The sequence below is a fragment of the Jaculus jaculus genome, chromosome 2, assembly GCF_020740685.1.
Source record: "Jaculus jaculus isolate mJacJac1 chromosome 2, mJacJac1.mat.Y.cur, whole genome shotgun sequence".
NCBI lineage: Eukaryota > Metazoa > Chordata > Mammalia > Rodentia > Dipodidae > Jaculus > Jaculus jaculus.
In genome coordinates, this window is record NC_059103.1 from 13,041,026 (window position 1) to 13,111,451 (window position 70,426).

Below are 70,426 nucleotides of genomic sequence, written 5' to 3' on the forward strand. Positions count from 1 at the left end.
AGAATCCAGGTTCAATTCCCCAAAACCCATGCAAGCCAGATGTACAAGGTGGCACATGCATCTGGAGTTCATTTGCAATGGCTAGAAGCCCTAGCATGTCCATTCTCTCTCTCCCCTGTCTCTTTCTCCCTCCCTGTCTCTCAAATAAATGAATAAAATAAAATAAATTTAAAAAGAAAGATGTTTGGCTGCCCAGTAAGCACTTCTCTTAATGATCATACCCTTATATTAATGCTACTCTCACTTTTTGGATGAGAACCTTCTCTTTTCAGATGGCAGTAACTTTGGAATGACTCAGAAGGTATCATGGTGCTAGAAAGAAGTGACCAGAGTGCTCAGTACTGCAATATCTCTATCACACCTTCCAAGGCTCAGGGTCTATTGCAGAAGAGGTGGCAGAAAGAATGTAAGAGCCAAAGGAAGGGTAGGACTCCTTACAAGATGCTCCCCCTAAACACAAAATGGCCTGGATATCCATGACCTCACAGTGCCCGACACTACCTACACAAGACCATCATAATAGGAGGAAAAGATAATGACATCAAAATAAAAAAGAGACTGATTGAGAGGGGGAGGGGATATGATGGAGAATGGAGTTTCAAAGAGGAAAGTGGGGGGGAGGGAGGACGTTACCATGGGATATTTTTTATAATCATGAAAGTTGTTAATAAAAAAAAATTGAAAAGAAAAAAAAGGAAAGATGTTTGGGACTGGGGAAATGGCTTAGCGGTAATGGCATTTGCCTGCGAAGCCTAAGGACACGGGTTCAATTCCCCAGGGCCCATGTAAGCCAGATACACAAGGGGACACATGTGTCTGGAATTTGTATGCAGTGGCTAGAGGCCTTGGCATGCCCATTCTCTCTTTCTCACTGTCACTTTCTCTCTCATAAATAAATATTTTTTAAAAAAGAAAGAAAGATGGGCTGGAGAGATGGCTTAGCAGTTAAGCACTTGCCTATGAAGCCTAAGGACCCCGGTTCAAGGCTCAATTCCCCAGGACCCACGTTAGCCAGATGCACAAGGGGGTGCATGCATCTGGAGTTCGTTTGCAGTGGCTGGAAGCCCTGGCGCGCCCATTCTCTTTCTCTCTCCCGCTGTGTCTTTCTCTCCCTGTCTATCACTCTCAAATAAATAAAAAAAAAAAAAAAAAAAGAAAGAAAGATGTTTGCAAAGCATTCTGGCCTGGGTTCAATACTCCAGCACCCACATAAAACCGGATGCAAAAAGTGGCACACAAACCGGGCTTAGTGGTGCACGCTTTTAATCCCAGCGCTCGGGAGGCAGAGGTAAGAGGATTTCCATGAGTTCAAGACCACCCTGAGACTACATAGTAAATTCCAGGTTACCCTGGGCTAGAGTGAGACTCCATCTCCTCAAAAAAAAAAAAGTGGCACATGTGTCTGGCAGTTTGTCGTGGTGACAGACCCCTGTGCATGTGTGCACGCATGCACACACACACACACACACACACACACACACATAAATGAAAATTTCAAATGACATTCAGTTAAAGGCCCACAGAGTTTAGGGCTATTTATGAAGAAACAAAGTGGTGGGCTGGAGAGATGGCTTAGTGGTTAAGCACTTGCCTGTGAAGCATAGGACCCTGGTTCGAGGCTCAATTCCCCAGACCCACATTAACCAGATGCACAAGGGGGCACACACTTCTGGAATTCGTTTGCAGTGGCTGGAGGCCCTGGCGCACCCATTCTCTCTCTATCTGTCTGTCTGCCTCTTTCTCTCTCTGTCTGTTGCTCTCAAATAAATAAATAAACAACAAAATATTAAAAAAAAAAAAAGAAACAGAGTGGTATAGGGCAGAAGATAATTTCACTAGCATCCTGTCCATGTCTGTGAACAAACAGCTCTTCACAGAAAGCATGTTCAGGAAATAGAGATTAGCCTACTCTGAGGATGTGGTCTGAGATCCTGTGACATCAAAATCATCCTTCACAGCCGGGTGTGGTGGCACGTGCCTTTAATCCCAGCACTCGGGAGGCAGAGGTAGGAGGATCACCGTGAGTTTGAGGCCACCCTGAGACTCCATAGTGAATTCCAGGTCAGCCTGGGCTACAGTGAGACCCTACCTCAAAAAGCAAAAAAAAAAAAAAAAAAAAAAAAAGTAGTACAGCTGGAGACATAGTCTGAGCCCAAGCCACACACTCCCACCTGGATCTGGTTTCCTCCTCCACACAGGAACCGGAATGGCAGACTCGGGGTGCAGCTTGGAGGCTGTCTGGTGCCTTAGCAGGTGAAAGGACTCTGGGGTGACGGTCGCCATCCTGGTGCTCCCAAGGCTGTGTGAAGTCTTCATGGAGGAAGGAACTCCACACTGGACCTTCAAGACCAGCAGGATTTAGAAGGGTAGAGAGAGGACATTCCAAGCTTAGGGAGGGAACCACCAAGTCACAGAGATGACACCTGAGATGTGGCTTCAAGAGGACAAAGGCAGGGAGCCCAGCGCCATCTAGTGCTAGGACGTTCCCATCTGTTGTCTCCCCCCCTCATGTCCTCAGTCCTTCTCCAACATCCTGGACATACCTGACCCTGTACACAGAGTTTCCTTCCCTAACAAAGGGCTTCCTAGATGTGGTGGTGCACACTTGGAATCCCAGCACTCAGGAGGTTGAGGCAGGATTGTTGTGGGTTCTAAGCCAGCCTGGCCTACATAATGAATCCAGATCAGCTAAACTATACACGGGGAGACACTGATGAAGGAAGGGAGGGAGGGAGGGAGGGAGGGAGGAAGAGAAGAAAGAAGGGAAGGGAAGGGAAGGGAAGGGAAGGGAAGGGAAGGGAAAGGAAGGGAAGGGAAAAAAAGGGAAGGGAAAAAAAGGGAAGGGAAAAAAGGGAAGGGAAAAAAAGGGAAGGGAAAAAAAGGGAAGGGAAAAAAAGGGAAGGGAAAAAAAGGGAAGGGAAAAAAAGGGAAGGGAAAAAAAGGGAAGGAAAAAAAGGGAAGGGAGTGAAAGGAAGTGAAGTCAGGTGTGGGGTCATGCCTGGACCTCAGGCTGAGGTAAAAGGATCATCATGAATTCAAGGCCAGCTTGGGCTACAGAGTGAGTTCCAGGTCAGCTTGAGCTAGAATGGAGACCCTGCCTGGAAAAAAAAAGTCCTGCCCAGCACTCAGGAGGCTGAGGCAGGTGAATAGTTGTGAGTTGTGGGCCAGCCTGAGACTACATAGTGAATTCCAGGTCAACCTGGGCTATAGTGAAACTCTACCTTGATAAAACCAAAAACAGAAGGGCGTGGTGGCACACACTTTTAATCCCAGTACTTGGGAGGCAGTTTTTTTTAGGAGGGTCTCACTCTAACCCAGACTTACCTGAAACTCGTCTTCTGGGGTCTTCCATGGACCCTCCCCCAACCTTCCTTCCCGGGCCCCATCCACAGATAAATTCAGAGACAACACAGACCCTTCCGGTACAGAGGTGCCGTTTATTGTAGAAAATAATAATAATTACAGTGATGACTAGATCGTCTCAGATTACAAAACAGACTGGGCAGGGGCAGCCCCCAAGACTCCCATTGCTCCCCCATACCTTCTTCAAGTTGGCCAGTGTCCTTGAGAAGGCCGGGGGATCCCAGGGAGGAGGGGGTCTAGTCTTAAAGGGCTTGAGGGTCCTTCTGCTGACTGGAGTTGGAGGGGGAGACAGTCTAGTAACATAATATTCAACATAACATAATAACACAATACCAAGGCAGGACCGGATAGGGTGGAGACAGCCTTCATTGCTTCCTCTCCCCTGCCCCAGCACTCCCCAAACCAGTTTACTCCACCTCCACCCCTCCCTCAAACCTGTCCATCCACTCTCAGCTCCATTCCATTGGCAGGTGGGTGGGTCAAGCCCTGGCCATTGTCACAGTCAAAGGGTTTCATGGCAGAGCCCAAACCACACTGAGTGACCCACCCACCCAGCCAGCCAATGGCCATCGTCAGTCACTGCAAAGGATGTGAAGTGCAATGGCAAGAGAAAAAGCTAGAGTAACAGATGTGGACAGAGGGACTTAGGAGGCTAGAAAAGGGACAGTTGGGCCCGCGTGGGCAAGCCACCCACTTGGAGCCCAAGGTCGCCGCTGAGCTCTCCCTGCCAGCAGGAACCAGCTCCTCACCACACCTTACTGCCCTCCATGAGCCATTGGGAGGTAGACAGCAAGAGAGTCTTTTTTTTCCGTCCATCCTTATGGAGGGTGGGGGAAGGAATTTTGGGAAGATGTCCATGATGGGCAGAAGGGTCCCCCAAGGACTTGCAGCCAGTAGCCTGACTCAGTCCTGCATGTCCATCCCCCCCAGTAGCCAGTGGCTCTGGGCGTGGACGAGGGGGAGTCACAGTCTGCTGGGAGCTCAGTCCAAGAGAAGAAAGCAAAACAAAACCAGTGACCCAGGAACAAAGCGGCGTGAAGCTTACACATAGTTGCTGGCCGGGGCGGAGCGGGCTGCGGAGTACTTGGCCGAATAGGGCTTCTCGGTTCTGGGGGGGCAGTTACAGCACAGCAGGGCTCCCCCCAGCAGCAGCAGCCCCGAGGCGGCCCAGCCGACGTAGAGCGAAGCGCCCATCTCTCTCTTCTGCCCAGAGGCCACCAGAGGGTTGTAGAAATCACGGATGACGTTGTGTGCCGTCCAGGACACGGGGACTATGGCCAAGAGGCCGGCCACCAGGAACACGACGCCCGCCACGATCATGGTCTTGGCCTTGGTGGACTCATCTTCCATGCAGTTGGTGCACTTGCCTCCCACCACCGACAGGAACATGCCCAGGGCCGCCACGATGATGCAGATGACCATGAGGGCCCGGGCGGCCTGCAGGTCCTGCGGCAGCGCCAGCAGCGAGTCGTACACCTTGCACTGCATCTGCCCGGTGCTCTGCACCACGCAGTTCATCCACAGCCCTTCCCAGCTGGTCTGCGCCGTGACGATGTTGCTGCCGATGAACGCCGTCACCCGCCACATGGGCAGCGCGCAGCTCAGGATGGCCCCCAGCCAGCCCAGCACGGCCAGAGAGATCCCCAGTACTTGAAGTCCCATGGAAGCCATCGCTTAGTCTCTGTTGGGGAGGGCCCGGGGGGAGGGGGCAGGTCAAGGTTGGCAAAAGACAGCAGGGATCCGGCTGTGGAAGACGCTTAGAAAGATCCAAGTGCTAAAGAGAGTTCTTCCCTTCCTCGGAGAGCCTTGGAGACCAAAGGCAGTCGGAGATCCAGCTGCCGCCACCAGATGTGCCTCTATGGAGTCAGATGTGCTTGCCAGGGAGTGTGACCAGACCAGCTCTTTCCTGCCAGCAGCCGCTCTAAGTATGTGTGGGTACAGGTGTGGCAGTTATAGGGCTCTGGAGGAGGGGTACAGGCAGAGGGAGGCGTTTCTGTCCCTGGGGCCATCCCCCGTGACCAGTTTCTCTGGATTCCTGAGTCCCAGCCAACAAAGACATTCTAAGTCCCCAGCCCTGGGCCCCTGAGTCACCGTCCAGTATCAGAGGAAACTACCTCTCTCCCCTGCACCCCCCCCCCCACTACCTCCCTGGCTCATGCTGAGGTCAGCCTGGAGACAGACACTCTGAGTCACAACCCTAGGGCCACCCAGGATGGTCACAGGGGGGGGGACGCAGGAGGGACAACAGTTTGGTTCAGCCAGGTTCAGAAATGGAGACCAGGGATTCCCCCCAAGGCCTCATTCCAAGGTGGGCTGAGGGAATGGAGACCCTCACTGGGAGAATTGAAAGGTGATCTTTTTGGGAATGTCAAAGAGAAACCCCGCCTTAATTAGTGCTCTGTTGCCCCTATCACTTTCATCACAGTCATTATTGTTAATATTGTCATTATGGTCATCATCTGTGTACTTTGCCTCACCAGCGACTTTCCTGGCATTAGCCAAACATACTGAATGTGGGGAAATAAGGATCTGGAGGTGTGTGTGACGCCGGTGGGGGGGGGGGGGGAGACAAGGACTCCTGGGTCATCATCTGCTATCTCCATTTCTCTCTCTGACTTCCCCACCCCAGCCACAGGTGATAGAGCTTTGGAGGGGAAAACACGTCCACCAGAGGAAGGGGACCTCGCGGCTCCTCTTCCTGCCATGACTGAGCCTGCTTGGCTAGAACTGGGTGGAGGAAAAATAAACCACAGCCAGCCCCGGAGCCATGATCTGCCCTGTAAATGAGTGTTTACTCCACGGACGTATCTAGAGCCATCCCATAAAGACAGGATGGGTGCAGAGTCTTGTGAGACTCCAAAAGGAAGGGAGAACTTTCTTTTTCTTTTTTTCAAAGTAGGGTCTCGCTCTAGCCCAGGCTGACCTGGAATTCACTCTCAGGGTGGCCTCGAACTCACGGTGATCCTCCTACTTCTGCCTCCTGAGTGCTGGGATTAAAGGTGTGCGCCACCACACCTAGCAAAAGGAGAATTGGTGTGCGGTGGTTGTTCGAGGTAGGGTCTCGCTCTAGCCCAGGGTGACCCGGAATTCACTGTGTAGTCTCAGGGTGGGCTGGAACTCAAGGCGATCCTTCTACTTCTGCCTCCCGAGTGCTGGGATTAAAGGCGTGCGCCACCACGCCCAGCGAAAAGAGAATTTGAAACTGGTTTCAGGCAGGATGCGGGGGCTGGGGGCTTGACAGTGAAAAGGTGCTTCGTGGTACAACGGAAGGGGGTGCTGTATTTTTGACATCAGAACCGTAGCAACCACCTCCGCTGCCACCACCACCACCACCACACACACACACACACACACTTCAGACAGTTGTGCAAGACCATGTCAATGGGTGAAAGAGGACATTGCAGGGAGGGAAGTGCAAGGAGGTGGGAGAAATGTGTCTTTTTTTTTGCAAAGCAAGGAATCTACTTTAACCAGAGAATAGCCTAGTGGGGGAAGAACCTGAGTGAAAAGGTTAGAATCTCTGTCTCAAATGTGCTCAAGCCTTGACCTGGGCACCGAGGACAGAAATGAACAAGAATATCAGATGGGGACTGGAGAGATGGTTTAGCGGTTAAGGCACTAGCCTGCAAAGCCAAAGGACCCAGGTTGGATTCCCCAGGACCCACGTAAGCCAGATGCACAAGGGGGCACGTGCATGTCTGGAGTTTGTCTGCAGAGGCTGGAAGCCCTGGCAAACCCATTCTCATCTCTCTCCCTCCCTCCCTCCCTCTCTCAAATAAATAAAAATAAAAATATGTTAATATATTTTATTTATTTATTTGAGAGAGAGAAAGAGGTTGAGACAGAGAGAATGGGCATGCCAGGGCTTCCAGCCACTGCAGACGAATTCCAGAAGCACACACCACCTTGTGCATCTGGCTTATGTGGGACCTGGGAAATCAAACCGGGGTCCTTCAGCTTTTCAGGCAAATGCCTTAACTGCTAAGCCATCTTCTCCAGCCCTAAAAATATATTTTTTTAAATATCAGATGGCAGGCTGAGAGGTGTCCATTGATGTCCCACAAGCATCTAGAAACCAGAGGCTGGGGGAGAAACAGGTCATAGCAGCGGACAAAGGGATCTATGAACCCCAATGTTCCTTCTGAGCATAGCCAGACCACAAGGGTCCCTCTGCCTCTCTCTCGCTCTGCCTCTTATTTCCTATCTCTCTCTTTGGGGAAAGGGCAACGAGTGATACAGGGTCTCATGTAGCCCAGGCTGGCCTCCAACTCAATAAATTATCGAAGATGACCTTGACCTCTTGATGTCCCATCCTCTACTTCCTGAGTGCAGGGGTTAATTACAGGCATGCACCATGCTTATCTCTCACCTTCTGGTTTTCTGAGACAGTGTCTCAGTATACACAGGCTGGCCTGGGACTGATTCTATGTATCCTAGACTGATGTCAAACATGTGATAATCCTCTTGCTTCAGCCACCCAAATGGTGGGATTACAAGTATGCCCCACAATTCCCAGATTTTGTAGTGCTGAGGATCAAACCAAGGGATCTTATGCATGCTAGATGAATACTCTACCAGCTGAGCAACAACTCCAGCTGTCTTGCTTTTTTTTTAATATTGTATTTATTTATTTATTTGACAGACAAAGAGGGAGAGGAAAAAGAGAGAGAATGAGTGTGCCAGGGCCTCCAGCCACTGCAAACAAACTCCAGACCCATGCGACCCCTTGTGCATCTGGCTAACCTGGGTCCTGGAGAATCGAACTGGGGTCCTTTGGCTTTACAAGCAAATGCCTTAACTGCTAAGCCATCTTCTCCAGCCCTCTTTTCTTTTTTCAAGTATTTACTTGTGTGTGTGTGTGTGTGTGTGTACTGCAGGATCTGTTGCCACTGCAAATTGAACGCTCCAGACTCTTGAGCTACTTTAAAAATATGTATATATTTAAATTTTTATTTATATAGTTGCAAGCAGAGATATAGAAGAGAGACAAGCAGACAGAAATGGGCACACTAGGGTCTCCAGCCTCTGCAAATGAATTCCAGATGCACATGCCACCTTGTGTATTTGGTTACTGGGAAATCAAACCCCATGTCCTGAGGCTTTGCAGGCAAGTACCTTAACTGACAAGCCATCTCTCCAGCCCTTGAACCATTTCTTTTCTTTCTTTTTTTTTTTTTATTTATTTGAGAGCGACAGACACAGAGAGAAAGACAGATAGAGGGAGAGAGAGAGAATGGGTGCTCCAGGGCTTCCAGCCTCTGCAAACGAACTCCAGATGCGTGCGTCCCCTTGTGCATCTGGCTAACGTGGGACCTGGGGAACCGAGCCTCGAACCGGGGTCCTTAGGCTTCACAGGCAAGCGCTTAACCGCTAAGCCATCTCTCCAGCCCTTGAACCATTTCTTACATCCAGCTTTACGTGGATGTCTGGGGGATTGAATCCTGGCCAACAGGCTTTGAAAGCAGAGGCAAGAGGATCAAGTTTGAGGACAGCCTCAGGGAGGGCCCTGATGCCCCCAAAATATTACAGGCCATGGCCAATGCCCTTGATTTCCCACCAGGAATAGATGGTAAGACCCTATTGCTGAAGACTCCACATACTTGGGTTGCAAGGTCACTGAGAAATCCTGCTGGAGCTGAGCTGAAAACCTTCTCCAGGTAGACCAGTTGATAGAAAGCTGCAAGAAGCCACATTGCATGCAGCTAATGGGAGAGAGAGAAATCACCAATGGAGATACCCAACAGTGGACACTACAAGCTTTATATTTGGCCAGCCAGGCCAAATGAGCCAACAAATACAATAGTGGCACGTCTGTTATGGGGGAAACCAACCGCCCTTTAATTTGACTGGAGGCCTGCTCCATGGGAGGGAATACATCCCTGATACTGAAAACCTAAAACAGGGGCAGTCATGAGCCCTAAGGGTCTGCTGCTGTCTGGCTAAATGTATATACTATGCTTATCAAACTGCCCAGTCAGTACTTCTCTTAATGTTTATACCCATATATTAATGTTACTCTTACTTTGGGTGACAGAAGCTTCTCTTTTCAGATGGCAGTGACCTTGGGATGATTCAGAAGGCACCATGGTGCTGAGAAGAAGTGACAGAGGAGTGCTCAGCACTGCAAAATCTCTATCACACCTTCCAAGACTCAGAGTCCATTGTGGAAGAGGTGGTGGAAAGAATGTAAGAGCCAAAGGAAGGGTAGGACTCCTTACAATGTGCTCTTCCAGACACAAAATGGCCTGGATATCCATGACCTCACAGGGCCTGACACTACCTACACAAGACCATCATAATAGAAGGAAAAGATGATGACATAAAAATAAAAGAGAGACTGATTGAGAGGGGGAGGGGATAGGATGGAGAGTGGAATTTCAAAAGGGAAAGTGCAAAAGAGAAAGTGGGGGGAGGGAGGGCATTACCATGCGACATTGTTTACAATCATGGAAGTTGTCAATTAAAAAAAAAAAAAAAAGGCCAGGCGTGGTAGCGCAAACCTTTAATCCCAGCACTCGGGAGACAGTGGTAGGAGGATCACCGTGAGTTCGGAGCCACCCTGAGACTCCATAGTGAATTCCAGGTCAGCCTGGGTCAGAGCAAGACCCCCACCTGGAAAAAAAAAAAAAAAGTTTGAAACCAGCCTGATGCACAGAACATCTCCAGAACACCCCAAAACACAACTTCCATGTGCAGCACCTGGGCTTTCACACAGTAGGTGTGCAGGGGTTTCTCCCACAGGAGCATGATCATCTCATCTTCTAGTTGCCTTCCTGCACCTCCCCCAGCACAGGGGACACACGCAGTCCACCCACGCAGGGGCAGTTCCTGACTCCACCTCACTCCCTTGGGGCTTTCCATACAGGGCTGTGAGGCACCTCACACAAGCCGGAAGGCTAGACATAATAAACATAGCACCTGACTGACCCGCAGCGCTTTCCTGTCCATAATGACCTCATCTGCTCTCCAAACCACTCGGCCCCAACACCTGGGGCTTTGGTGCCAATGAGTAAGCCAAGACCATCAACCCGGTGCGGTGTGCAGGTCTAAAATCCCAGCGCTTGGAGAGGTGGAGGCTGGAGGCTTGGAAGTTTAAGGTCATCCTTACCTACATATGAGTTCTAGGCTCAGCCTGGGCTACATGAGACCCTGGAGGACAGGTGGCCTTCACTCAGATGTCCGTTTTCCTGCTGTCCTTACCCCACGCAGACATACAGCAAGTGCTCTGAGTCCAGAGCGTCCGACTTCCCCCCATCCTGCCCTCCCCCACTTCTGGCTGTAGTTATTTTGGAACGCTGCCAAATGGCACTAGGAGAAGCTAGAGTGGAGGAAGGGAAGCATGGACCCGAGCTCTAGAACTTTCCACCTGTGTCCAACAAGAAGTGACTAATGGGCTGGAGGGATGGCTTAGTGGTTAAGACATTTGCCTGCAAAGCCAAAGGACCCAGATTTGATTCCCCAGGACCCACGTCAGCCAGATGCACAAGGAGGCACACGCGTCTGGAGTTTGTTTGCAGTGGCTGGAGGCCCTGGCGCACCCATTCTCTCTCTCTCCCTCTCTCTCTCTCTTTCTCTGTCAAATGAATAAATAAAAATAAAAATTTTTTTAGGGGCTGGAGAGATGGCTTAGCGGTTAAGCACGTGCTTGTGAAGCCTAAGGACCCTGGTTCAAGGCTCCACTCCCCAGTACCCATGTAAGCCAGATACACAAGGTGGCTCATGCATCTGGAGTTTGTTTGCAGTGGCTGGAGGCCCTGGTGAGCCCATTCTGTCTGTCTCTCTGCCTGCCGCTCTCAAATAAATAACAATAAACAAAAATAAAAAATAAAAAATGAGCCAATGGGTGCAATAGTGGCATATCTATCATGGTGGAAACTAACTGCCCTCCAATTGGGCTGGAGGCCCGCTCCATTGGAAAACAGGGGTAGTCATGAGCCCTAGGGGTGTAACATCTGCTGCTATCTGGCTAAATGTATATACTATGCTTATCAAAGTGCCCAGTAAGCACTTCTCTTAATGTTCATACCCTTATATTAATGCTACTCTCACTTTTGGTAGAGAATCTTCTCTTTTCAGATGGCAGTGACTTTAGGATGACTCAGAAGGCATCATGGTGCTGGAAGGAAGTGACGGGAGTGCTCAGCACTGAAATATCTCTATCACACCTTCCAACGCTCAGGGTCTATAGCGGAGGAGGTGGCAGAAAGAAGGTAAGAGCCTTACAACGTGCTCCTCCAGATACAAAATGGCCTGGATATCCATGACCTCCCAGTGCCTGACACTACCTACACAAGACCATCATAAGAGGAGGAAAAGATCATGACATCAAAATAAGAGAGATTGAGAGGGGGAGGGGATAGGATGGAGAGTGGAGTTTCAAAGGGGAAAGTGGGGAGAGGGAGGGTATTACCATGGGATATTTTTTACAATCATGGAAGTTGTTGATAAAAATTTGAAAAAAAAATAAGTGACTAAGAAGCTATCCTTCCATACTGGGCTCAGCCAACCATATATAGAAACAGGAAGTGGAGGGGGGGCTGGGAGCCAGGGAAAGACAGGTGTTCACACAGAAACAGGACAGGGTGATCAGCCAGAAACAGGTGGGGCCAGGTGGGAAGGGGAAGCAGGAGCAGTATCCTGGGCTTGCTGTAAACCGCTCCTCTCCGGCAATAGCTGGGAGGGGCCAGCAGGTACGGAATGAAACCAGGAGGCAGGTGGTCCCATCCCCCACTGCACACACACCTGCTGTAATAAAAACACCTATAAGGGTAATTCTCTTGGAGACTCCCTGAATCCCAGAGCCCCAGGGTGGAGGAGACAGGGAAATTCACCCTCCAGCCCTCACAGCAAAGTTTAGATCGGCTGTTGCTGAAGGGCCAAGTGTCTGCAATAATTCGCTTGGTTCCTCCTCCCCTCCTCCTCTTCTACTTCTTCCTCCTTCCCATCTTCCTTCTTCTCCTCCTTCCTCTTCTTCGGTGGTGGTGCTAGGGTTTGAACCCACAACTCCAGTCATGCAGAAGCACGGCTCACAACCTGGTGTGGTGGCACATGTCTTTAATCCCAGCACTCAGGAGGCTGACATAGAAGGATTGCTGTGAGTTTGAGGCCAGCCTGGGACTACAGAATGAGTTAGGTCAGCCTGGGCTACAGTGAGACTCTGCCTCAAAACCAAAAAATACATAAAATAAAACTCCACACAGCTCTCACCTCAAAAGGAATAAGACAGAGTTATTCTAGAGCCAAATAGGAGTGACTCCAAATTCCATGTTCCAATATGGTCATCGTTTCATAAAATTTTTTTTTTTTTTTTTTGTTGTTGTTGTTGTTGTTGTGATGGGGGTTCATGTATCTCAGACTGTCCTTGAACTTGCTATGTAGCTGAGGGTAACCTTGAACTCCCAATCCTCCTGCTTCCACCTCCCCAGATTTGGGATTACATGTGTGGCCACCATGCCCAGATTATGCAGTGCTGGGACTCATTCAGGGCTTCATGCATGATAGGCAAATATTCTATCCACTAAGCTACATCCTCAACCCTCACAACATTTAAAAAAAAAAATTATTTGGTAGGGGTGGCACATGCCTTTAATCCCAGCACTCGGGAGGCAGAGGTAGGAGGATCGCCGTGAGTTCGAGGCTACCCTGTGACTACATAGTGAATTCCAGGTCAGCCTGGGCCAGAGTGAGACCCAACCTTGAAAACCATCCCCCCCACAAAAAATTTGCTTATTATGTGTCTGTATGCATGTGCCCGCCCATGGGCATGCCAGGTGAACTCCAGATGCCACTTTTGTTTGTTTGTTTTGGTTTGGTTTGATTTGGTTTTCAAGATAGGGTCTCACTCTGGGTCAGGCTGACCTGGAATTCACTATGTAGTCTCAGGGTGGCCTCGAACTCATGGTGATCCTTCTACCTCTGCCTCCCAAGTGCTGGGATTAAAGGTGTGTGCCACCATGCCTGGCTCACCACTTAAAAAAAAAAAAGATTTATTTTTATTTACTTATTTATTTATTAGAGAGAGAGAATGGATACACCAGGGCCTCTAGCCACTGCAAATAAACTACAGACACATACATTCCCATGTGCTTCTGGCTTACATAGGGCCTGGAGAATCGAACCTGGGTCCTTATGCTTCACAGACAAGTGCCTTAACCACTAAGCCATCTCTCCCGCCCTCCACCACTTCTCAAGCAAGCGCCTTTAGCCTCTGAGCTATCTTTCCAACATTCTCATGAAGTTTTAATAGTAACAGAACAAAGTTATAAATCAAGGCATTTTTAAACAGAGAAATCTCTGAATGGGCCTTAGATGCTATCTGATGACTGAAGGGTTAATAGCCTTCCCTGAAAACTAAAGGCAACTAAAGAGTTAATAGCTACCCCTAAAGCTCTCAGGCAATAAAAGAAGCAACCAGAAGTATTTGGCCTCATTAAGTTTGACACCTTCCTGGAGACCTTCTGAGTATCCTCCCTTAGACATTCCTGGCTGAAGAAGCCTGTTCTGTTTTGTTTGTTTGGTTGGTTTTTCAAGGTAGGGTCTCACTGTAGCCCAGGCTGACCTGGAATTCACTATGGAGTCTCAGGGTGGCCTTGAACTCACGACGATCCTCCTACCTCTGCCTCCCGAGGGCTGGGATTAAAGGCGTGCGCCACCACGCCTGGCTAGAAGCCTATTCTGAAGAGGACACAAACAGCTACAAGTTCCTTATCTACTGCACCTGGTCCAGTCTGTTTTGCTTAGGATCCTCCTTATAATAAAACTTACACCCCAGCCTGACTTAGTGCTTCAGCCTTCATCCCGCAGGAAGGCTGCTGCCCCTCACTGTTTCTCTCAATAAACCCTCTGTAGAGATCAAGTCCCGTGTTCTCTTTCGCATTTCTCTTACACTTTCCTTACAATGACTGCCGTTGGGGGAAGTAGAGGGTCAGCTTGTCTTGGCATTCCAAAAGAATTTATATAATTGTCACAAGGATGTTAGGTCACACCTAGAAGTGGACAATAAATGGCTAAAGATAGCCCATGATCACCCTTAACATTCCAATTCTCGAAACACAGCAGTTCTAATCAGTCAAGGAGTCAAGGTGTGGCTTTTTTTTTTTTTTTTTCCCCTGGGTCTTCAATACACAGCTGTGAACAATTATCTGAGCTGGTTTTTACCAAAAACGGCAGCCTCCTCCAACGGGCCACCCCAGTCACCCCTAGACTTAGTAGGGGTACCCATCTCGTCCTGTCACCATCTCTGAGCCAGAGCTGCTCCTTGGACAAGTGTGGTATCAATCTTGCCCCCTATTGAAATGGATGTGGAGGAGGATGCAGACACAAAAATGGCGTGGGAACTGAGCCACTTTGGACCCAAGCTGGAAATCTCAAGCCCTCATCCATCTGTCCAGCATGGTGACCCTGTGGGCGTAAAGGAGGGCCCTTCTCTGAGCACCCTCCCCCCGACACTTCATCCTCTGTGACCAGAGGACAAAGGCAACCACTTCCCAGTCTGAGACTATATAAAAGATAAAGATGAGGGGCTGGAGGGATGGCTTAGTGGTTAAAGTGCTTGCCTGCAAGGTCAAAGGACCCAGGTTCAATTCCCCAGGACCCACATAAACCAGATGCACAAGGTGGCCCATGTGTCTGGAGTTTGTTTGCAGTGGCTGGAGGCCCTGGTGCACCCATTCTCTCTTTCTATGTCTCTCTGCCTTTTCTCTCTGTCAAGTAAGTAAATTAATTAATTAATTTTTTTTTTAAAGATGAAGATGAGCCAGGCATGGTGGTGCACACCTTTAATTCCAGCACATAGGAGGCAGAGGCAGAAGTCACTGTGAGCTTGAGGTTAGTCAGGGAGTACAGAGTGAGTTCCAGGTCAGCCTGGGCTGGAGTCGGACACTATGTTGGAAAAACAAATAACAACAAAAAATAAAGATGTAGCACTGCTTTGTGAACTGGAAAAGCTCAGGACCCAGCAGAGGAGGGAGAGGGGAAGGGAGGGAAGGACACATGGAGGCAAGGAGGGAGGGAAAGTTATGAGAACTTCGGAGCAAGAGCCCTCCTGACAGCTAACGCCCTGACATGCCAATTCAAGAGATGAATTATGTGGCTTGGAAGATGGCTTGATAGGTGCCGTGCTGGCCTCACAAGCACGAAGCCTGTGTTCAACCCCCAGTACCCACGTGGACACTCTGAATGTGGGGCTGGAGGGACGGCTTAGCGGTTAAGACATTTGCCCCAAAAGCCAAAGGACCCAGGTTTGATTCCCCGGGACCCACATTAGCCAGCTGCACAAGGGGGTGCCCACATCTGGAGTTTGTTTGCAGTAGCTGGAAGCCCTGGTACACCTATTCTTTCTCTCTCCCTCTCCCTTCTTTCTCTGTCAAATAAATAAATAAATAAATAATTTTTTTTTTCGAGGTAGGGTCTCACTCTGGCTCAGGCTGACCTGGAATTCACTATATAGTCTCAGGGTGGCCTCAAACTCACGGCGATCCTCCTACCTCTGCCTCCTGAGTGCTGGGATTAAAGGCGTGCGCCACCACGCCCGGCACAAAAATATTCTTGAAAACACTGAACATAGTAGTACATGCTTATCACCCCAGCTTTGGGGAGGTGGACACATAGAGGTGAGGCCTGGGTTCGGTGAGCTCCAGGCCAATGAGAGACCCTGTCTCAAAGCTTGACACCTGACATTGCCTTCTGGCCTCCACATGCACACACACACATACATGCACATCTATCTGCAAACACTCATGCACACAGAGAGAAAAGAAAAGAGATGGGTAAAATTACAAGCCAGGCGTGATGGCACAAGCCTTTAATCCCAGCACCCGGAGGCAGCAGTGGAAGGATGGCTGTGAGTTCAAGGCCACCCTGAGACTACAGGTCAGCCTGGGCTACAGGGAAACCCTACTCAGAAAACCAAAGAGAGAGAGAGAAAGAGATGGGTCTGGAGAGATGGCTCAGAGGTTAAAGGCACTTGCTTACAAAGCCTAATGGCTCAGGTTTGATTCCTTAGTACCCCCCTCCCAAAGCCAGATGCACAAAGTGGCATGTGAGTCTGGCGTTTGTTTGCAGTGGCGGGAGGTCCTAGCATACCCATACACATTCCCTCTCTCTCTCTCTTAAACAAATAAGAAATTTTTTTTAAAAAGTAAAGCTAGGGCTGGAGAGATGGCTTAGCAGTTAAGGCACTTGGGAAGCCTAAGGACCCCAGTTTGAGGCTCTATTCCTCAGGACCCACGTAAGCCAGATGCACATGGTGGCGCACGCATCTGGAGTTCGTTTGCAGTAGCTAGAGGCCCTGGCATGTTCTCTCTCCCTGTCTCTCTCTCTTTCCCTCTTTCTCTCACTCAAATTTTTTTTGCCTGATTTTTTTTATTTATTTATTTGAGAGTGACAGACACAGAGAGAGAAAGAGACAGAGACAGAGAGAGGGAGAATAGGCACACCAGGGCCTCAGTCACTGCATACGAACTCCAGATGCGTGTGCCACCATGTGCATCTGGCTAACGTGGGTCCTGGGAAATAGAGCCTCGAACCGGGGTCCTTAGGCTTCACAGGCAAGCGCTTAACCACTAAGCCATCTGTCCAGCCCTCACTCAAATTTTTAAATAGAAAGGGAGGGGGTACTTAATAGGATGATATTGTATATATGCAAGTAGAAGAACAGGTAAACGGGGGTAAAATGGCCTAAGTGAGGTCAGGGGAAGAGATTGAGTAAAGGAGGGCTAATAAAAATAAAAATCTAAGAGGACATAAGTAAGTCATATGGAAACCTACTTTTTTAGACAATGAAACACTCAGAAGCCGTAGGTTGTTACTAGAAAAATTTCAGTGCCAGGGATGGGATACCTGCCAGTGAGTTCTGGGCCAGGGATGTCCCCGATGCTCCCAAAACATTACAGGCCATTACCAAGGCCCTTGGTTTCCCACCAGGAATAGATGGTAAGACCTCATTGCTGAAGGCTCCACATACTTGGCCTGTAAGTTCACTGAGAAATCCTGCTGGAGCTGAGCTGAAAACTTCCTCCCTGTAGACCAGCGGACAGAAAGCTGGAAAAAGCCATGCTGCATGCAGTTCAATAGGAGAGAAAGAGAAATCACTAGTGAAGATACTCTACAGATGACACTGCAAGCCTTAAATTTGGCCAGCCAGGCCAGATGAGCCAACGGGCGCAATAGTGGTACGTCTGTTACGGGGGAAATCAGCTGCTCTCTAATTGGACTGGAGGCCCACTCCATGGGAGGGAATACATTCCTGATACTGAAAACCTACAACAGGGGTAGTCATGAGACCTAGAGGTGTAACGTCTGCTGCTGTCTGGCTAAATGTATATACAATTATGGAAGTTGTCAATAAAAAAATAAATTTGAAAAAAAAAAAAAAAAAGAAGCTGGGCATGGTGGCGCACGCTTCTAATCCCAGCACTCGGAACGTAGAGGTAGAAGGATCACCGTGAGTTCGAGGCCACCCTGAGACTACATAGTGAATTCCAGGTCAGCCTGGACTAGAGTGAAATTCAACCTCAAAAAAAAAAAAAAGAAAAGGTAAAACTAGCCAGGCATGGCGGCACATGCCTTTCATCCCAGCACTCAGGAGACAGAGGTACGAGGATCACTATGAGTTGAGGCCAGCCTGAGGCTACAGAGTAAATTCCATGTCAACCCTACCTTGAAAAAACCAACCACCAAAAAAGGTAAAAAACAATTAACTAAGAAGAGGAAGGAGATGTAATCAATGTAACCACATGGGGAAATACAGATAGAAAGAAGTCCAGGGACACTCCCCACTCATCCATCTTTGGGAAGGAAGAATTGAAAAGGAAGGGAGAAATGCACAGTCCTGGTCCAGGTGTGGTCTGGTTGATCATTGTCTCAGCGTGTGATGGTAGCACATGCTTTTAATCCCAGCACTCGGGAAAGCAGAAGAATCGCTGTGAGTTTGAGGCCACCTTGAGACTACAGAATGAATTCAAGGTCAGCCTGGCTAGAGGGGGACCATGCCTCAAAAAAAAAAAAAGGCAGAAGAATAAGAAAGTAAGAAAGAGTGCTGGCGATAGAGCTTATTGGTGGAGCGTTTACCTAACATGCATAGAACTGAGAGGAAAAAAAAAAATAGAGACCAGGACCTGACTAGTGGGGATCTCTGTCCCACCTTGCACCCCTTGGCCTAGAAGCTGGCATGGATGGGCCATCCCACCCCTGAGACCTGAGGCCAGGTAATGACAGGCCTGGCTGCTCTGTTTGGCCAGACTAGCTGAGCAAGTCTCCCCAGCTGAGCCCCACATGGTCAGCTGGTTGGGGATGGGCAAGGCAGGCGATGACCCCAAGGAAGAAAAGTGACATTGCTGTCTCCTGGCTGGGGTGCAGGGATGCAGGAGAAGAGGAAGGTTGGATGGAGAGAGGGAAAGGCAGAGAGGGGGAGACAGGTCTGGGATGTAGAGGACATTTAATGACTCAGACCACACTTGCTGAGTTACTTTCCCTCAAGTGAGCACATCCAATTTCAACTTCTGAGTGCTGGCTTCAAGAGACCATAGTGGAAGCCAGCCAGGCATGGTGGCGCACACCTTTAATCCCAGCACTCGGGAGGCAGAGGTAGGGGGATCGTCATGAGTTCGAGGCCACCCTGAGACTACATAGTGAATTTCAGGTTAGTCTGGGCTAAAGTGAGACCCTACCTCGACAAACCAAAAGAGAAAAGAAAAAAGAAACCCATATTGGGGCTGGAGAGATTGCTCATTGGTTAGCGTGCTTGCCTGCAAAGCCTAACGACCTGGGTCTGATCCCCCAGGACCCACAGGCCCAGGTTCAATTCCCCAGTACCCAGGTAAAGCCAGATGCACAAAGTGGCACATGCATCTGGAATTCGTTTGTAATGGCTGGAGGCCCTGGCACACCTATTCTTTCTCTGTCTCTTCTCTCTCTCTCTCTCTCTCTCTCTCTCTCTCTCTGCTTGCAAATAAATAAATAAAAGTATTAGTATTGGGGTTTTGGGGTATTTTTGGTGGGAAGGAGGTTGAGGTAAGGTCTTGCTCTAGCCCAGGCTGACCTGGAATTCACTATGTAGTCTCAGGATGGCCTTGAACTCACAGTGATCCTCCTACCTCTGCTCCCGAGTGCTGGGATTAAAGGCATGTGCCACCATGCCCAACTTAAAAATTATTTTTTTAATATATTATATTTATTTATTTGAGAGAGAAAGAAAGAGGCAGATATAGAGAATGGGTGCACTGGGGCCTCTAGCCACTGTAAATCAATTCCAGACACATGCACTACCTTATGCATCTGGTTTACATGGATACCAGGAAATCAAACTTAGGTTCTTAGGCTTTGCAGGCAAGTGCCTTAACTGTTAAGCCATCTCTCCAGTCCAGTAAAATCAATTTGGTTTTTCAAGCTAGGGTCTCACACTAGTTCATGATGACCTTGAACTCACTATGGAGTCTCAGGGTGGCCTCGAACTCATGGCGATCCACCTCTGCCTCCCAAGTGCCGGGATTAAAGGCATGAGCCACCACACCCGGCAAAACCAGGAGTTTAAAATTAATTTTCAAAAGCCCACATTAGTGCTCACTTTGACAGCACATATACTATAATTGGAAGGATACAGAGATTAGCATGACTGCTCTGCAAGGAAAATATGCAAATTCACGAAGAGTTCCATATTATTTATTCATTTATTTATTTTTATTTATTTATTTGAGAGTGACAGACAGACAGAGAGAGACAGAGGCAGAGAGAGAGAGAGAGAACAGGCACACCAGGGCCTCCAACCACTGCAAACAAACTCCAGATGCATGTGCCACCTTGTGCATCTGGCTTACATGGGTCCTGGAGAATCGAGCCTCGAACCAGGGTCCTTAGGCTTCACAAGTAAGTGCTTAACCGCTAAGCCATCTTTCCAGCCCGAGTTCCACATTTTTTTTGTTTTATTCCCAAGCACTTATTTGATGTCTGCATCTGGCATTCAACTGCAGCTGCGAGAGACTCTGTCACACACGTGCCCATGCGCACAGCCATCCCTCCTCACACACACATGAAAATAAATGATTTCTGAAAGTCCCTATTAGGGATTGGGGTCTAGGCTCAGTGGCAGAGTACTTATCTAGAATTCCCACTGAAGGGGTGAGGGTGGCTCAGCAGTAGAGAACTTTCTAACATGCACAAGGCCCTGGCTTCTATACTCTGCACTAGTTTTTGCCTTGGCATTAGCAAACCTTTTCTGAGTAGCTGCTAGATATGGGCCAGACACTGGGTTAGTTGCCATTGCATAGCAGGAAATGGTCTTACCTAACCATAATTGGGCTGGGGATATTGCTCACTGGTGGAGCGATTGCCTAAAATGTGCAAAACCCTGGGTTCAATCCCGGTACTGGGGGCAGGGGAAGAAATGTGCTGGAGAGATGGCTCTGCTGATAAGTCTCTTGTTTGCAAAGCCTGACAGCCTAGACTCCATTCCCCAGTACCCAAGCAAAGCCAGATGCACAAAATCGTGCATGCATCTGGAATTCACTTATAGCAACAACAGGAGACCCTAGCATACCCATTCTTTCTCTTTCTCTCTGCTTGCCAATGAATAAAAATACCTTTTATTTTTTTAATAAAAAGAAGAACCAGGTGTGGTGGTGCACACCTTTAATCCCAGCACTCAGGAGGCAGAGTTAGGAGGATCGCCATGAGTTCAAGGCCATCCTGAGACTGCACAGTGAATTCCAGGTCAGCCTGAGTTAGAGTGAGACCTTGCCTTGAAGATAGAAGGATCACTATGAATTTAAGGCCAACCTGAGTCTACATAGTGAATTCAAGGTCAGCTTGGTGTAAAGCCTACCTCAAAATAAAAGGGGGGGGGTGCTAGAGAGATGGCTTAGCAGTTAAGGCACTTGCCTGTGAATCCTAAGAACCCAAGTTTGATTCTCCAGGTCCCACGTAAGCCAGATGCGCATGGTGAGGTACATGTCTGGAGTTCGTTTGCAATGGCTAGAGGCCCTGAAACATTCATTCTCACTCCCTGTCTCCTCCTCTCTTCTCTAATAAATTAATAAATTAATAAAATAAATCTTGTGGCGGGGGAGGAAGTTTCCAGGCTTGGTGGCGCATACCTTTCATCCCAGCACTTGGGAGGCAGAGGTAGGAGGATCGCCATGAGCTCAAGGCCACCCTGAGACTACATAGTGAATTCCAGGTCAGCCTGGGCTACAGTGAGAACCTACCTCGAAAAACAAAAACAAAACAAACAAACAAAAGGTACACTAATCACACTACCTCTGAGCTACATTCCCAGTTCTTTTTTTATTATTATTTTATTTTACTTATTTATTTGAGAGAGTGAGAGAGGGAAAGAGGCAGAGAGAGAGGGAGAGAAAGAGAATGGGCATGCCAGGGCTTCCAGCCACTGCAAATGAACTCCAGACACATGCACCACCTTGTGCATCTGGCTTATGTGGGTACTGGGACATCAAACTGAGGTCCTTTGGCTTTGCAGGCTAACTCCTTAACCACTAAGCCATTTCACAGCCCCTGGTTTGGGTTTTTCGAAGCAGGGTCTCACTCTAGTCCAGACTGACCTGGAACTCACTCTGTAGCCTCAAACTGGCCTTGAACTCATGGTGATCCTCCTACCTCTGCCTCCCGAGTGCTGGGACTAAAGGCGTGTGCCATCATGCCTGGCTTCTTTTAATTTTAAAATAGGGAGTTACTAAGTTGTTCTGGATGGTCTTGAACTCACTTTGTAGCCTACATGGGCCTGGAACTTTACATCTTCCTGCCTTAGCTTCCCAAGGAACCAGGTTGACAGGCTGACCTCACAGGGATTTTGAGCAAGAACATGGCCAGATTGGCAGAATTACCTGGGACAGGTGGCAACTTAATTAAATGACTTTGACCCATCATCCCACCTGGCTGTCCAGGGCCACTCCCTCACCAGTCCAGAGAGGCCTATCAGGCACCCCTACTGCACCCCCATCTCCATCCCTCCCTTCTATCTGGATACCTCTCTCCGTGGTGGACCCTCTCTGCAGCTTAGAGACTCAGACACCTGTTAAATTACTGTCCCTCGCCAGGCATGGTGGCGCACGCCTTTAATCCTAGCACTTGAGAGAGGCAGAGGTAGGAGGATCACCGTGAGTTCAAGGCCACCCTGAGACTACATAGTTAAGTCCAGGTCAGCCTGGGCCAGAGTGAGACCCTGCCTCGAGAAAAAAAAAAAAGAAAAATATACTCTCCCTCCAAGGAAAGTATACATCTGCTTCTGCTGTGCGGAGTAGCCTCTCCAGACCTCAGTGGCCACAGGACCCATGGAGTCCTTCCGGTCAGATGGATGGGTTCATCCTGCCCAGCCCCGCAGCCTCCCTGGCCAGAGAAGCTTCCATGTCAGCAAACCTTTTCTAAGAACCTCCTAGGCTATGTACTGGGCAACAGGGCTACCTGCCTTGGTATAACAGGAAATGGTCTTATCTCGCTGCTTAAGAACTCAGGGACATTAATTATTATTCTCAGTGTAAGGATGAGAAACCAAAGGCTCTGGGCACTCACATGACTTCCCAGGGCCACCTCAAAAGTGAGCAGAACCAAGTTGGGCACTCAACCAAATGTCTGGACACACTCTGGTTGGTTGCTGCTCAGTTGTGTGGTTTTGTTGGCTTCTTGTCGTTTTTTCGAGGTAGGGTCTCGCGCTAGCCCAGGCTGACCTGGATGGAATTCACTATGTAGTCTCAGGCTGGCCTCGAACTCACAGCGATCCCCCTACTGCTGCCTCCTGAGTGCTGTGATTAAAGGCATGTGCCATCATGCCTAGCCAGCATCTCTTTTTTTCTCTCTCTCTCTGTCTCTATCTCTCTTCCTTTCTCCCTCTCTCCCTCCCTTCCTGTGTCTTTCTCTCTCCCTCTCTCTCTTTCTGTTGGGCTTTGTGTATCTCACTCTGTAGCCCAGGCTGGCCTTGAACCCTGGATCCTCGCACCTCAGCCTCCCCAGAGCTGACAGTCATGCACGATCACATCTATCTCATGTGTTGATTGTTTTTGTTTGTTTTGTTTTTCAAACTAGGATCTCACTCTAGTCCAGGCTGACCTGGAATTCACTCTGTAGTCTTACGGCGGCCTCAAACTCTTGGTGATCCTCCTACCTCTGCCTCCCGAGTGCTGGGATTAAAGGCGTGCGCCACCACGCCCAGCTCATGTGTTGATATTTTCATGAAGGAGACTTTGAGTACGTGCCCTGGACAGAAAATTCAGAGGATAATTCATAAATAAACATTCATTCATAAATAAACAAACAAATTAATTTTTTTTTTCTGGACGTGATGGCGCATGCCTTTAATCTCAGCACTGGGGAGACAGAGGTAGGAGGATCACCAAGAGTTTGAGGCCGCCTTGAGACTACAGAGTGAATTCCAGGTCAGCCTGGGCTAGAGTGAGACCCTACCTCAAAAAACAAAAACAAAAAAAGAAAGAGAGAGAAAGGAAGGAAGAAAGGAAGGAAGGAAGGAAGGAAGGAAGGAAGGAAGGAAGGAAGGAAGGAAGGGAGGAAGGGAGGGAGAGAGAGAGAAAAAAAGAAAGATGATCAGAGGAGAATCAAGCCAGTGTCTGGCCCCTGAGGAACATATACTTTCCAATCTAAAGAGCTCCTGGGACAGGAAAGCCAGCTCCATAAGCGATCTAGAAAGCAGTTATGCAGGCCAGCGGGGCTGTAGGGCAGGATTCCTGAAGGAGATGGTAGAGGGGAGACCTGAAGGGTTAGGATAGAAACTGAGAGGACCATGAAGAGCAGAGACGATTCTCAAAGGGACAGGGCATCCGGGGAAAACTAGCTTAAGGGGCCTGGAACTAAGCAGGTGGTGAAGCTGGAGCTGGAAAGTAAGTTGGCCCCATTACCAAGAGAGTTTGGGGGATCATGTACTGCTTATCGTTTGTTCTGCAATATGAAGTGTTGAATTCAGGGCCTCCTGCATGCTAGGCAAGCTGTCTACTGCTATGCCACACCCCCAGCCCCTCACTGGGGGATTCTAGGCAGGAGCTCTACCACTGAGCCACGCCCCCAGCCCCTCACTGGGGGATTCTAGGCAGGAGCTCTACCACTGAGCCACGCCCCCAGCCCCTCACTGGGGATTCTAGGCAGGAGCTCCACCACTGAGCCACGCCCCCAGCCCCTCACTGGGGGATTCTAGGCAGGAGCTCCACCACTGAGCCATGCCCCCAGCCCCTCACTGGAGGATTCTAGGCAGGAGCTCTACCACTGAGTCATGCCCCCAGCCCCTCACTGGGGCTTCTAGGCAGGAGCTCTACCACTGAGCCACGCCCCCAGCCCCTCACTGGGGGATTCTAGGCAGGAGCTCTACCACTGAGCCATGACCCCAGACCCTCACTGGGGGATTCTAGGCAGGAGCTCTACCACTGAGCCACACCCCCAGCCCCTCCCTGGGAGATTCTAGGCAGGAGCTCCACCACTGAGCCACGCCCCCAGCCCCTCACTGGGGGATTCTAGGCAGGAGCTCCACCACTGAGCAACACTCCCAGCCCCTCACTGGAGGATTCTAGGCAGGAGCTCCACCACTGAGCCACATCCCCAGCCCCTCATTGGGCAGGAGCTCTACCACTGAGCCACATCTTCAGCCCCTCACTGGGGGATTCTAGGCAGGAGCTATATGACTGAGTGATGGCTCCAGCCCCTCACTGGGGAATTCTAGGCAGATGTTCTGGACCATTAACCCACATCCCTAGCCCCTGGGACTTTCTAGGCAGGCATTGTACTGCTGAGCCATGCCCTAGCTCCTTTTTCCCTTTTTATTTTGAAATACGGTGTCACTGAGTTACCCGTAGGCTGTTCTTGAAGTCACTCTGTAGCCCAGGGCTAGCCTGTGAATATGTGATCATTTTCCTCAGCCTCCCTAGTAGCTGGGTTAATAGGCCTGTGCCACCCGGCTCGGCTTGGAGGACTTTGAAGGAGGACATGCCCTGGCTAGCTGTGATTGGCATGAGTAATCCGGAGAGCTGGTGGGTTCCTAGAATGGCTGCTTTGCTCTGGATGGGTGATGGAGCCGCGTACCAGGAGAGGCAGGGTTTCATGGGGCGCTCCACAATGCAGGCCCAGCTCTGACCTCTCCAATCATGCCCCAGCCCTGAGACAAGACAGAGCTGATCTGACACTGATGGGGAGCAAGGGTGCAAGGGCAGAAGGGTGGGGGTCCTCTATGCTCCTTCCTCCTGGGACATGGGTGGACGCTAGGGCCAACGCCTCAGGCAGACTGCACAGGTGATGATGTGAGTTTACAGAGGAAGCCTTCTCCCTTTATGACGCACTGAGCGGTTGAGGGAAACCAGAAGGCTAACGACGGGGCTCTTAGGTAGGCAGCCCGTGAGTCAACAGTAGCAGGGACAAAACTAGGAGTGCAGGGATCACAGTCCCATCCGGCCTCAGCCCCAGGTGACTCAGAGATCATGTTACCCGGCCGCTCGCTGCAGGTGCGGAAGCCCAGCCTGGCCTCCCTCCCTCTCCACGCACGAATGCGGCTCATCACTACGCCCCCCACCTCCACCATGGACCCTACTCTCTCCTGACACACACAGCTCCCCTGCCACCCAGGAAGTCCAGCTGCCAATTTGGCTTTTTTTTTTTTATGGCCAGAAGCACTTTTCACGCTTGCCTGAGCCTGGGCCTGCTGATTCTCAACTCTAAGTCAACCCAGGTCTGTAGGAGGGCACACCCTGCTGTGACCTTCCGTGGGGAAGGGAAGTGGGGCAAGGGCCTGGAGCAGCCAAGCTTGTGGTTGGCTTTATGCTTTTAATTGCTAAGTGTTCTTTTGATATCAGGGCTTAACCTACAGGGATGATTGAAGGGTGTCCCTGTGCTCCTCCGCCTAGCTCACTTCTGCCACATGCTTACCCTCCCTCTGTTCCCACAGAACCCTGCTTCTCCACGACTCCACCAGTGTGAAAGCCCAAGGGGGCTGGCTAGATGCCACCCAGTGGATGCCACGTCCCCCATTATCTCTCTACCTATCTGGATCCTCACTCAAGGTCCTAGCACCGGGGCCTCTAGCCACTGCAAACAAACTCCAGATGCATGCATTACTTTGTGAATCTGGCTTGTGTGGGACCTGAAGAATCGAACCAGGGTCCTTAGGCTTCACAGGCATGAACCTTAACCACTAAGCCACCTCTCCAGACCATATTTATTGCTTTACTTATTTTGGTTTTCTTAAGGTAGGGTCTCACTCCAGCCCAGGTTGACCTGAAACATACTCTGTAGTTCCAGGCTAGCCTCGAACTCACAATGCTCTGCCTCCTGAGTTCTGGGATTAAATGCATGAGCCAACATGCCCAGTTGTTTGTTTGTTTGTTTGTTTGTTTGTTTATTTTTGCAATGCTGAGGGTTGATCCCAGCTAGGCAGGAGCTCTACCACTGAGTCACGACCCCAGCCCCTCGCTGGGGGATTCTAGGCAGGAGCTCTTCCACTGAGCCACGCCCTCAGCCCCTCACTAGGGGATTCTAGGCAGGGGCTCTACCACTGAGCCACGCCCCCAGCCCCTCACTGGGGGATTCTAGGCAGGGGCTCTACCACTGAGCCATGCCCCCAGCCCCTCACTGGGAGATTCTAGGTAGGGGCTCTACCACTGAGCCACACCCCAGCCCCTCACTGGGGGATTCTAGGCAGGAGCTCTACCACTGAGCCACGCCCTGAAGCCTTGTTGTTTGGCATGGGTTTTACACTGTATCACTGGCTGGCCTGAAATTCACTATGCAGGCCTTGTACTCGCAGCAATCCTCCTGTCCCAGAGCACTGGGATTAAGACATGAGCTGCCACACCCAGTAAACCCTTGGCATTTTTAAAAATTTTTTTAAAACTTTTTATTGACAACTTCCATACATATAGACAATATGCTATGATTATAAACACCACCCACCACTCTCCCTTTCCCCTTCCCTAATCTGCCCTCCACTGAATCCTTTCTGCTTTCCAACTAATCTTTCTTCTATTTTTTTTTTCAGTTAAGCCCCACAGACTGGCCCTTTTTTTTTTTTTTTAATTATTTATTTATTTATTTGAGAGCAACAGACACAGGGAGAAAGACAGATAGAGGGTGAGAGAGGGAATGGGCGCGCCAGGGCTTCCAGCCTCTGCAAACGAACTCCAGACGCATGCGCCCCCTTGTGCATCTGGCTAACGTGGGACCTGGGGAACCGAGCCTCGAACCGGGGTCCTTAGGCTTCACAGGCAAGCGCTTAACCGCTAAGCCATCTCTCCAGCCCTGGCCCTTTTTTTTTTAATGAGAGAGTGACAGAGAGAGAGAAAGAGAGAGAGAATTGGCATGCCAGGGCCTCCAACCACTGTAATCAAACTCCAGATGTGTGCGCCCCCTTGTGGGCATTTGTGGCCTTGCACATTTGTCACCTTGTGCGTCTGGCTTATATGGGATCTGGAGAGTCAAACATGGGCCCTCATGCTTCACAGACAAGTGCCCTAACCGCTAGGCCATCTCTCCAGGCCCTCTTCTATTTTGATGTCAACGTGGCTTGGTGGCTTTGCAGCCATAAAAGGAATCATGGACCTGGCCGAGGACAGGAGACATCGGTCATCAAGGTACACCCATATATATATTAATGCTGCTCCCACTTTTGGTTAGAGAACCATGTCTTTTCAGACAGCGGTGACCTCTGGGATAACTCAATAGGCTCTGTAGTGCTGAGAAAAAGACAGAGGAGTGCTCAGCACTGCAATATCTTGATCACACCTTCCAAGGCTCAGGGTCTATTGTGGAAGAGGTGGTGGAAAGAATGTAAGAGCCAAAGGAAGCGTAGGACTCCTTACAACGTGCTCCTCCAGACACAAAATGGCCTGGATATCCATGACCTCACAGTGCCTGACACTACCTACACAAGACCATCATAAGAGGAGGAAAAGATCATGACATCAAAATAAAAGAGAGACTGATTGAGATGGGAGGGGATATGATGGAGAATGGGAAAAGTGGGGGGAGGAAGGGAATTACCATGGGATATTGTTTACAATCATGGAAGTTGTTAACAAAAATAACAATAATAATAATAAAGAATTCCAGCCAGGCGTGGTGGCACACACCTTTAATCCCAGTACTCAGGAGGCAGAGGTAGGAGGATCACCATGAGTTCGAGGCCACCCTGAGACTACATAGTGAATTCCAGGTCAGCCTGGCCCAGAGTGAGACCCTACCTCGAAAACCACAATAATAATAATAATAATTAATAATAAAGAATTCCAGCAAAGACTCAGGAAATTGTCACTAAACTCAGAGAGGCAGACTCCACGTCTCTCTCTCTTTTTCTCTTTCTCTCTCTCTCTGTGTTGACACCCGCCACGGGGAGAAGTAGCAGCCCGCGGGACCCCTGGGCAGCTGGGCACGGAGCGGAACAAGGCCCAGACCCAGAGGTTGCTGCCTGCAAAGCAACTGAAGTGACTTGTGAGTGCCCCAGGGGTTAGGGCCAGAAGGCTAGGGTAGTTGAGAGGATAAGGAGAAGGGAATTGGCGTAATTAGCATGTGTGAAGAATGAATAAAGTATGTAAGCTGAATCAACATAATTTGCCTCTGAACTAATAAATTTAGTGCTGGTGACAAGGCCAGCATAGGCCATTTAGACCCTCTCAAAATTTCAAAAAAGGCTACGGCCAGACATGATGGCACACACCTTTAATCCCCGCACATGGGAGATAGAGGTAGGAGGATCACTGTGAGTTTGAGGCCAGCCTGAGACTACACAGTGAATTCCAGGTCAGCCTGGGCTAGGGTGAGATCCTATCTTAAAACTCTCTTCCCAAAAATAAAAAAGAAAGGCTAGGAATGTAGCTCAGTGGTAGGAATGTAGCTCAGTGATACAACTGTCTAGAATGCCCCAGTGAGGGACTGGGGGCGTGGCTCAGTGGTAGAGCTCCTGCCTAGAATCCCCAGTGAGGGGGTGGGGGCATGGCTCAGTGGTAGAGCCCCTGCCTAGAATTCCCCAGTGAGGGGCTGGGGGTGTGACTCAGTGGTACAGCTCTTGCCTAGAATCCCCCAGTGAGGGGCTGGGGGCGTGGCTCAGTGGTAGAGCTCCTGCCTAGAATCCCCCAGTGAGGGGCTGGGGGCGTGACTCAGTGGTAGAGCTCTTGCCTAGAATCCCCCAGTGAGGGGCTGGGGGCGTGGCTCAGGGGTAGAGCACCTGCCTAGAATCCCCCAGTGAAGGGCTGGGGACGTGGCTCAGTGGTAAAGCTCCTGCCTAGAATCCCCAGTGAGGGGCTGGGGGCGTGGCTCAGTGGTAGAGCTCCTGCCTAGAATCCCCCAGTAAAGGGCTGGGGGCGTGGCTCAGTGGTACAGCTCCTGCCTAGAATCCCCCAGTGAGGGGCTGGGATGTGGCTCAACAGTAGATCATTTGCTTAGAATCACTGTCAGGTGCTGTGAGTGTTTCTCAGTGGTGGAGCACTTGCTTAGCATGTGTGAGGTTCTGGGTTCCATTCCCAGTACTTCAAGAAAAAAAGATGCTGGGCATGGTGGCGCACCCCATTAATCCCAGCACTCTAGGAGGTAGAGGTAGGAGGATCGCCACACGTTGGAGGCCACCCTGAGACTACATAGTAAATTCCAGGTCAGCCTGGGCTAGACTGAGACCCTACCGTGAGAAACAAAACAAAAAGACGCTTTCTGCGTAGTAGAAGGAACACTCCGTTGGAACTTCTAAAACATTCTACATGCTCAAGGCACCGCAGCTTCCTGGTGGCTCCCTCTTTCCCACATCCTTTCTTTGTCACCACCTCCCAAGTCCCAAGCTTGTTTGTTTGTTTTGTTTTTTGGTGGTGGGGGTGGGGAGGTGGTTTCCAAGCAGCGTCTCATTCTAGCCCAGGCTGACCTAGAACTCACTACGTAGTCTCAGGGTGGCCTTGAACTCATGGCGATCTTCCTGCCTTTGCCTCCTGAGTGCTGGGATTAAAGCCGTGTGCCACCACACCCACCTTTTCTTTTCTTTCTTTCTTTTTTTTTTTTTTCAATGCTGGGGATGGAACCCAGGGCCTTGAGCATGCTAGGTGAGTACTTTACTACTGAGCTATATTCCCAGCATAATTAATGTCTTCATTGCCTGGCTAAGGCTAGGTGATCTCACACACACACACACACACACACACACACACACGCACACACGCACACGCACAGCCTCTGTTGACCCTGTAGCTTCCAGCATTGAAGAAATTTACACAGGGTCACCCAGCTATCAGCATCAGAATTTACACAGGGTCACCCAGCTATCAGCATCAGAATTTACACAGGGTCACCCAGCTATCAGCATCAGAATTCGATTAGTCCTTGCTCACCAAAAGCCAGAGGGTGTGACCGTCACAAGCATCAGATCAGATCTCTAATCATGTCTGTCTCCAAGTAATCTCTCAGCTGGACTCCAGAGAACACAGGGGCTCAGCCCTGGAATTCGGACACCCAAGAACTAATCAGCCGTGCCAGGGATGAGACAATGATTTTGGATGACTGCTGTGAAATAGTAAGGTAAGTACTATTGCAGAGTGCCAAGAAAGATTTCAATCCAATGGCAAACAGTTCTTATCCTAGGAGGCACTCCCCCACCTCCCTGTCCCTCCGTGTTCCTGCAGCCACGAGTTGCTTATGGCTTCGAACTCATGGCGATCCTCCTACCTCTGCCTCCCGAGTGCTGGGATTAAAGGTGTGTGCCACCATGCCTGGCTTATTTATTTAGCTTAATTTTTTTTTATTTTTATTTTTTTTGGTTTTTAGAGGTAGGGTCTCACTCTGGCTCAGGCTGACCTGGAATTCACTATGTAGTCTCAGGGTGGCTTTGAACTCTCGGAGATCCTCCTACCTCTGCCTCCCGAGTGCTGGGATTAAAGGCGTGCGCCACCACGCCCGGCTATTTAGCTTAATTTTTAAAAAAATATTTTATTTATTAGAGAGAGAAAAAAGAGGCAGAGACAGAGAGAGAGAGAGAGAAGAGAGAGAAAATGGGCATGCCAGAGTCTCCAGCCACTGCAAATGAACCCCAGATGCATGTGCCCTGTTATGCATCTGGCTTCCGTAGGTCCTGGGGAATTGAACCTGGGTTGGTAGGCTTTGCAAGCAAGCGCCTTAACCACTAAGCCATCTCTTAAGGGTCTTACATAGCTCCAGCTGCCCCCCCCCAAGCTCCCTATGTAGGCAAATCTCAAAATGAAGTGTCAAAAGAGAATTGAGCTTGCCTAGCATCTACAAGGCCCTAGGTTCAATATGCCATTGTGTGTAAATAATAAAATAAAAAAGCTTTAACATTGGACAAGGAAATAAAGCGGGGTGAGAGGTGAGGGGTGAGATTTTGGGGCCTCATCATTTCTGCGAGGTTTCGTTTCCTGAAACCCAGGCATTGTCAGGAATTGCTCACAGCAAGTTTGTAGGATAACCCAGCCTCTTTGTTACCGGGAACCTGGTCTCACAGGCGACCCGGCAAAACCTGCTAAGGGGAATTTTGAAACTTGAGCTGAGAGCCCAGCGTACGCCTGGGCGTCTGCTGCCCTCTGGCGGCCGCAGCGCATTTCTGCACCAGCAAAGGAGTTCTACCTACCCTAAACCACCTAGCCAGGCAGGAGCTCTGCCGCTGAGCCACGCCCCCAGCCCCTCACTGGGGATTCTAGGCAGGAGCTCTACCACTGAGCCACACCCCAGCCCCTCACTGGGGGATTCTAGGCAGGAGCTCTACCACTGAGCCACACCCCAGCCCCTCACTGGGGGATTCTAGGCAGGAGCTCTACCACTGAGCCACACCCCAGCCCCTCACTGGGGGATTCTAGGCAGGAGCTCTACCACTGAGCCACACCCCAGCCCCTCACTGGGGGATTCTAGGCAGGAGCTCTACCACTGAGCCATGCCCCCAGCCCCTCACTGGGGATTCTAGGTGGGAGCTCTACGCCTGAGCCATGCCCCCAGCCCCCCACTGGGAGATTCTAGGCATGGGCACTACCACTGAGCCACACCCCCAGCCCCTCACTGGGGGATTCTAGGCAGGAGCTCTACCACTGAGCCACGCCCCAGCCCCTCACTGGGGATTCTAGGCAGGAGCTCTACCACTGAGCCACACCCCAGCCCCTCACTGGGGGATTCTAGGCAGGAGCTCTACCACTGAGCCACGCCCCAGCCCCTCACTGGGGATTCTAGGCAGGAGCTCTACCACTGAGCCACACCCCAGCCCCTCACTGGGGGATTCTAGGCAGGAGCTCTACCACTGAGCCACGCCCCAGCCCCTCACTGGGGGATTCTAGGCAGGAGCTCTACCACTGAGCCACGCCCCAGCCCCTCACTGGGGATTCTAGGCAGGAGCTCTACCACTGAGCCACGCCCCCAGCCCCTCACTGGGGGATTCTAGGCAGGAGCTCTACCACTGAGCCACGCCCCAGCCCCTCACTGGGGATTCTAGGCAGGAGCTCTACCACTGAGCCACGCCTCCAGCCCCTCGCTGGGGGATTCTAGGCAGGAGCTCTACCACTGAGCCACGCCCCCAGCCCCTCACTGGGGGATTCTAGGCAGGAGCTCTACCACTGAGCCACGCCCCCAGCCCCTCACTGGGGGATTCTAGGCAGGAGCTCTACCACTGAGCCACGCCCCCAGCCCCTGGCTGGGGGATTCTAGGCAGGAGCTCTACCACTGAGCCACACCCCAGCCCCTCGCTGGGGGATTCTAGGCAGGAGCTCTACCACTGAGCCACGCCCCAGCCCCTCACTGGGGGATTCTAGGCAGGAGCTCTACCACTGAGCCACGCCCCAGCCCCTCACTGGGGGATTCTAGGCAGGAGCTCTACCACTGAGCCACGCCCCCAGCCCCTCGCTGGGGGATTCTAGGCAGGAGCTCTACCACTGAGCCACGCCCCCAGCCCCTCGCTGGGGGATTCTAGGCAGGAGCTCTACCACTGAGCCACACCCCAGCCCCTCGCTGGGGGATTCTAGGCAGGAGCTCTACCACTGAGCCACGCCCCCAGCCCCTCACTGGGGGATTCTAGGCAGGAGCTCTACCACTGAGCCACGCCCCAGCCCCTCACTGGGGGATTCTAGGCAGGAGCTCTACCACTGAGCCACGCCCCCAGCCCCTCACTGGGGGATTCTAGGCAGGAGCTCTACCACTGAGCCACGCCCCCAGCCCCTCACTGGGGATTCTAGGCAGGAGCTCTACCACTGAGCCACGCCTCCAGCCCCTCGCTGGGGGATTCTAGGCAGGAGCTCTACCACTGAGCCACTCTCCAAGTCCCCTTTCCTCTGAGATCTTGCACACTCCTCTTCCTTTCTCTGTTCTCTCTTCCCCTTCCTCCTCCGCCCCTACCCAGGCTGACCTGGAACTCACTATGAAGTTTCTGGTCACCTCGAACTCACAGTGATCCATCTTCCTGTGCCACCCCAGTGTCGGGATTGAAGTCGGGCCCCCTTCCCCGTTCACTCTTTCACTCTTGTTTCTGGGAGAATCTCTTCCCAGCCACCCTACCTCTAGAACAAGCCCACAGAAGTGCCCATGACACTTGTCTTTCCAGCCCGTGGGGAAAGATCACGTTCAGCTACGCCTAGAAACAGCTGGGCAATGTCTCTAAGTGCCTCACACTCAGCCTCCTGCAGGGGTCACCGAGGAAGTGCTTCCACACCCATTTGCAGAGTCCACAGACGTGTACACGCTCAAGGAAGCTGTGCGCACGCGCAAGGAAACCGTGCACACTGGCGTGTGCCTGCGGTTCGGGCCCTCGGGGAGTGGAGGCAGGAGGATTCCAAGTTGGAGGGCAGCGTGGACTACGTAAGGAGAACGTCTCTCAAAATGATCACATAGGGGCTGCAGAGATGGCTTAGCGGATAAGGCGCTGGCCTGTGAAGCCTAAGACCACCCAGGTTCGTTTCCCCGGGACCCGCTTGTGTCTGGAGTTTGTTTGCACTGGCTAGAGGCCCTGGTGCACCATTCTCTCTCTCTCTCTGCCTCTTTCTGTCTCTCATTCATAAATAAATAAATAAATAAATAAATAAATAAATAAATAAATAAATAAATTATCACATAGGGGTTGGAAAGGTGGCTCAGTGAGTAAGACAGCTTGCTGTAAGCATGAGGCTCCGAGAGCCCTTGAGTTCGATGTCCCAGGACCCATGGAAACAGCTGGGCATGGCCACACACATGCCTGTCACCCTAGTCCTGGTGGGGAATAGAGCCGGGAGACTTGTTCCAGATTCAGAGAGAGACTGCGTCTCAAGAAAATGCACGCGTGGGCTGGAGAGATGGCTTAGCGGTTAAGCGCTTGCCTGTGAAGCCTAATGACACTGGTTCGAGGCTCGATTCCCCAGGACCCACGTTAGCCAGATGCACAAGGAGGCGCATGCATCTGGAGTTCGTTTGCAGTGGATGGAGGCCCTGGCGCGCCCATTCTCTGTCTCTCTCTCTCTGCCTCTTTCTGTCGCTCTCAAGTAAATAAAGAAAAAGAAAAAGAAAATGTGTGCGTGAGTGATGGCAGGGACATCCGGCGCTTGCCCCCCCCCCCCCCCCCGTGCATGCCCAGGTGTACATACGCACACGCCACAGGTGCACACACACGCCACACACACGAGAAAGTCTCACACAGACGACTGGGGAAAACGGCTCAGTGAAGTGTTTGCTGCGCACCCGAAACACACACAGAAGAGCCAAGTGTGGTGGTCCACGCTTATAGTCCCAAAGTTGGGGAGATGGAGCCAAGTGGATCACTGAGTCTCACTGGCCAGCCGGTCTAGTCTGATTGACAAACTCCAAGCCAATGAGAAACGCTTTTTTTTTTTTTTCCAAGGTAGGGTTTCGTTTTAGCTCAGGCTGACCTGTAATTCTCTCTGTAATCTCAGGGTGGCCTCGAACTCACGGCGATCCTTCTACCTCGGCCTCCGGAGAGCTGGGATTAAAGGCGTGCGCCACCACGCCTGGCTTTTTTTTTTTTTTAAATGGTGCATCACCTATGTAGGTGGCATTTAAGTTTGGGCACCTTTGGCTTCGGTCTGTTACCTGCAGCTCCGGGGGAAAAAAAAACGGTTTCTGTTTCTGGGGCCTTTGCTACTTTGGGGGCCGGAAAGGGGTGCGTCCTTCCACCTACCCTCAGCCTCAGTTCCCATGCCCACTGACAGCTGCTGGTGTGTACTGGAAGGCTCTCAGACATACTGTAGTCGTGGTCCTTGACCTCCAAACACTTCTGCTGGGCAAGCTGTGTTTTGGGGGTGAGGTTGGGGTGCAGCTCATTTCCAACAGGATGTGGATGGTAAGTACCCCAGTTTTCATAGTCTTCAGGTAGGCTGATTGTTTTAAATATATTTTACTTATTTGAGGGTGGGGGGAGAGAGAGAATGGGCACACCAGGGCCTCCAGCCACTGTAAATGAACTCCAGATGCACACGCCCTTTTGTGCATCTGGCTTGGTGGGTCCTAGAGAATCGAACTGGGATCTTTGGGCTTTGCAGGCAAACGCCTTAACCGCTAAGCCATCTCTCTAGGCCCCTGGCCAGGCATTGTTTTTCAGAAACAAGAGACCCAGGCTTTTTGTTGTTGTTGTTGTTAGTTTGTTTTTGATTCTTGAGACAGGGTCTCATGTAGCCCACTGTGGCCTAGAATTTCTGACCCTCTTACCCCTACTTTTCTGGGCTGCCATTAGGGGCATGTGCCGCCATGTCCAGCAGTTTGCCCGATTCCAAGTGTGCTCTGGGCTATGTCCTAGGAATCCCTGGCCAGATGGAGTCCCTGCTACCCAAAATCAAAACCTGATAATTAACATAGCCATGGTGACTACATAGTGAGTTTGAAGCTAGCCCAGGAGCCCCGGCTACACAAGGTAGCACCCTGTCTCAAAAAAAAAAAAAAAAAATCCAGGTGTGGTGGCACACGCCTTTAATCCCGGCACTCGGGAGGCAGAGGTAGGAGGATCGCTGTGAGTTCGAGGCCACCCTGAGACTCCATAGTGAATTCCAGGTCAGCCTGGGCTAGAGTGAGACCCTACCTCGAAAAAAAAAAAAAAAAAAAATCAGCCAGGTGTGGTGGCACATGCCTTTAATCCCAGTACTTGGAAGGCTGAGGTAAGAGAATCGCTGTGAGTTCAAGACCACCCTGAGAATACAGAGTGAATTCCAGGTCAGCCTGGGCTAGAGTGAGACCTTGCCTCAAAAAATAAACAAACAAGCTGGAGGGATGGCTTATCTGTTAAGCATTTGCCTGCAAAGCAAAAGGACCAAGGTTCGATTCCCCAGGACCCACGTTAGCTAGATGCACAAGGGGGCACATGTGTCTGGAGTTCATTTGCAGTGGATGGAGGCCCTGGTGTGCCCATTCTCTCTCTCTCTCTCTCTCTCTGTCTCTCTGTCAAATAAATAAATAAAAAATTAAACAAACAAAAAATAAGATCTTAGGCATGAGGTTTCCTAGCAATGAGAAACATGAAATATTTAGAATATTTAACCATCACAGGGCGGGGAAAAATCTCTCAGTGGTTAAAGGCCTGCCAACCTTGGATTCATTTCCCGATCCGTCCACGTGAGACAGAAGCAAAAGGTGGCACAAGTGTCTGGTTTGTTTCTAGTGGCAAGAGACTCACACACGGGCAATTAAAGTAACTGAAAAATTAAAGTAAGTCAAGATGAAGACCTTGGCCTTCACGTGCGTACGCTGTGATGCGTGGCCAGCAGGAGTCACTGGGAACTAAAAGTTCCCAGAAGGCAGCCGCCCCACTGTTAAGCACTCAAGGCCGATGAGAGCTTCCTTGACTGTGGGAGTTGGAGCGATCTTGGGCTGTCTCAGCAATTTAAACAGCCATTCTTGCCAGCCTCTGTGTGTGACCTAACATCCTGTGACTATTAGGTAAATCCTTCAGAATGTGCAAACCAGAGCCCTGGCTTCCCCCAGTCTGAAAGCTAAGTAGGGTCATCGGACTTCATCTGAGACCTATAGCAGAGACTTCCCCACTTTTCTGGAGCCCTCCTCTCCCCGCCGTGATGTTCCCACCACTTGAAACTTGTTTTGATTTGTGATTTTTAAAAAGCAATTTAAAAAATATTTTAATTTATTTGAGAGAGATACAAAAACAGGAAGAGAGATTGAGAACCTCCAGCCACTCAAGTCACTGCAAACAAAAGTCCAGACATATGAGCCACCATGTGCTTATGTGGGTGCTGGGGAATCCAACCTGGGTACCTTAGCTTTGCAGGCAAACGCCTTAACCGCTAAGCCATCTCTCCAACCTTGATCTCTTTTTTTTTTTCCTGAGGTAGAGTCTCACTCTAGCCCAGGCTGACGTGCAACTCACTATGTAGTCTCAGGGTGGCCTTGAACTCATGGCGATCATCCTACCTCTGCCTCCCGAGTGCTGGGATTAAAGGTATGCACCATCACGCCCAGCTGATTTGTGATTTTTAAAAATTTTGTTATATAAAAGCTTCATGAGGCCTGGAGAGATGGCTTAACAGTTAAGGCGCTTGCCTGTGAAGCCAAAGGACCCAGGTTTGGTTCCCCCGTAGCCATGTAACCCAGATGCACAAGGGGGAGCACGCATCTGGAGTCCATTTGCAGTGGCTAGAGGCCTTGATATGCCCATTCTCTCGGCTTGCAAATAAATAAATAAAATAAAAAAATTATTGAAAAAAAGAAAAAAAAACTTCATGAACCTGTTACCACACCTGAGCATGGAATCTGGGGTTCCCACACCATAGTCACTCATATTTGGCTCCAGAATAAACTTTTGTATTTATTTATTTATTTATTTTTTTTGTGAGAGGGGAGGGCTGGGCATGGTGGTGTGCGCCTGTAATCACCCCACTGGGGAGGTGGAGTCAATAGGAAAATCGGGAGTTCAATATCATCCTTGGCTACGTAGCGAGTTTGAGGCCAGCCTGGGCTACATATGTCTCTGTCTCAGAAAAGAACAAGAACAGCTGGGTATGTGGCGCATGCCTTTCATCCCAGTACTTGGGAGGCAGAGGTAGGAGGATCACCGACTACATAATGATTTCCAGGTCAGCCTGGTCTAGAGTGAATCCCTACCTCAAAAAAAAAAAAAAAAAAAAAAAAAAAAGTGAAACCTTGAAAACCAAAACAAAACCAAGAAAAGAAAAAGAACAAAGAGGAAACTGTGCTCCAAGGGACCAGCCCCTCCCCTCCCTGATCATAGTGTGTTCAGACATGGACAGAGGGCCCAGAGGAGGCCGAGACCTGGAGCCATGGAGAAGAAGGTCTCTTGTAGCAACTGGTCCCCATGGTAACCTGCCTCTACTCTGTGGCATCTGTGAGGTCACCCTGCCTCTTCTGCTGGGGGAATGGAGGGAGGCTAGCCATGGAGGCGGCTCCTCCCCTCAGGTCCCACCTCTCTAGGATCCTGCTGCAGGCTGGGAGACTGTCCCTTCTGGTGAGCAGGTGGTGGGGACACCTACTCCTTCCCAACCACCTCTGAGTTGTTGGACCCCAATCCTACCTACAGAAATCACCTGCCCCTTGGGAATATTCCTTCCCAGAAGGAAGCCTTACCCCTGAGCCACCGATTGCAGAATTTTTTTCTGCAAATGATTATAAGGTTGATTTTAGAGCCGGGCATGGTGGCGCACACCTTTAATCCCAGCACTTGGGAGGCGGAGGTAGGAGGATTGCGGTGAGTTCCAAGCCACCCTGAGACTACATAGTGAATTCCAGGTCAGCCTGGGCTAGAGTGAGACCCCAGCTCGAAAAACAAAACAAAACAAAACAAAACAAAACAAAAAAAGGTTGATCTTCTCAGTTTTCCTTTCCTTCCCTCCCTCCCCTTCCCCTTTTATCTTTCCTTTCCCTTCTCCCTTTCCCTCCCCTTTTGTTTCCTTTACTTTCCTAATTGGAGACAGCTTGTCATGTAGCCCAGGTTGGCCTTGAACTCCTGATCCTCCTGCCTCAGCCTTCTGAGTGCTGGGATTACAGTAGAGTGCCTCCACAACTAGCGATGGAATTCACTTTTTTATATAATTTTATTTATTTGCAAGGGGAGAGAAGGAGAAAGGGAGAGAGAGAGAGAGAGACAGAGAATGGGCATGCCAAGGCCTTCTGCCACTACAGATGAACTCTAGATGCGTGCACCACTTTGTACATCTGGCTTTCACATAGGTAGTAGGGAATTAAACCTAGGCCTTCAGGCTTTGTAAGCAAGTGCTTTTAATGGCTGAGCCATTTCTCTAGCCTGGAATTCACTTCTTAAATAATAAAAAATAATTGAATTATTGTTAAATAATACTAAATTAATAATGATATAAATAGTAAAAGTTGTGCTTGAGGGGCTGGAGAGATGGCTCAGTGTTTAAAGGCATTTGCTTGCAAAGCCTGATGGCCTGAGTTCTATTCTCTAGTATCCACATAAAGTCAGATGTACAAAGTCGTGCATGTGTCTAGAGTTCATTTGCAGTAACAGGAGGCCCTGGTGCATCCATATTCTCTGTGTCCCTCTCTCAAATAAATTTAAAAATATTTTAAAAAGTGTCTGGAGAGATGGCTTAGCGGTTAAGTGCTTGCCTGTGAAGCCTGAGGACCCGGGTTCGAGGCTTGATTCCCCAGGAACCACGTTAGCCAGATGCACAAGGGGGCGCATGTGTCTGGAGTTCATTTGCAGTGGCTGGAGGCCCTGGCGCACCATTCTCTCTCTCTCTGTATCTGCCTCTTTCTCTCTCTGTCTGTCATTCTCAAATAAATTAAAAATGAACAAAAAAATTTAAAAAATTAAATTTAAAATTTTAAATTTAATAAAATTAAAAAATAAGTTAGGGGGCTGGAGAGATAACTCAGTGGTTTAGGCACTTGCATGTTAAGCATAAAGACTTAGGTTTGATTCCCCAGTACCCATGGAAAGCCAGATACAGAATGGCTCGTACATCTAAAGTTTGTTTGCAGTGGCAGAAGGTCCTGGTGGACCACTTCCCTCTTTCTCTCTGTTTGAAAATAAATAAATAAATAAATAATTAAAAAAAAAAAACCCGTTGAATTGGTTGTGTGGTGGCACACACTTGTCTTCCTAGTCCTCAGGATGGCTGAGGCAGGAGGATTACAAGTTTGAGGGTAACCTTGGTGACATACTGGTAACTTTTGATAAAATTTATTTATTTGAAGGAGAGAGGGAGAAGGAGAGAGAAGGGTGCGCCGGGGCCTCCAGCCACTGCAAATGAACTCCAGTCGCATGCGCCACCATGTGCATCTGATTTACGTGGGTCCTGGGGAATTGAACCTGAGTCCTTAGGCTTTGCAAGCAAGCATCTTAACCGTTGAGCCATCTCTGCAGCCCACTTCAAAAAATATTTTTATTTATTTAATTATTTGACAGAGAGAGAGAGAGAGAGAGAGACAGAATGAATGGTCATGCCAGGGCCTCCAGCCACTGCAAACAAACTCCAGATGTGTATGCCTCCTTGTGCATCTGGCTTACGTGGGTCCTAGGGAATCAAACCTGGGTTCTTGGGCTTTGCAGGCACATGCCTTAACCACTAAGCCATCCCTCCAGCCCCACTTTTTTTTTTTTTTTTAATGGATAAAGATCATCTTTGTGAGTGGGGTAAACTGAGGTCGGAGAGGTAGAGGATCTGGCTCATGATGGCTGAACAGCCCCATCCCTGGTCCCTCCAAGGTGGGGGCCCCAGGTGACGCTGGTGTCCCATTCTTTCTGCAGCTCATCCAGAACCGAACACATCTGTACCGCTTCCTCCTGTTGAAGATCGCGCTTTTCCAGCACTGGGTGTCAGGGCTGGCCCAGGAGGCCCGGGGGGGCTGTGGAAGCGGACAGGCCCACCCTCCCCTAGGAGTTGTCTCCTGTGCCCTGGATTTAGTGCTGCAAGTCGGCCTGGCCTTCCTGTGGGCTCCGCTGTGGCTGCTCTTATGGGGATCCAGGCAGGTGTGGGCGGTCGGCTGGGACTGTGCCCGCGCCGTGAGGCTGGCCCTGCAGCGGCTGGGCACCTGGGAGCCGCTGGGCCTGTCTGTAGCCACCTGGGAGGATCTGGTCCTCTCCTGTCTGCATAGCCTGACGCTTGTGGCCTTTCTGTTGCTGCTGCTCACTTGGAGACTCTTCCAGAAGGCCGGTCGCCTCAGCCTGGCTTGGCTGCCTGGCCAGGTGCATGGATGGCGGGGAGAAGGTGGAGCGGGGAATTCAGGCTTGGATGTTGAAGGGGCTTGGTGGGCTCTGGTGTTGTCAGGCCTCCTGGGGATCGCCTGCCTGTCATTTTGCTCCCCACAGACCCTGTTACAGAACTCTGGGGCACTGAAGGCTCTGACCCTGCTGAAGCGTCTCTACCAGTGGGTGGAGCGCATGACGGAGCCCACCTCCTGGAACCTGGCTTATCTCATCACGTGGACTACCTGCCTGGCCTCCCACCTGCTCCAGGCTGCCTTTGAGCACACAGCCCAGCTGGCCCAAGCCCAGGACACTGAACCTCAGGAGATCTCTGGGCCATTGTGTGACACCCCACTTCCTGAGTCCCCCATCTCCGAGGCTGGTGGACCTGTCCAACCCAAACCTGGAACCCCTGGACAATAAAGGTTTCCCCGTCTGCCTCGCCTGGTGTCTGGGGACTCACTGGCCTCCTTCCTAACTGGATCGAGGGACATTGGATGCGCAGATACATGCATATGCGTGTGCACTGCATGTGCGCACGTGTTTATGGGTACACATGGATGAGCGCCCAGAGCTGCCTCGGCAAAGGAAATCCCATTCTGTCAGTGCCTTTCAGGTGCTGCATATCAACTGTTTCAAGATACTTTACACATCTTTGGTTTGTTGCCTAGCAACCTGGGCATCTGGCTACACGAAGCACCGCTTCCCCCTTTCCACTGGAGAAGATTGAGCCGCAGGGGCCTGATCTTTCCAAGGCCATAGAGAAGTCAAGGGCAGAAAAAGAAAGTCGCTAGATGGCCTTGCCCCCCCCCCCAGTTCCTTAATTTGAGCCTCTGGCCTCTGGGGGGTGCCAGGACCTCACACTTTAGAGATGTGGAAACATTCTCCTGAGGAGTCTCTCTAGAATGAGTCTCATTTGTTCATCCATACACAGCTATACACACCTCTCTCTGCTAAGGAATGTACCCAGCCACGTCATCTTCCGTCTACCTAATGACAGATCCATCCAGGGACCATTCACCTCTCAATGCACAAACCCAACCCATCCTCCATCCCTCCACTCACCTACAAATTTACCCATCCAAATCCAAATCCACCCATGAATTTATCCACCTGCCCACAAACCATCCATCCATAAATCTATACCCTATCTCACCCACTCACCCACCTATCACCCATCCTTCCCTCCATTGAACAATTTATCCATCCACCAGTCTGTCCATCCGTTCAAACCCCAATCCATCATCTACCCACCTACTCACAAACCCATCCATTCATCCTCTGTCCACCCACCTCCAAATCTATCCACTCACCCACCCACCTTCTGTTAAAGGAATGCCCGTCTCCCTGGGGAAAGGGCAAACCTATCAACCCGCACACCCACTCCCTGGTGAGTTTGCTTCCTGGGACTGCGGGGGGCGGGGGCAGAAATCCAGCCTCAGCCTTAGGTGATTCCGGCTGAGGGGAGCAGAGGGGCTGGTTCCCAGCCAGCCAGCCATCACTCTCCACTTTCTCCTATGCTCAAGGGAGATGAGTGTGTGTGTGTGTGCGCGCGCGTGCCTGTGTGCATGTGTGTTCAGAAAGTCCTCCCTCTAGGTCCCTTCTTTTTTTTGGGGGGGGGGAGTGAGTGGACTTGCCAGGTTATTTCCTTATTTATTTTTGGTGTTTCAAGGTAGGGTCCCACTCTAGCCCTTGTTGATTTGGAATTGACTATATAGTCTCAGGGTGGCTTTGAACTCCCAAAGATCCTCCTACCTCTGCCTCCAAAGTGATTAAAGGCGTATGCCACCATGCTTACTTAGATCCTGGTTATTTTTATGTGTGTGAATGTGTGTGGTGTGTGTATGCATGTTCATATGCATGTGTGTGTGTTCAGGTATATTGTGTGTGTGGGGGGGTGTGATGTGTATCATGTTTATATGTGTGTGTGTGTGTGTGTGTGTGTGTGTGTAGAGGCCAGAGGACATTAGGTGTCTTGGTCTCTACCTTATGTTTTTATTTATTTCTTTATGCATTAGAGACAGAGAGAGGGATGGGAGAGAGAGAGAATGAGAATGGGTGTGCCAGGGCCTCTAGCCACTGCAGACAAACCACTAAGCCATCTCTCCAGTCTTTGGTCTCCACCTTTATGTTTTGAGACAGTGTCTCATTGAGCCCAGAACTTACCAGTTAGGCTAGAAAAGCTAGAGCCAGCAAGGACCAGAGAGCCTCAAATCTCCACTGGGATTTCAGGTGTGTGCCACCATGTTGGCATTTTATGTGGCTATGGGGATTTGAACTCAGGTTAAAGTGGCAAGCACTTTAACCACTGAGCCATCTCCCCAGTCCTTCAGAGCTCTTCCTCCAAATATGAGAACCAATCTGCTGTCTTGGAGAAACATTAGAGAAGGTTCTGGCTGGTTAAGGGAGAACAATAACGGGGTGGATGGGGGGGGGGTTGTCAAGACCAACAATGCTCCCGATAAAGGAAAAAAAAAACTTGCAGATTCCACAACAGGCAGAGAAACCTGGGGGCCCGGAAGAGCCGGCCACGCAGCAGAAACTTGCACCAGATGCCCCAAGGGTGACCACTTGCTTATCTTTTCTCTTTACCCATCAGGTCCCAAACCACTGGCATCTGGAGGCAATGGGCATGCATCAGGCTCAGTGTGTGTGTGTGTGTGTGTGTGTGTGTGTACACATGGTGTGTATGTGTACAGAGGCTGGAGGAAAATGTCCAGTGTCCTCTGTCACCCTTGTGCGTTGTTTTATTGAGACAAGAGTGACTTACGGAACCTGGGGCTGCCATCTCTCAGTGAGACTGGCTGACCAGGGAGCCCCAGCAATCCTCTGCTTTCTGATTCCACAAGACTGGCATTACAGGTGTATGTGTGACCATGCCCAGCTTCCCCCCCTTTTCTATATTTATTTATTTGCAAGCAGAGAGAGAGAGAGAGGGAGGGAGGGAGTGAGAACGGGCACACCAGGGTCTCTAGCCACTGCAAATGAATGTCAGATGCATGTGCCACTGTGCATCTGGCTTTACATGGGTACTGGGGGATGAAACTCAGGTCGTCAAGCTTTGCAGGCAAATGCCTTAACCACTGGGCCATCTCTCCAGCCTGTGCCCAGCTTCTTACCTGGGCACTGGGGTTCAAATTTGGACCCTGCCAGGCCCTCCTGCTTACGCACGAAGCACTCTTAGCCACTAAGCCAGCGTTAGGCGTACCTCTTCACGTGTGATGGGCATACTGATAAGAGTCTGTCTTATGGCTGGTTACTCAAAGGTTGGGAGCAGACTGAAGTCCATTCCTGGAGCTGGATGCCTAGGGAGGCTTGCTGAAGGATCAGGACTACAGGTGTTTTAAGGCTGTGGACACAGAGGTGAGCTCTGCTGTGGGAGCTTTGCCAAGTTCATGGCTTTTCTGGATCTGGGGCTCTTGGATATTGTTTATAAGCTAAGCAGTGTCCAGGCTGGGTTCTGGGACACAGACCAGCTTCTGGAGTCTTTTTTTTTTTTTTTTTTCCTCGCTGTCCTGGGGCGTAAACCAAGGCTTCATCAATCCCAACCTGGGTAAATAATATCACTGATCCACGCCCCAGCCCCTCACTGGGGATTCTAGGCAGGAGCTCTACCACTGAGCCAAACCCCCAGCCCCTCACTGGGGATTCTAGGCAGGAGCTCTACCACTGAGCCACGCCCCCAGCCCCTCACTGGGGGATTCTAGGCAGGAGCTCTACCACTGAGCCACACCCCCAGCCCCTCACTGGGGGATTCTAGGCAGGAGCTCTACCACTGAGCCACGCCCCCAGCCCCTCACTGGGGGATTCTAGGCAGGAGCTCTACCACTGAGCCACGCCCCCAGCCCCTCACTGGGGGATTCTAGGCAGGAGCTCTACCACTGAGCCACACCCCCAGCCCCTCACTGGGGGATTCCAGGCAAGCTCTCTACTGTTGAAGTATATCCCCAGTTCTAATTTTGTTATTTATTTTGAGATAGGGTCGCAAATTGCCCAAGCTAGCTTGGACTTCCACAATGGCCTAGGTTGTCCTTGAACATGCAATCTTCCTGCCTCAGCCTCTGGGGGAATAGCTGTGATGACAGGCCTGTGCCACCAGGTCTACCTCTGGAGTTCACTTCTAGAAGTGGTCAGCCCAGGTTGCTGGGACACATCCGAGCGAGGAGAGGAAGGAGAAGGTCTGGACGAGGGCAGAGATGCTTGGATTCCTTGACTCTGCTCCTGCCTCCTGGTGTGACCTTGGATGAGTCTCTGTACCACTGAGACCTCAGTTTCCCTGTGTGTGCAGCATGATGAGGTATGCCTAGATTATGCCTGTGAATGCCCCAGGTGGGAATTGCTCTTGGGCTACAGAGATGTCAGGACCTCCTGTATCCACTAGTCACAAGACCTTTACACCAGTTGAGATCTGAACCCTGGGGTCCCTGTCCCCCCACCCCCAAATTTTTTTTTGAGGTAGACTTTCACTCTAGCCCAAGCTGACTTGAAATTCACTATGTCGTCTCAGGCTGGCCTCGAACTCACAGTGATCCTCCTACCTCTGCCTCCCGAGTGCTGGGATTAAAGACCTGTGCGCCACCACACCCGGCTTACTTCAGGTTTTTAAAAGGACCCTGGTGTCCTGGGACCAGGGTTTGGGAGAAGGATCAGGATGTCTTCTCTGCTGCTTTCTAACAATGGATAGGTAGAGCAGAGCCCATGGGTTCAGGATGCTGGATTTGAGTCTTGGCTCCACAAGTTCATGACTATGTGCTGGGGGCCATTTAACCCAGGGAACCTCAGTTTCTCCACCTGTGATTAGGACTCAGCCATAGCACTCTGGCCCTCACAGGGACAAAGCCTAGTGTGTGTAGGGTGTTGATCTTCAGAAGTGGTATGTTAGGGGGAGGATTGAATTCTATAATCACTCTGTTCACCTGGTTACTTCCCCTAGGCCCACTGGCTTCCTGGGGGGCAACAGGGACGAGGTTGGTGGCTTAGTAACTGAGGGCAGCCAGTTAATCTTTCTCAGGCCCGTGAGTGTGGAGGGGGGGGCCCTGGATCACTGGAGGAAGGCAAGTGGGGAGCAGTGGGGCGGAGGAGGCTACAGACAGAGGTGTGTGGGGGGGCCCAGCTGGAGGGCTGGCCAGCAATTCCACGCAATCTGTCTGCTATGCAGCCTCGGGCCCGGCCTGTATTTATTTATGCTGCGCTTATATTTATATCAGACCCTTTCTCATTATTACGGCAGGAAACGGCTAGAATTGTTCCATACCTGGCGGCCCAGGGGTCCCGCTCGGCCAAGACACACAGGGCCCTTGGCTGTCCTGTCCTGATTCAGAGTGGGGGGCCCCCTCCCCAGTGCCTGGCCCTTTTCTGACCCCCTTGCTTGTGCCCAGCTCCCCTCTCTTTCTTTTGAGCCCATAGCCTGCAAGAAGGGGTGATGCTTAGACCTCTCCCTCGCCCTGTCCCCTCACTTCTGGCTCCATCCAACCTCAGCAAAGGCGATGGTATTGGGGGTTTTCCGTGGGCTGAAGATGGAAGACCCAGGCAGCCCAGCGGGCATGTGGGGTGAATGTAGGCATGAGATCTTGGTATTCTGGAGTGAGGGGCAGTGGAGAAGGGCTCTCTGAATCTCTGATTCCCACCAAGCCCACCCCTGTGTGGGTCTACGTTTTTTTTTTTCTCCACCTGGAATTGCTGCTCACTCCATGAGAAGAGTCTCTGTGTTCCTACCACCTCCCTTCCATTGTCCCAGACCCAAAAATGAGTTAGGGGCTCAGCCAGCCAGTCAAGAGTCTCCCCGCCCCCCAGCCCCTCACACTCCACTCCCAACCATGCCAGAATCTCTCTCCAGTCCTGGATCTTTGGGCTCTGGCCCCAGGTGGGGCTGCCGGCGCTGAGAGGGGCGGCCCCCTCCCCAGAGCCCCAGCCTGACATAACCTATTAGAGTTTCGCACTTCAGCCAGCCTCCCCTTGCCAGTCTCCCCACCAAGGCCACATCACCCTGGGCCTGGAGCCTGTGGGACATCCAACAATGCCTCGGGGCCAGATCTCTTCCTCACCACAATTTAGGAGCTATTGTCTATCCAGGCCTTAGCCTCCTCACTGTGGTCTCTCCATAGCTGGACAGATGGGGGATCCTTTTTGGACATCTTGTGGCATCCACTCTCAGAGGATGGGAGTACCTTCCCTTTCATGCCACCGTCCTCCTCTAACACTGTGGAGGACCCAAGGGCTGGGAGGTCAGTGGTCAGCCCTGGGGTATCCCCCCCCCGCCCCGCCCTGCCTGGACTCCTTGCCCTGGACTTCCAAGTGGAGTGGGAGGAGGCAGAACAGACCAAGATCAGATCAAAGTTGCATTCTCTAAGATCTTCCGTGGGATAGGATCATGCCTCTTGCTTCCCCTCACCCCATCCTCTCATCCCTAACATGGAAAGTCAGAGCTCCTTCCTCCTTTATTTATTTATTTATGAGAGAATGTGTGTGTGTGTGTGTGTGTGTGTGTGAGAGAGAGAGAGAGAGAGAGAGAGAGAGAGAGAGAGAGAGAGAGGGAGAGGGAGTGTGTATGGGCATGTCAGGGCCTCTTATCGCAACATGTACCACTTTGTGCATCTGCCTTTATGTGGGTACTGGAGAATCAAACCCAAGCTGTTAGGGCTTGCAAGAAATCACCTTTAACCACTGAGCCATCTCACTGCCCCCCCCCCCATTTTTTGCTGCTGGGTCAAGGACATCAGGGAATGGGAACATGTGCACCTGAGTGTATTTAAATTGGGTATCCTGAGCTGCGGGCTGTGGAGTATCACTCCAAATGTGTTTAGGAAGAACAAAAGTTGTCACAGGATCCAGCTGTAGCATCTGAGCCTGAGAGAGCTGGGCCTGAAGCTCCACTCTGTTCCGACTGTGCGAGGGGGCTCTGCTTACCGTTCTGAAGTTGCCTGTATATTAAAAAAAAAAACTTTATTTATTTATGAGAGAAAGAGAGAGGGAGAGAGAGAGAGATTCTAGCCACTGCAAATGAACTCCAGAGGCATGCGCCTCCTTGTGCATCTGGGGGATCAAACCCAGGTCCTCAGGCTTTGCAGGCAAGTGCCTTAACTGCTGAGCCACCTCTCCAGCTCCCCCCATCCCCGCCTGTGTCCTTTTGCTTATTGGTTATGTTTGAGGTAGGATGTTGTTGTGTAGCTCAGGCTGGCCTCAAACTCACTAGATAGCTGAGGATACCCTTCAACTTCTGATCCTCCTGTGTCAACCTCCAGAGTGCTGGGATTACAGGCACACACCACCGCGTCCAGGGCTTCATGCAGGCTAAGCAAGCACTCTACCCACTGAACAACATCTCCAGCTCGAGTTGCCTGTGCTTTTGAAGGACCTCACATCTTCTGTCCCCATTTGGGCTCCTCGTCTACCTGTTTCTGGCTTGTCCAGCTCTGGCAGTCCCTGGGCTCTGTCTTTCCTTCCACTGTGGCACTCTTAGGGTTCCTTTGTCAACATTGAGGCCTGCTTGGCCTAGGGAACCCCAGGACTTGGATTTGGAGTGCTGTAGAGGAACCCTCAGTCTGAATAGAATGCGAAGAGCCCCTTTGCATCCAGGTCTGGATACTTCTGGCTGGACCCTGCAACGCTCCTTGCTCTCCCCGAAAACATCTGGAGTGATGCACCCCCGTTCCCCCTCCAGCCCAGGCTAACATCTGGAGACCAAAGCCAGCTTGTTGGCTAAACACGGAGCATCTGGACCCCAAAGAGCCCGCTGCTGGGTTAACGCAGCCCATCTGGGCCCCTCACTGCTGCTCCGCCCTGTCTCCGCGGTGGAATGCTGGCCACACATCTGGAGCTGTGGAGAGCCTGAGCCCGCGTCCAGCTGGGCGGCTGCCGCCTGGGGTCCTTGCCCTGAGGCAGGGGGTCCTGTATGCGGAGGGCTCACCCTTCCTTTCTGGAAGACACTGTTCTAAAGGCTCCTCCTGGTGACTTGCCTTGAAAACAGCTTAGTTTTGACATACTCTGGACACATGTCCCCTGCCCCAATTGATGACAGTTGTCACTCTGCACCGGCCCACCCGAGAGCCAGTTGGCATCACTTAAAAGAGCCTCCAGGACCCTTGGATTGCCTGCCTGCAAGCCTCCCTTCCCCATGGAATTCCAAGGGGGAATTGCCCCCAGGGCCCCCACCTCCACATCCATCACCAGTTCCTTCCTTCCTTGCCAACATCCTTGCTTGGCAAGGGGAAGCTGGTTGTCTCCCCAGAGGACTGGGAAAATAGGTACCCTGGATTACTGGTCTAGCCTAGGGTAAAGACTACCACCCACAGGGTCTCATGAACCCGGGGCTGACCTCAAACTCACTAATGTAACTGAGGTGTGTGACCTTGAATTGCTAATCCTCCTGCCTCCGCTTCCCGAGTGCTGGGATCAGAGAAGTGCGCCACCACGCCCAGTGTATCGGGGTGCTGGGGATGGAACCCCGGGTTTTGTGCAAGCTAGGCAAAGCACTCCGCCGATGGAACTACATCCCCAGTCCTGGACTGCTTCTTGTTCCGGGGACACGGTGACCCTCACAAGTGACGCCCACTGGTCACGGTAGTGAGCTCCCTGTCACGTAACAGTCCAAGCACACTCTTAGCTGCCCAGACCTTAGATCACAGGAACGTAGAGCCCATAAAGCAGCAGTACCACCCAGAAATCTCATCCCAGCATAGATGACGGCCTCTCCGTGGCCCCTTCGATGGACCTCACTGCCCCTTGACGGTTTGTTCTCTACATATACCGTCTCTCCCTGAGGCTATGAGACCTTTCGTATTGTTGCATTCAGCTGGCATGGGGGAGACTGGAATCTCTGGTGGGGGTCTTGTGACCTTCTCCGCACTCTTCCTTCTGTGCGGGGATATCAAAGGACCCCACCCTGTGGGTCTCTCTCATGAGTTGTCCCAGATGCTTTATCTTATTTATTTATTTATTTATTTATTTTTCGAGGTAGGGTCTCACTCTAGCCCAGGCTGACCTGGAATTCACTATGTAGTCTCAGGGTGGCCTCGAACTCACAACGCTCCTCCTACCTCTGCCTCCTGAGTGCTAGGATTAAAGGTGGGCGCCACCACACCTGGCTTCATTTTTTATTAAATTATTATTCATGAGTAATATACTCAATATGTTATAAATTATTAACAATATTCATTTTGTTTTGTGTATATTATATTATTATATATGTAATTTAGGATTTTGTTTTATAAAAAACCTCAAAAAACCAAAAATAAACTCGAAAAAAGGTATGTATAGGGCTAAAGAGAACTGGCCTTCTTTTTTTGAATTTTTATTTATGTATCTGAGAGAGAGAGAGAGATAGAGAGAGAGAGAGAGAGGATGATCATGCCAAGGACTCTATCCACTGCAAACAAATTCTAGACACATGTGCCACCTTGTGCATCTGGCTTTACATAGGTACTGAGGAACTGAACCTGGGTCCTTTGGCTTTGTAGGCAAGTGCCTTAACCACTAAGTCATCTCTCCAGCCCTCAGCTGCTATTTTTTTTTTCTTTCTCTTTTTCCTTTTCCTTTTCTTTTCTAGTTTTGGTTTTTCAAGGGAGGGTCTCACTTTAGCCCAGCCTGACCTAGAATTCACTTACTCTCAGGGTGGCCTCGAACTTGGGGCAATCCTCCTACTTCTGCCTGGGATTGAAGGCGTGCGCCCCCACACCCTGCTCCCCAGCTGCTTTTGATAAAGCTGGCAATAGTTTGTTTACTGCATTCAACGCAGAGGAATGTGCTACAAGACGTTATTCGCCCAAAGAAGTTAGACCACCTGTATGGCCCAGGACTCTAGGATTCTGTGACGCATCCTGCTTTGATGGAGAGTGTCTTATGAAAGCCGAGGTGAATAACCATGGGTGGGGAGCAGATGTTTGGTGCGCAGGCTGGGTGGGCAGGCCCGATGAAGGAAGCTGGGGAGAAGGGAGCTGGGACCTTGGAGAATATTCTGACGCTGGCCCGGCCTCTGGGGCCTGGGTTGTGTTCTCCAAGCTTGGTGATTCTGCATCCTGCGGTCCAACCTTATCGCAGCATCACTGGCCCCCAACTGAAAGGAATTCTTTATTATTGCAACCTCTAGCCTGGGGGCCCTGAGGCAGCAGGCAGCTGACTGCCTAAGACTTAAACCTTCTCTCCGTCCCCTCCTGGGCCACGGAAAATGTGAGTCAATAAACAGGAGCGAGTCCGGAGACAAACATAAAAAGGAACGAAGGAGGGTGAGGGGCGAGGGGCCAGATCCCCCTACGAGGACTGGATTAACTGGCTCCTGCCTCTTCTCTGGGAAGGACCAGTCTTGCCATCAACCCATTTCATGGCTAAGGAAGTTGAAGGTCAAGAGCCACAAAGGCCAGGCAAGGTGGTGTGTGCCTTCAGTCTCAGCACTTGGGATGGTGGGGGCAGGAGGACCAGAAGTTCAAGATCATCCTGAACTACAGGCTGAGTTCAAGGTCAACCTGGGCTATATGAGACTCTGTGTCCAAAACAAATAAACAAACAAACAAATGTGCTATTTGGGGGCTGAGGAGGTGGGTCAGTGGGTAAAGTGTTACTGTACAAGCAGGAGAAGCTGAGTTCAGATCCCCAACACCCACATGAAAGTGGGGTGTGGTGTTGTGCACCTGTAATGCCAGGGCTGGGGAGGTTGGAGACAGGAGGATCCCTAGGGCTAACTAGCTAGTCTAGTCTAGCTGAATTGCTAAGCTCTACGTTCACTATAAGAGACCATGCCTTTGTTTTTTTGTTTTTTGTTTTTTTTTTCGTTTTTGTTTTTTTTGAGGTAAGGTCTCACTCTAACCCAGGCTGACCTGGAATTCACTACGGAGTCTCAGGGTGGCCTCGAACCCATGGCGATCCTCCTACCTCTGCCTCCCGAGTGCTGGGATTAAAGGTGTGTGACACCACACCCAGCTAGCCATGCCTTTTTTTTTTTTTAATTTTTATTTATTTATTAGACACAGAGAGAGGGAGAGAGAGAGAGAAAGATAGAGACAGTGAGTGAGAATGGGCGCGCCAGGGCCTCCAGCCACTGCAAACGAACTCCAGATGCATGTGCCACCATGTGCATCTGGCTTATGTGGGACCTACAGAATCGAACCTGGGTTCTTAGGCTTTGCAGGCATGCACCTTAACCTCTAAGCCATCTCTCCAGCCCAAGACCATGTCTTTAGTAGTAAGGTGGACGGCTGGGGAGATGGCTTAATGGTTAAGGTCCTTGCTGGTAAAGCCAAAGGACCCAGGTTTGATGGCTCAGTACCCACATATAGTCAGCTACACACATGCATCTAGAGTTTGTTTTCAGTGGCTAGAGGTCCTGGTGCACCCATTCTCTCTGTTTGTCTGTCTCTGCTTGCAAACAAATACAGCAAGGTGGAACGCGATTGAGGACACCTGGTGTCAACCTCTGGCTTCCACACACATGTGCACACACCACACACATGTGCACACACCACACACACACAGGGGTGGGGGAAGCTACACTGGGGAGGAGCTGGGGACATAGCTCAGCCAGTCAAGTGCTTGTGACGCAAACATGAGGACCCGAGTTTGATCCCCAGAACCCAAGTAAAAATGCCAGGTGGGCCAGGCGTGGTGGCGCACCGCCTCTAACCCAGCACTCGGGAGGCAGAGGTGGGAGAATCGCCATGAGTTCAAGGCCACCCTGAGACTCCATAGTGAATTCCAGGTCAGCCTGGGTAGAGTGAGACCCTACCTAGAAAAACAAAAACAAACAGAAGGAAAGAAAGAAAGAAAGGAAGAAGAGGAAAACCTGCAGCCCTCGTCTGGTACCTCAGCTCCCCTGGCTAGACTTGCTTCCACTGGCCTCAGCCTGGCCTATGGGGGTGGCCCAGAGCAAAGGGGTGGGCAGCTGGGAGAACAATGGGAAAGAAAACAGCGGAAACATTCGGAAGCCAGAGTGGGGAAGGAGGCCAGGCCACAGGGTGTACCAGACAGGCTGGGTCCTGGGGTCCCTGGAGCAGGGGGCACAGTGGGGACAAAGGGATGCCCAGGACAGCCCTGGCTACATAGCAAGCTTAAAGTCAGCTTGTGCTGCATGAAACCCTGTCTTAAAAACAAACAAACAAAAAAGTTTAAAAAAAAACATTGAAATAAAACAAAACCCCCCACCAGGGTCAGGTGAGTGAGCCCAGGTCAGATTGTTCCCAGAACCCTCTTACTACCTCTTGACAAAGTCTGTCACTATGAGACACTTGGCTCCAAACCTAGCTTTGGCCCCTAGAACTGGGTCTCCCTGGGTCTTTGGGCTCTGGTTAGTAAATTGGAAGGGTACATTCTGTTTCCAAGACAGGAGAGTAATGCTTCATGTGGCCTTGAACACCTCCCCACATACAGAGTCACTCACTTGGACCCCAGCAGACAGGATGGCAGGTCTTGTCCTATTCTTGGCACTTGGGGTGAGCTAAGACCCTCCCTCCCTCCCTCTCTCCCTCCCTCCTTCCCTCCCTCCCTCTCTCCCTTCCTTCTTTCCTTCCTTCCTTCTTTCTTTCAGAGAGAGAGAGAGAGAGAGAGAGAGAGAGAGGGAGAATTGGGCCACCAGGGCCTCAGCTACTGCAATCGAACTCTAGACACTTGCGCCACCTAGTGGGCATGTGCAACCTAGTGCTTGCCTCACCTTTTTGTGTCTGGCTAATGTGGGATCTGGAGAGTCGAACATGGGTCCTTAGGCTTTGCAGGCAAGCACCTAAACCACTATGCCATCTCTCCAGCCCTGTGCTAAGCATTTTCTACCTCAGGTCAGTGGCTTCTATCAGTGGATCTAAGGAAGACTTATGGGGTATCTCCAGACTCAGAGTTCTGGAGGGGTGGAGAGAATAATCAGAACCAGGTGGTCCCACGGGTCAGGACGCATTCTGTCTCCTTGTTCTGAACCCACCAGAGGATTGGGAGTAAGGGGTTTGAGCATTTTAACCTATAGGCACTTCAACATTTTTTTTTTTTTTTCAATGCATGAGATGGAACCGAGGAGCTCATGCCTGCTAGGCAAGCACTCTACTGTTGAGCCACGCACCAGCCCCACACTGGGGAATTCCAGGCAGGAGCTCTACCACTGAGCCACGCCCCCAGCCCCTCACTGGGGGATTCTAGGCAGGAGCTCTACCACTGAGCCACACCCCAGCCTCTCACTGGGGGATTCTAGGCAGGAGCTCTACCACTGAGCCACGCCCCAGCCCCTCACTGGGGATTCTAGGCAGGAGCTCTACCACTGAGCTACACCCCCAGCCCCTCACTGGGGGATTCTAGGCAGGAGCTCTACCACTGAGACACACCCCAGCCCCTCACTGGGGATTCTAGGCAGGGGCTCTACCACTGAGCCATGACCCCAGCCCCTCACTGGGGGATTCTGGGCAGGAGCTCTACCACTGAGCCATGCCCCCAGCCCCTCACTGGGGATTCTAGGCAGGGGCTCTACCACTGAGCCACACCCTCAGCCCCTCATTGGGGGATTCTAGGCAGGAGCTCTACCACTGAGCCACGCCCCCAGCCCCTCACTGGGGGATTCTAGGCAGGAGCTCTGCCACTGAGCCACACCCCCAGCCCCTCTCTGGGGGATTCCAGGCAGGACCTCTACCACTGAGCCACACCCCCAGCCCCTAACTGGGGGATTCTAGGCAGGAGCTCTACCACTGAGGCACACCTCCAACCCTCATAGGTATACCTAGATGGTTTCTGAGTGCCAGGCCTGGACTGGGGAAACAGAAGATCTTGTTTGGGTTGGTCCTGATTGTCTTTGTTTGTTTGTTTTTGGTGAGGCAAGGTCTCACCTTGTATCCCTAGCTGGCTTGGAACTCATGGCAATCCTCATGTTTCAGTCTTCCGCAAGCTAGGATTGCAGGTGTGTTATTAACAGCTCCACTGCCCATGGCCACCACATCCTTCCCCTGGTGTCAGTTTCCCCTGGCAGAAGTCAGTTAAAGTGCAGAGTCCACGTCCAGAGGGGACTTTCCTATTCTTGCCCTGGGGAAGCCCGCGCCTGTATCCACCTCTCACCCTCCAGCCTAATGTGCTGAGCTCTTCCGCTTGGTCCTGAAACTGTGGGAGTCCTCGTGTCTGCTTGGCCAGACCTAACAAGCTCAGCTCTAGCCTGTCCCCCAGGTCCCCCTGTGACTTGCCACAGTGACAAGAATAGGCGCCTCTCTCTCTCTCTCTCTCTCTCTGTTTCTCTCTCTGCATTCTCCTTCTTTTGAGTCCTCAAGAGTGAATTCTCCCAGACAAATGAGGTCAGTCAATAAGGAGGCCACCAAAACAAGTGAAGGTTGTGAAACCAAGATCCAGGGAAAGAGGCCACTCGAAGCTTCCCTCCAGGACAGGGGATCATGAAATGTAAGCCAGGCCTGCGGGTCGGAGCCTGCCTGGCCCAGGACTATTTTTGCACTGTCTAGCAGGGCGGGGGAGGGGCGGGGCTGATGAAACTCCTTCTTCGTTTCACCAGAACACTTTCCCCTTAAGCCGGGTCTCCATGTGGTTCAAATTCATTGTCACTTAATTCAGCACTCGAGGCTCCCCCACGCGACTGCTGCTCCCCCCTTCCCCTCGCAGTCCCTGGCAGGCAGGCGAGGTGGGTGTGAGGGGCTGTGACAAGCAGACTGGCTGCCTTGACCTCAGTTGCCCCTAGGCTAGCCGTGCCTGCATCTGCCCGGCTCCTTCCATCTCAGTCCCCCAACGTGCCGGAGAAGGACAGGCGGCCGTCCAAGTCTGAGTGAGGAAAGGATCTGGGGTCACCAGATCTTTCCTCTCCACCCCTCCACTTCTGGAAACAGGAAGAGGACGTGCCCCGAAGGTCTGCGCACAGGAATGTCTGGGGTCATACGTGGGCGTGTCACACACTTGGACATGTTTGTGTCACCGAGCAAGGATGATCCTCTCCTTTCCCGCCCTCTGGTCTCTTCCCCACCTTCTTTCTCCTCCTTTCTTTGCTTTTTCTCTCTTTCCCTTCTTCTTCCCCCTCTCCTTCCTACCTTCCTTCCTCTCTAAAAACACGTTTTTTAAATTTTTTTTTGGTTTTTCGAGGTAGGGTCTCACTCTGGCTCAGGCTGACCTGGAATTCACTGTGTAGTCTCAGGGTGGCCTTGAACTCATGGTGATCCTCCTACCTCTGCCTCCCGAGTGCTGGGATTAAAGGCGTGCGCCACCACGCCCGGCTTAATTTTTAATTTATTTGAAGGCAGAGAGAGTTAGAAAAGAGACAGGTAGATGGAATGGGCACGCCAGGGCCTCCAGCCACTGCAAACATATCCCACATGCACCTGGCTTTAGTGGGTACTAGGGAATCAGACCTGGGTTGCTTGGCTTTGCAGGCAAGCACTGTAACCTCTGAGCCATCTCTCTAGCCCTTTTTTCCTTTTCTGAGACAGTTTTACGTAGCCCAGGTTAGCCTTAAGCTTACTGTGTAGGTAAGAATGACCTTGAACTCCTTTCTTTTTTGTGTGCATGTATGCATGTGTGTGCACGCCTGTGTGCACCTGTGTGTATAAGTGTGTGCATGTGTGTGGTGTGCGGGCTGTGCGTGTGTGTGCCAGCAGAGAAGAATGTCAGGGCTCTCTTCTGTTGCTCATTCATGTATTGCCTTGAGACAGTCTTTCCCTCATACCAGGGCTGCTGTGTTTTGGTCAGAAACCCTAGGAATTCTCTAGTCTCTGACCCTGGCAGGAGTAGGGTTACAGTTGTGTGTGGCCATACCCAGTTTTTGATTTTATTTTATTTTGGTTTATTTGATTTTACTTTTTTGACCTAGGGTCTCACTCGAGCTCAGGCTGACCTGGAATTCACTATGGAGTCTCAGGGTGGCCTTGAACTCACAGCAATCCTCTTACCCCTGCCTCCTCAGTGCTGGGATTAAAGGCGTGTGCCACCACACCAGGCTTATATTTATTTATTTATTAGAGACAGGGTGTGTGTGGGGGGAAGACACAGAGAGAAAATGGGCGTGCCAGGGCCTCTAGACACTGCAAACAAACTCCAGATACATGCGCCACCATGTGCATCTGGCTCATGTGGTACCTGGAGAATCGAACCTGGGTCCTTAGCCTTCACAGGTATGCACCTTAACCACTAAGCCATCTCTTCAGCACCATACCCAGCTTTTTATATGGGTGCTGGGGCCTTGAACTCGAGTAGTGTCAGGCCCTGATATTACGTGTTTTCTTCCTTGCTAAGCCATCTCCCTGGCCTCAGTGATGACCTTGAACTTCTTTTCCTCCTGTCTCCACGTCCCCAATGCTGGGACGGTATGCATACTCCTGGTTTGTAAGGTGCTGCGGGTTGAACCCAGGCTTCATGAATGCTGGCCTAGCCCTCTCCCGACTGAGCTGTACCAACATTCCCAGGCCCTGTCTTGTTTTTATTTGAGACAGGATCCCACACTACTCTAGACAGGCCTCAAACTCATGGCAGTCCTCCTGCCTCAGATTCTTAAGTGTTGGGATTATAGGCCTCTATCTAGCTTTCTTTTGGATCTTAGAAAGGCTCTCACACTCCAGCCCGGGCTGCCCTTGCAGTTCATATCCTTCCGTCTCTGTCTCCCGAGCGCAGTATAGCAGCTGCCGGCACAGCCGAGATTTGTTTGCTTTTCATACGTAGGGTTGGCATCTGATGCCCCTCCACCTAAGTAAGGGCTGAGAAGACCAAGGGTCAGAACAGAAAGGATCATGGGAAGAGAGGAGGGGCGAAGGGCAGCCAGAGCATTGGGCGTTTTAATTTATTTTTATTTGCAAAGAGAGAGAAAGAGACACAGACAGACACACACACACACACACACACACACACACACACAAAGTGAGCGAGCGAGCGAGAGAGAGAGAGAGAGAGAGAGAGAGGGAGAGAATGCGTGTGTTAGGGACTCTTGCTGCTACAAATGAACTCCAGATGCATGTGCCACTTTGTTCATCTGACTTTACATGGGTACTGGGGACTTGAATCCCAGGCCAGCAGGTTTTGCAAGTAAGTGCTTTAACTGCTGAGCCATCTCCCCAGTTCCTAGAAATTAGAGTTTTTAATCACCAGGAGTTTTAATCACTCAGGAGGTGGAGGCAGGAGGTTAAAAAGTTCAAGGTTATTTCCGGCCACAATGTGAGTTTGAGGCTAGCCTGGGCTACCCTGTCTCAAAAAATAATTATACAAGAAAACATGAGGGGAGGGACCCCTGATTTTATAAACTAAGGGCTGATCCTGAGGTGCATTTTGTGGCATCCCATTCACCAGCGCATCCCATCCCTTGTGCACATTGTTTTGGCATTTCTCAGGGGAAATCAGCTGGGGACAGACAAGAGCCTTCCAATCTCTGTCTCCTGCCTTCTAGTGTGGGTCCTTCCAGGACAGGGTGGGGCCCATCGACCCAGGATCTCCAGTGCCTCACTGGGTCCAAGGGTGCTGGATGTTTGTTGAATGAATTAATGCATTTTTCACATCAAGTCAAAGTGCTATTTTTATAATTTCTAGGCCAGATTAACTCAGGGCCATGGATCTCTAGATAAACATTGGCAATGTTGCCTTTGCATATTTCTGCTGTCGGAGACAGAACTAACTCTCCCCCCCCACCCGCTCTCATTTTTTTCTTTTTTCATGATAGGGTCTCACTCTAGCCCAGGCTGACCTGGAACATACTATGTAGTCTCAGGGTGGCCTCGAACTCACAGCGATCCTCCTACCTCAGCCTCCCCAGCGCTGGTATTAAAGGTGTGCGCCACCACGCCTGGGTCTCTCGTGTTTTGAGTGAGGCAGGGTCTTACTCTATATCCCAGGCTGTCCTGCAACTCATGGTGATCGTCCTGCCTCAGCATCTCCAGTGCTGGGATTACAGGCTTATGCCTGACACACACAGACAGCCCAGGTCCCTGGAGAGGACATCTCGTTCACTCCCCTCTCACCCACATCAGGGTGCCTATGACTGCCATTTGCTCTGGTGGCCCCCTGCTGGGCTGTCCCGCCCATCTCTGTCCAGCAGCAGGGTGGACAGGGTGGAGCCCCTGGAGCTGGCTTTCCTGGGCAGGGTCAAAGTTCCAGCAGCAGCAGAACTGTTTGGGTGCAAACATTTCCCTCTATTGTTCCGTTGTCCAAGACAGCCAAGAGACCGTGCCGGGGGGGAGGGGACTGTGGCCAGACATTTCTGCTCTTCACCTCTAAAGAGAACAGGCGCTTTCTTGCTTGTGGGTTCAGGTCCTGAGGGTACAGGAAAACTATGAGAGAGCCGGGCGTGGTGGCGCACGCCTTTCATCCCAGCATTCCGGAGGCAGAGGTAGGAGGATCACTGTGAGTTCCAGGCCACCCTGAGACTACATAGTGAATTCCAGGTCAGCCTGAACTAGAGTGAGAGCCTACCTCGAAAAACTTTAAAAAAGAAAGAGCTAGCAAGTAAGCAAAACTATGAGAGGATGAAGTCAGGGATCCTAGCTGGGCACAACTGGGGAAACAAGTGTAGGAATGAATTGGCCTGGCCATGAATGGGCTGCACCAGATCGATTGACTGAAGGGTATCCATGCTGAGCCCGTGGGCTTTCTAGTTCCTTCTCTCTCTTCCTGCCTAGGACTTTCTCACAAGATACTCTTCTAAGCCAGGTGTGGTGGCGCACACCTTTAATCCCAGCACTCGGGAGGCAGAGGTAGGAGGATCACTGTGAGTTCGAGGCCAGCCTGAGACAACATAGTGAATTCCAGGTCAGCCTGGACTAGAGGGAGAACCTACCTTGAAAAACAAAAAACACAAGTCTTCTGATTTTTCTCCCCGCTGTGATCTGCGGGAAGACCCTTTGTGTTTTGGGCATGTTTCTCAGGCAATCATTCACGGGCTAGCATCTTGCCAAAGGAAGAAGTTTCTGGAAATACTAGATGCTACCAGGCACATACCTCTCCTGCAGCACTTCTTAGAGACTTTGACCTTCTAAGAAGGACGTCGGGGCTTGAGAGATGGCTCAGTGGTCAAAGACGCTTGCTTGCAAAGCCTGATGGTCAGGATTCCATTCCACATAAAGCCAGATGCAAAGTGGCTCATGTGTCTGGAGTTTGTCTTGTGATTTCTGGAGGCTCTGTTGCGCTGATAGTCATTCTCTTTCTCTCTGCCTGCCTCTTTCTCTCGCAGATAAATAAAGACATTTCAGTAGGACATCAGAGTTTTTTTTTCCCCCATGAGATTTTTTTTCAGGACGAGTGGAACACACTCTGAGCCACACAGGTTGAGGGGAGACCATGGAAATGACTGTACTGGGAATGTCATCTTGCCCACCAGAAGTGAGCTGGAAAGGAGGCTGCTTCACCTGCGCTTTTTGTTTTTAGTGTTTATTTATGAAACAGAGAGAAAGAGGGACTGGGTGTGCCAGGACCTCCAGCCACTACAAACAAACTCCAGACCCACGTGTCACCATGACGTCCGGCTTACGTGGGCTCTGGGGAATCAAACCTGGGTCCTTAGGCTTCTCAGGCAAGCGCCTTAACCGTTAAGCCATCTCTCTAGCCCATCTTTCGTTTTTATTTTATAATTTATTTATTTATTTTCGAGGTAGAGTTTCACTCTAGTCCAGGCTGACCTGGAATTCACTGTGTAGTCTCAGAGTGGCCTCGAACTCATGGCGATCCTCCTCCCTCTGCCTCCCGAGTGCTGGGATTAAAGGCGTGCGCCACCACGCCCATCCTGGCTTCACTTATTTATTTATTTATTTTTATTTTATCTTTTCGAGTAGGGTCTCACTCTAGCCCAGGCTGACCTGCAATCTGTAGTCTCAGGCTGGCCTTGAACTCACAGCAATCTTGCAATCTTCCTACCTTTGCCTCCAGAGTGCTGGAATTATAGGTAGGCACCACTGTTCCCAGCACTTATACTTTTTGTTGAGTGGAAAAATTCCCTTTTGGTGTTTGCTGTCATTGGCCCTGTGAGGTTTCCTGGTATTGAGCCAGTGTGGCCATGAGATCTGTCCTCTCTTCCTCGGTTCTGAAGGGCGATGAGCCACTTGGTAGATGGAACAAGGAGATTACACAGACCTCCATCTCTCTAACTTGTTCTGGAAACACAAGCCACAATCAGGTCACCTGTAGCCAAGGTTGGATCAGCCCCAGGCAGCTGGGAAAGCAGAAAGGACTTTAGTGACCAGCTGCTCTGAAGTTCTGGGAAAACGAAACCCCAGCTTCAGAAGGACAGTCATTCATTCCAAGATGAAAGCTAGGGATGAGTCAGCAAGACTCAGAATGTTCTGGGGGCTGGCCTGGTGGAGCGGGCCTGGCGTATCAGCCACTCAGGAGGGTGAGGTAGGAGGATCACAGGTTCAAGGCCTCTCTACATAGGGAGTTCAAGTCCAGCTTGGTTCATTTATCTAGATCCTGTCTCAAAATGATAGTTAAAAAATAACAAAGAGGGCTGGAGAGATGGCTTAGTGGTTAAGCGCTTGCCTGTGAAGCCTAAGGACCCCGGTTCGAGGCTCGCTTCCCCAGGTCCCACGTTAGCCAGATGCATAAGGGGGCGTACGCGTCTGGAGTTCGTTTGCAGTGGCTGGAAGCCCTGGCTCGCCCATTCTCTCTCTCTCTCCCTCTATCTGTCTTTCTCTCTGTCTCTCTCAAATAAATAAATAAAAAATGAACAAAAAAATATTAAAAAAAAAATAACAAAGATTGGGCTGGAGAGATGGCTTAGCAGTTAAGCGCTTGCCTGTGAAGTTGAAGGACCCCGGTTTGAGGCTCAATTCTCCAGGACCCACGTTAGCCAGATGCACAAGGGGTGCACGCGTCTGGAGTTCGTTTGCAGTGGCTGGAAGCCCTGGCGTGCCCATTCTCTCTCTCTCTCTCTCTCTCTCTCTCTCTATCTATCTGCCTCTTTCTCTCTCTCTGTCACTCTCAAATAAATAAGTAAAAATGAGCAAAAAAAAAAACAAAGATTGAGGGCTCTGGAAAGATGACTCTCAGTGGTTAAAGACACTGCTTGAAAGCCTATAAGCCAGGGTTTAATTACCTTCTACCCATATGAAGCCAGATGTACAAAAGTGACCCATGCATCTGGAGTTCCTTTTCAGTGGCTGGAGGCCCAGGCACACCTATACTCTCTCTCTCTCCCTCTGTGTGGGTGTCTATCTTTCTGCTTACAACTAGATAAATATTTTTAAAAAAGATTGAGGATAAAAATCAGTGTGGTAGAGCTCCTGCCTAGAGTCCTCCAGTGAGAGGCTGGGGGTGTGGCTCAGTGGTAGAGCTCCTGTCTGGAATCCCCCAGTGAGGGGCTGGGGGCATGGCTCAGTGGTAGAGCTCCTGCCTAGAATCCCCCAGTGAGGGGCTGGGGGTGTGGCTCAGTGGTAGAGCTCCTGCCTAGAATCCCCCAGTGAGGGGCTGGGAGCGTGGCTCAGTGGTAGAGCTCCTGCCTGGAATCCCCCAGTGAGGGGCTGGGAGCGTGGCTCAGTGGTAGAGCTCCTGCCTGGAATCCCCCAGTGAGGGGCTGGGGGCGTGGCTCAGTGATAGAGCTCCTGCCTAGAATCCCCCAGTGAGGGGCTGGGGGCGTGGCTCAGTGGTAGAGCTCCTGCCTAGAATCCCCCAGTGAGGGGCTGGGGGCGTGGCTCAGCGGTAGAGCTCCTGCCTAGAATCCCCAGTGAGGGGCTGGGGTGTGGCTCAGTGGTAGAGCTCCTGCCTAGAATCCCCCAGTGAGGGGCTGGGAGCGTGGCTCAGCGGTAGAGCTCCTGCCTAGAATCCCCCAGTGAGGGGCTGGGGTGTGGCTCAGTGGTAGAGCTCCTGCCTAGAATCCCCCAGTGAGGGGCTGGGGTGTGGCTCAGTGGTAGAGCTCCTGCCTAGAATCCCCCAGTGAGGGGCTGGGAGCGTGGCTCAGTGGTAGAGCACTTGCAAGGCCCAGGTTTTTTCCCTGTAGCTTTCTGCGCTCTCCTTGTGACTGTGGTCCCTGGACCTCACTAGCAGGCAACTCTGTAACCCTGAGCTCATCCTGTTTAAAGGAATTTATTTTGCTTTTAAGTTGGGGGGCAGTCCTCACCATGTAGCCCAGGCTGACCTCTAACATTTTAATCCTCTTGCCTCAGCCTCACAGAGTTGAAAGAGTCAAGTTCAAGGTTCAGGTGACTGGCCACCAGTTTGCACCATGCAGGCTTACTTTTGTACGCAGTCTTCTCTTGTCCATTCTTCCCAAGCGCAAGTCTTCCCTTGGAGTCCTGGCGTGTGCTGGGGATCCCTCTTGTCTGATGCAGGCCTTCTACAACTCTACCCTCCTGGTCCTCTCCTCCCAACACCTTTAAAAATATTTTATTTTTTTTGAGAGAGAGAGAGGGAGAAAATGGGTGCTCCAGGGCCTTTAGGCACTGCAAACTGAAAGACCCGGAAACCAGACTGGCGCCATGACAGGCTTCAGTAAGGCGCTGCCCTGGCTAGGCCTAAGTTTCAAATTCCGGTTTAGGCAGAGGATCTGAGTCAGCCCCTAGACACGTCCAGGCTTGCCTAAGACTTGTCCCTCCTGCCTGTCCGCCCCAGCCAATCAAAAGAAGACAAGAACAGTTACTGTTTAAACCAACCAATCATGTAGCCGCCCCCTACTTCTTTGCTCAACTCCCTGTAGAAACCCTGTCCTCCCACTACTCTGGGCTCTTGTACGGATCCACTGAGCTGGTGAAGTCAAGAGTCGGAGCTTAAGCCCGAAATAAAGCTGCTTGCCCTTGCATGTGTGTTTGGTTGTCCTTGGTGGTGCTGGGAACTGGGCATAACACAAATGAACTCCAGATGCATGCGTGGCTTGGCCATCTGTCTTATGTGGGTCCTGGGGAATTGAACCTGGGTCCTTTGGCTTGCAGGCAGGCCACCTTAACTGCTGAGCCATCCCTCCAGCCCTGCCATCTCTTTTTCTGTTTTTTTTTCTTCCTTTCCTGTCCTTTTCCCTTCCCTTTCCTCCCTTGCTCTCCCTTCCCTTTTTTCCTTTTCTTTCCCTTTCCTTTCCCCTTTTCTTTCTTTTCCTTCTTACTTTCCCTTCCCTTTCTTTCCCTCCCCTCCTCTTCCCTTCCCTTCTTTTCTTTCCCCTCCCTTCCCAGTCACTGAACTTTCCATCTTCCTTCCTGAGCGCTGGGTTGACAGGCCTGCACCTCGACTCTCAGCTTTATGTTTTATTTATTTATTTATTTATTTATTTATTTATTTATTTATTTATTTATTTGAGAGCGACAGACACAGAGAGAAAGACAGATAGAGGGAGAGAGAGAGAATGGGCGCGCCAGGGCTTCCAGCCTCTGCAAACGAACTCCAGACGCGTGCGCCCCCTTGTGCATCTGGCTAACGTGGGACCTGGGGAACCGAGCCTCGAACCGGGGTCCTTAGGCTTCACAGGCAAGCCCTTAACCGCTAAGCCATCTCTCCAGCCCATCAGCTTTATGTTTTTGAGATGCTGTCTCCCATCTATGTAACCCAGGTAGGTGTTGAACTTGTAAACTTCCTGCTTCAGCCTCCTGGGCTCTGGGATTACAGATGGGAAGCACCATGCTGAGCCAGTGAGAAGTCACCTTTTTGCTAAATTTCCAGAGGCCACTGAGGCTCATGGTCTGAGGACCCCACTTTGAGAGCAGTTGGTCTAAGCTATTATCACCCACAGGAAACCCAGAGGCTTCCAACCACAAGGGAGGAGGTCTCCGAGTCAGACTCGGAACGTGGGCCTAACAGGTAAAGCGGCAAGAAAGCCCAGTCTCACAGAACCAGTTGTGGGACATGGAGGCCAGGTTCTTTTTTTAAAATTAAATATATTTTTAAACTTTTAAACAATTTATTTTATTTTATTTTATTTTTTTGATGTTTCAAGGTAGGGTCTCACTCTAGCCCAGGCTGACCAGTCTCAGGGTGGCCTCAAACTCATGGCGATCCTCCTACCTCTGCCTCCTGAGTGCTGAGATTAAAGATGTGTGCCACCACACCTGGCTGAATATTTTATTTTATTTATTTATTTGAGACAGAGAGATAGAGAGAGAGAGAATGAGTGCGGCAGGGCCTCTAGCCACTGCAAATGAACCCCAAATGCATGCACTACCTTGTGCATCTGGCTTACATGGGCCCTGAGGAATCAAACCTGGGTCCTTTGGCTTTGCAGGTCAGTGACTTAACCATTAAGCCATCTCTCCAGCCTCAGGTTCTGTCTTTTGCCTAAGTCAGGGCCCAGACCGGAGGCTCTGGGACAGGAGGAAGGCAAGCAGGCCCGGGGCAGTTTGGGGCCATGCTGAGCTGAGGTTGGGATTGAGCTCAAGCCCGGTGCACCTGACCTTGGGGATCAGAACAACAGCTGAACCGGCATTGCCTGGCCTGCAGCCCCAACACATCTCTGCTTTCCCTCCCGGCTCCTCTTCCTCTCTCTCTCTCTCTCTCTCTCTCTCTCTCTCTCTCTCTCTCTCTCTTCTCACTCCCTCCCTCTCTGGTGGCCCAGCCTTGTCACTTGGCCCCTGGATAGCACATTCCTTCCAACTGATTCCCCCCCTCCCCCGGCGGCTGTGAGTGTGCGTTCTCACAGTGAGGTGGGACATCGGGCCAGGGATTGGGGCTGTGTCCAAGGTAGGGAGCTTCATGAGACTCCCCAAAGTCCTGGCCACTCATTTGGACACCAGAGGACACAGGGTAGGGTGGGGAGCAGGGGCAGAGAGTTTCCCCCAAAAGTCTGCCCCCACTTTCTCTCCTTCCCGGCCTCCCGCTTTGCGGGGTCCCTCACCTCATGAATGCTCACATCAGCTGGGGCTCTGCAGAATGTGGCCTGTCCTCCGAGTTGTCAACACAATACCTGGCCTGCCTTGGTCCCATCTGGGATTAGACTTCCTTCCCCACTGAGACTGTCCCCCTTTGCTTGCAAGACCCAATGCAGGAGAATGGAAAAGTTCATGTCCCAGCCAGGAGAACCCTGTCTGGCTCACCCACCATCCACTTAAAACAAAGACAGGCAGGCTGTAACAAGCCCAAGACTGTCAATATGGTTTTTCTTTGGTGGAGAGATGGGACAAGGTCTTGCTATGTAGCCCAAGCTAGTCTCAAATGCAATCTGTAGCCAAGGCTGACATCAAGCTCCTGATCCTCTGGCTTCAGTCTCCCAAGTGCCAGGGTTACAGGTGGGAGCCACCTCCTAGCTCCTTACCCCTCCGGCAGAGAGAGGGGACAGTAGCAACGTCTTAGGACAGTGGCCTGCCTTTCCCTCCTAGTGTCTGGGTGGCTCTAAGGTTCCAAGGACCTGCCGCCTACCCGGTGGTAAAGGTGTCAGGTCTTGTGTCTTCTGTCCCTAGCTTTTTTTTTTTTTTTTTAAGTTTATTAAGTTATTTATTTGCTTGAGAGACAGACAGACAGAACAAAAGAAGAAAGAAAGAGTGTACCAGGGCCTCCTGCCACTGCAAACAAACTCCAGACACATGCGCCATGAGCATCTGGCTTATGTGGGTCCTCAGGACCTCAAGAATCAAACCTGGGTTCTTTGGCTTTGCAGGTAACTGCCTTAACCACTAAGCCATCTTTCCAGCCCATTTCTTTCTTTCTTTTCTTTTTTTTTTTTTAAAAATATATTTTATTTATTTATTTATTTATTTATTTTTAATTTTCAAGGTAGGGTCTCACTCTAGCCCAGGCTGACCTGGAATTAACTCTGTAGTCTGAGGGTGGCCTTGAACTCACTGCGATCCTCCTACCTCTGCCTCCCGAGTGCTGGGATTAAAGGCGTGCGCCACCACTCCCGGCATTTATTTTATTTATTTAATAGAGAGAGGGGGAGGTGAGAGAGAGAGAAAAGGGGAGAATGGGTCTTCAGGTGCTGCAAAACAAACTCCAGATGCATGTCCCACCTTGTGCATCTGGCCTATGTGTGTACTGGGAAATCAGACCTGGGTCCTTAGCCTTCACAGGCAAGTGTCTTAACTGCTAAACTATCTCTCCAGCCCCTTCCTTCCTTCCTTCTTCTTTTTTTTTTTTTTTTTTTTGGATTTTCGAGGCAGGGTCTCACTTAGGCCAGGCTGACCTGGAATTCACTCTGTAGTCTCAGGTTGGCCTCAAACTCTCGGCAATCCTCCTACCTCTGCCTCCCGAGTGCTTGGATTAAAAGTGTGTGCCCTTTTTTCTTTTTGAGACAGGGTTTCATGTAGTCCAGACTGGCTTTGAGCTCACTATGTCGCCAAAGATGACCTCGGACTGCTGATCCTTTTGCCTCCACCTGCTGGGATTATAGGCGTGCACTACTATGTGCAGCTCCCCTGGGTCTTTCCTGGTCTCTCAAAACTGCTTCAGGACTCTGCCTTGGAGTTCAATTCGGTGTGATGTTGGGATGAGGAACAGTTTATTCAGTCTGGGTTCGTTTGTGTTGGGCTTAGGGCTCAGCCTCTATGTCCAGGTTGGCGTAGATTTGGGCTTAGTCTGCGCTGGTCTCAGGTCTCAGTTTGGGGCAATGATTGGGCTCAGCCTGGAGTAAGGATCAGGGCTAGTTTGGTGTCAGAGTCAGAGGTCTGGGGTTGGGACAGGGGCTCAATTAGGGCTTGGTGTAGATTGGTACTGAGTCATAGCTCACCGTAATGCCATGGGTGGAATTTAGTACGGGACAAGTTTGCATTTGAGAGTGGATTGGAGTCAGGATCAGTCCAGAGTGGACATTAACCTTTTTTTTTTTTTTCTGGGGTCAAAGTCAAGGTCAGACTGGGTCAGGGTTCAAGATCAGACTCAGTCTAGGGTCAGATCACACACAGTCTAGAGTCACAGGGCCCCTGGCTGATGCTCATCCTGAGGAGGGTGTCAGGTGTGGGGTCAGACTCACGCCCAGCGTGCATTAGAACAGGGCCCTGTGTGTCACTGAGGGAGGAATATACATGATGAGGGGTTCCTGTGGCCTCTCCACGTATTTGTGCCCTGCCCCCCCACTCACAACCAGCTGTTCCTTGACTTCTAAAGATCCCAAAGGGGTGAGAGGCAGGATGAGGTCTGAACGTGGGCTTGACGGTTGGAAAAGTAGACCAGATACTCTCTCCAGGCCGCAGTTACATATCTGAGAACCTCAGTGCTTGGGGGGTAAACTGTGCCCTAGACACACAGACTAGCAGCTTGAACGGCTGTGACAGAGGACTGGAGGGCTGGAGAGATGGCTTAGCCATTAAGGCGCTTGCCTGCGAAGCCCAAGGACCCATATGTGACTCTCCAGATCCCACTTAAGCCAGATGCACAAAGGTGAGGCCAGTGCAAGGTCTCATGTACCCACTAGGTGGCGCAAGTATCTGGCATTCAATTGCAGAGGCTGAGGCCCTGGTGTGCCAATTCTCTTTCTCTCTCTCTATTAAAAAAAAAAAATAATGGGCTGGAGAGATGGCTTAGCGGTTAAGCGCTTGCCTGTGAAGCCTAAGGACCCCGGTTCGAGGCTCGGTTCCCCAGGTCCCACTTTAGCCAGATGCACAAGGGGGCGCACACGTCTGGAGTTTGTTTGCAGAGGCTGGAAGCCCTGGCGCGCCCATTCTCTCTCTCTCCCTCTATCTGTCTTTCTCTCTGTGTCTGTTGCTCTCAAATAAATAAATAAAAAAAAATTAAAAAAATAATAATAAGTTTAAAAACAGGATTGGTAGGTAGAGAATGTAGCTCACTCAGTTGGTAGAGTGCTGGCCTGGCCTGCATGAAGCCCTGGGTTCAATCTCAAGTACTTCATAAACTGGGCATGATGGCATATGCCTGTAACCCCAGTACTTGGGAAATAGAGTCACAAGGATTAAAGTTAAAGGTTATCTTCAGCTACATAGTAAGTTCGAGGCCAGCCTGGATTATATGAGATACTGTCTCAAAAAAAAAAAAAAAAAAAAGAGAGAAGAAAAGATGGGTGTGCTGACGCATGACTTTCATACCATCACTAGGGAGGCAGAAGGAGGATTGTCTCGAGTTCGAGGCTACCCTGAGACTATATGGTAAATTTCAGATCAGCCTGGGTTAGAATGAGACAGTGCTTCAACACACACACACACAAAGAATTAGCTGGGCATGGTCATACATGCTTTTAAACACTTTAATCCCAGCACTTGGGAGGCAGAAGTAGGAGGATCACTGTGTGTTCAAGGCCAGCCTGGGACTACATAGTGATTTCCAGGTTAGCCTGGGCTAAATGGTGAGCCCCGACCAGAAAGAAAGAAAGAAAGAAAGAAAAGAAAGAAAGAAGGAAAGAGAGGAAGAAAAAACTGAGAGAGAGAGAGAGAAAGAGAAAGAGATATGGAGGTCAGTTAGTGGCCACACAGGAGCTGTGACCAGGAATACAGTGATGGAGATGGTCAGGGAAGAGGGGAGACAGGACGGGCCTCCATGGAAGTGGGGCGATAACAGGCTTAGTCACAGAAGCATCTGCTGTTCCTTTATGGTTGAAGGTGCCACCTTGGTCATGAAAGTCACAAGGCACCCTGCATCACAACGGATGTGGTGGTAGCCTTACTGCTCAGGATCAGCAAGACTTGCGATGCTCTGAGCTTCTGTTCAGGCCTTTGTCCCCACCTCAGGGTTCCAACAGCAGCTTTGCCGGTCGGAGAGTGGATAGCCCTAGGCCTGTGATCCCCCCCACGCCCCCTCGCCAACCCCCATCCTCTCAGCTCGGTCCCCTCACTTGGCCTCCTCCTGTCAAAGCCGCAGACACAAGAGACAAACCCCGATTGACGTCAGGGGACGCGCCCACAGGGCTTCTTTCTAAGCCAGAAATTTGGCTCTGGTGCCCCATGTCGGATGTATGTGGTTTTTAAAAGGTGAAAATAACTCCCTGGGCCCCCGGTCTTATGTCTCCATCGAGGCCTGGTTGGGCAGACATTGGATCCTAGCATCTCTGGTATTTCTGGTCACCTATACGTTTGCAGAACCGCCCCCCTCCCTGCCCCCGCACCACCCCTTCCTGGACTCTCCCTGCTGTTCCCAGGGGATCCTGACCTCTGGTTCTCCTGACCAACTTCCTCATCTTCTCTCCACTTGTGTGTGTGTGTGTGTGTGGACAGGTGTGTGTGTCTTCCTCTGTCACTGTTCCACTTTATTCTCCTGTGTCAGAGCCTCTCGCTGAACCTGGAGCTCTCTGGTCTT

The 70,426-nt window shown here is 50.9% G+C and overlaps 2 protein-coding genes and 1 non-coding gene across 3 annotated transcripts; 2 read left to right on the plus strand and 1 right to left on the minus strand.

Annotated features, from left to right (window-relative positions):
* Positions 1–3,417: 3,417 nt before the first annotated feature.
* Positions 3,418–5,308, minus strand: Cldn4 (claudin 4). The gene has a single exon (XM_045143950.1). The coding sequence runs from the start codon at positions 5,032–5,034 to the stop codon at positions 4,405–4,407; it is 630 nt and encodes a 209-aa protein (XP_044999885.1). The 5' UTR covers positions 5,035–5,308; the 3' UTR covers positions 3,418–4,404.
* A 14,611-nt stretch (positions 5,309–19,919) lies between these two features.
* On the plus strand, positions 19,920–20,023 carry LOC123459065. The gene has a single exon (XR_006635994.1). It is a non-coding gene; the product is annotated as a U6 spliceosomal RNA (small nuclear RNA).
* Positions 20,024–38,641: 18,618 nt separating this feature from the next.
* Positions 38,642–41,842, plus strand: Tmem270 (transmembrane protein 270). The gene is made up of 3 exons (XM_004666256.2): positions 38,642–38,713; positions 40,982–41,419; positions 41,555–41,842. The coding sequence occupies exons 1-3, from the start codon at positions 38,642–38,644 to the stop codon at positions 41,840–41,842; spliced, it is 798 nt and encodes a 265-aa protein (XP_004666313.2).
* The last annotated feature ends 28,584 nt before the right edge of the window (positions 41,843–70,426 follow it).

Excerpts from the sequence above, each read along its gene's own strand:
- Cldn4 (XM_045143950.1), bottom strand. The coding sequence starts at position 5,034 with ATGGCTTCCATGGGACTTCAAGTACTGGGGATCTCTCTGGCCGTGCTG.
- Tmem270 (XM_004666256.2), top strand. The coding sequence starts at position 38,642 with ATGGAGGCGGCTCCTCCCCTCAGGTCCCACCTCTCTAGGATCCTGCTG. Across the intron at positions 38,714-40,981 it reads CTGGGAGACTGTCCCTTCTG|CTCATCCAGAACCGAACACA; the intron begins GTGAGCAGGTGG and ends TTCTTTCTGCAG. Across the intron at positions 41,420-41,554 it reads TGGCTTGGCTGCCTGGCCAG|AACTCTGGGGCACTGAAGGC; the intron begins GTGCATGGATGG and ends ACCCTGTTACAG.